The sequence below is a fragment of the Lygodium microphyllum genome, chromosome 4, assembly GCF_053477565.2.
Source record: "Lygodium microphyllum isolate KBCC chromosome 4, Lygodium_microphyllum_v1.1.10, whole genome shotgun sequence".
Taxonomy (NCBI): domain Eukaryota; kingdom Viridiplantae; phylum Streptophyta; class Polypodiopsida; order Schizaeales; family Lygodiaceae; genus Lygodium; species Lygodium microphyllum.
The window spans coordinates 110,685,113-110,757,201 of NC_141138.1; the positions used below are offsets into that span (position 1 = coordinate 110,685,113).

General features: G+C 43.4%; 1 protein-coding gene across 1 annotated transcript; it reads right to left on the reverse strand.

The window, feature by feature from the left end:
* Positions 1–22,336: 22,336 nt before the first annotated feature.
* LOC148037473 (uncharacterized) lies at positions 22,337–56,556 on the reverse strand. Its single transcript, XM_087676433.1, has 2 exons — positions 55,880–56,556; positions 22,337–22,590 (listed from the first exon to the last, which is right to left on the reverse strand). The coding sequence occupies exons 1-2, from the start codon at positions 56,328–56,330 to the stop codon at positions 22,472–22,474; spliced, it is 570 nt and encodes a 189-aa protein (XP_087532559.1). The 5' UTR covers positions 56,331–56,556; the 3' UTR covers positions 22,337–22,471.
* Positions 56,557–72,089: the final 15,533 nt, after the last annotated feature.

Below are 72,089 nucleotides of genomic sequence, written 5' to 3' on the forward strand. Positions count from 1 at the left end.
TCTTCAGCTATAGTCAAAGGTCATTGGTGAGGACCCATGATACAAATCTCCATTCTCAGATAATAGCAACAGCACATATGACCTCAAATCTCCTCCCTAAGTCTCTGGTCCTGATCTCTTGAAAGATCCAAGGCATGCCGGCTACCATGGTCCTCCAACTATAGGTGTAATACACTAAAGTTCACCTATCAAAATTTTCTACCAAGCTCCTCTTCTGGAAAAAGACCCCTTGTTAAGCCAAAAAAGATGCATTACACATTAAATCTTCATTCGCTCATTAAAAGAGCCCCAAACTCCAAGATTACCAAAGTTTTTGTGTCTCATAAGCCAAAACCCTAATTTTTGGGAGGATCCACATGTATAAATAGGAGGATACCCAACCCCTTAGTTCATCCCTTTTTGCGATTCATCATCCCTTATCGTGCAGATTTCAGCAGGTCATCGTCCCGTGTCTTGCATATTTCAGCCCTCATCTAGTGGCTGTCCAACCTTCATGACTGCTGCCACAACACCATCAGCACCAAGCAACCTGATTCCAGCTTCCGCCAGCCGCTCAGGGGCTTCATCCAAGCTGCATCTTGCTGCTGCTGCTGATATCATCAGCATGTCACCCTCTTTGCTGCCTAGCTGTCTGTGTTTACTGCTTTTACAGGGCCCCCTGCTGTTGTTTGCCAGATTCACTCTCTAGACTGCTATGTTTTGATTTCCAGGCTACTACCTTTTCACATTTAACTCCAATTGGTGGTCACAAACCTCCGAATCCATCTCCGGTGGACATCACACTCCAGATCCCTCATTTACAGCATTCATTCATTCAATTCAGAGTTCTCTTTTTTCTCTATTTGCATTTTGTGTTTATCTGTTCATTGCGTCCTTGTTTGATTCCTTGTGTTTTAGCCATGTTCCCACATTTTGTAAGTGCACATCCCTAACAATAAGCTTAGCCAATAAGGCTTTGCTCTAGCTATCTGGGTCTATGATCCCCAATCCTCCTCTAGATCTGGGCTCTATGATGATATCCCAAGCTACCTTCACTCTAGCCAAGCGTTCATCTCCTCCTGACCAAATAAATTTCTTGATAAGGCACTTCACCTAGCCAATGCTCATATGACCAAGAGAGTGCCCAACAAGAAGTGATATACCACATGGTCACAAGAAGAACCTGCTTCACAAGCACCACTTTCCCTACTAATGTAAGCCTCGCCGATCTCCAATAAAGAAGCTTCTATCTAATGCTCAACAAAAGAGGTGCTAACGATTCCTCCGAGGTAATGTCAATCCCCACATGGCATCCAAGATATCTTACCACACTCCCACATGGAAACCATGAGAAATCCTCATATGGTCACTACTCCGACAGCCTAGTGTTGCAAATCCAAAATCCATAGGACTTGTGTTGATTAATCAAGTCATGTGCTCCTTTGCAAACCTTCATGGCCAGTACAAAGGCCTTCAAGTTACACTCATCCCGTCTACCTAGATTGTTGTATCATCACCAAACTCCACATTAAGAAGCTCCTCAAACTCAAGGATGGATAACCTAATGCCTTTGATACCTGTGGATCTCTCTCTTAGGAAGAAGTTCATGGCCTTTGCTACAAATAAGAACAAAAAGTGGGCTAATGAACCCTCTAATCTCTAATTGTTGAATCTATCTCTTGTATTATTCCTTCATGAAAGTAGTAAAAACCCACTTTAACATAGAGATAAGGCTGAACTGAGGCTAAACCTCATGCCTCAGCCTTACAATACATTCACAAACACAAATGTTATTTTTTCCTATTTTTCAGATGCAAAAAACCTTTTTTCTTTTCTTTTTTACTATTTATTTATTGATAAATACTAATATTTTCTGATTTACTGATTTAGACTAATTGATCTTAGTGAGAATTATTTTTCTATAACATTCCATCCCAAACGAACACTATATGCACGACAAAACCCACTCTTGGGTGCGAACCGTGGCATCATCTATGTCTTTTAGCTTCAGGTTGCTGTACTTCGTAGGCAGATCATCAGACACGAGGAGGAAGTCATTGGCAATAGCCAGTATTAACAATGCCTCATCCTCCCTCACTCCAAAAAATTTCTCCACATCATGGAGAAACACACATTCTTTGTAGCTCCATTGGTCATAACTTGGTTGTACATTGAGGAATAAAGAGCCATTATTTCCCTAACCCACTGCTCAGGTGTTGGATATGAAGCTTGCACGTGTGACCAGCAAGCTATGGTGGATGGAACTCCATGGAGGTGAGAGAAGAAAGTGAGAAAGGGATAGAGAGAGACAAAGAGAGAGAGAGCTCTTTTTTTTTTTGCAAATAAAGTGTAGCTAATTATATTACTTCAAAAAAAAACCTGAAAATAAAGAAGTGCTCATGCTTAACAGACCAAGCTGGAGCTGGTGAAAGTCACAAATACATCATATATACAAGCCTCTCAAGGCAGTCTGGGGGGGATAGGGGCAAGAAGCCATGGAGGGGGGGTGTATCGCCATCTGGGGCTGCCTGCCTGCATCACGAAGAACAGGTCCTGGCCGCCTAAAGTGCGCATGAAATGACGTTGGAGCTCCTGACAAGCCTTGGACTCGCCCTGCACCTGATCCCATCAGCAAGCACCCCAAGAGATATATCCAAGGCTGGGTGCTATGCGGCGCAAGATGTGGCATACTCCTCTCCACACAAGTTATGCCACCTCACACGACCAAGGGTAGTGATTTGGGGTTTCCATCGACTGCTGTGTGCAGCACTTACAAACTCCCTCCTGCATCTGGGCAAGCCAGCTTCCCACCGCCAAGCCTCCATGTGCCACCAGCCATAAAAAGTACGATACCCTCCTTGGCCTCCAGCTGTCCCATAGGCGGCGCCAGAAGGTCCGTCGAAATGGCTCTGTGATGCTGTGCTCCGCCCAGTGCCTGCTACATGACAGCGCCCAATCCATGTCCTCTTGCATCAGTACGTGTTTGCCAATCCTGGCAGTGTACTCCAGGAACCTCGGTGGCTTCTTAGCGACCGCAGTGGCCGGCCAAAGCCACTCTCCCAGATCCCACTCCAGCTCCTCAAGTGGCCTTCCTTCCCAAATCCAGAGGCGCCACTCCCTGAGCTCCTCCCAAAAGACCAAAGGGTCCAGCTGCCATGTCTTCCCCTGAAGACCAACCACCCGGATCCTCTTCCATGAAAGAGCAGCTATCCCCTCATCCTGCTGCCCTCTGTCAAGAGCCAGACACCCCCCCTCCTGCACTGTGAAAAAGGTCCCAGGTGGAGCGCTACCCACTCTTCCTGCCACCTGTAGGGGGATACCTGCTGGTGAAAACCTAGCGGCCCATACCTCCCCGGGATCTATTGGCTCTTGAATCGAGGGAGCAAGCCGCTCCTGAGGTATCGCTACGTCTATCTCCCTTCTTCTCAGCTCCAATCCTCGCTGGTAGCCTGATGCTTGCTTCAGCACCTCCTCATCCGCCATCCTGTACACCTCCCGCCATGTCCCGATGGTACAAGCAAGGCTAGCCTCCCAACCAGCCCACTAGATGTGGGGGCGCTCACCAATCTGTACCCCTTCCCGGTCCCTGACCTCGGAGTTCCAATTCACCGCCTGACGGTCTATCTCCTCCTAGCAACCTGGAGGGCTCTAGATAAGGGCCTTACGGGGCACAGGGGCAAGCTGCATAGGAAGGGTGATCTAGACTGACATGAAGATCCATCTCAGGGATGACCTCCACTCACCGCCAAGCCTCGGTCTACAGTCCTAAAGACCCTCCTGCAATAGGACCTTCCAGGTCTACCCTCCCGATGTGAGGCCGCGGACAACTAGCTTGCCCAGGAGGGCCATACTCTGATACTCTGGGTCTATGATCCCAAGCCCTCCCTCTGACCGATGTCGTATAATGGTCGCCCGCGCCACCTTGGCCCTAGAATCCCTGGAGCCATCCAACCCAGACCAAAGGAAATTCCGCACTAGGCGGCGAAGCTACATTACACAGGAGGAGAAGAAGCACCAACACGAGGCAATGTACTAGGCTGTCGCTAGGAGAACCTAGTTAACTACCAAGGCTCTGCTAGCTAGTGAGAGGCGAGCCGTGCTCCAATAGGTCAGCTTCCTCCGAATAGAATCGAAGACTGGAAGAAACTGCTGTGGGCGAGAGTGATGTCGAGTCCCCCTTGGAACCCTAGGTATTGGACAATCTGTCCTCTACTCACCCATCTAAATCCCAGGTGGACGCCCCACTCCGTGCTAGAGTCCGGGTCTGTGAGGAAACCAACCAACTTTCGCTAGTTGATTTTTGCTCCCGCTGCAAAACAGAACACCTCAAGAGCCAACCTCACTCTCTCCACCATCAACTCGTCGTCCTCTATGTAGAGCGTTGTATCATTTGCATTCTCTGAGTCTAGCAACTCGGTCTCCTCTCTTACTAGAAATCGGAGGCTACGTAAACCGCTCACACGTGACCTAAGAAAGTGAGCCATCGCCTCTGCAAAGAGAAGGAACAGGTACGGGGCCAGCGGGCAGCCCTATCGGACCGATCTCTCCAACCGAAACTCCTCCCCTCGCCTCCCTCCTATGAGAACCCTACTGGTGGCCGATTTGTAAAGTGCGGAGACCCCAGAAATCCAAGCCTGGGGGAAACCCAACCTCCCCATGGTGCCCTCTAGAAATCCCAATCCACCCTGTCATAGGCTTTCTCAAAATCCAAGAGTAGTACGGCCACTCTCTACCCGCTATACTGGGCCCTCTCTGTCGCCTCAAAGAAGGTGAATACGTTGTCCAGAATGCTCCTATCTTGGACAAAGCATGTCTGTGTGTCATGGATGATGTCTGGAAGCAAGGGGCGTAGTCACCTACTAATCATCTTTGCCAGTGCCTTATAGGCCACTGACAGTAAGATGATCGGTCTCCATTTGGAAAGCTTCAACCGGTCTCCCCCTTTGGGGAGAAGATTGATAAGGCCTGCTGATAGACTCCCTGGCATCTGTCCTGAGGTGAAAATCTCCTAAAAGGCCAACAATAGGAGGTCCTTCACCACTTCCCAGAAGGTAGTGAAAAAAGCCTTAGAGAGGCCATCCTCTCCCAGGCATTTCTGCCCGTCCTGTGTATGGAAAGCCTCCTCTAGCTCCTCTATGAAGGGGCCTAGGAGGGAGCGTCCCATCTCCTCTGTGACAAGGGACGAGATGTTATCCCAAACCTGCTGTCTACATCATTGTCCTCTAGCTGAGATTGTTTCCTGTTGGAAGAGGCGACTATAGTAGTCGGTGGCAATCTCCATCACCTCATCTGGGCTAGAACGGATCCTCCCATACTGATCTCGGAGGCTACGTATCTGCTCTCCTGAGGTGCAAGGCTAGTGCACCTAAAAAAACTCCCTGCACATCGTGTCCCCCTTCCATACCCAGAAAGCTATTGAGGTGCGAAAGAGAACTTAGAGCACCTGTCCTCTAGGCCAAGAAAGGCTGCTCGCGCACGCACCTCCTATGCGTGGAGAGTGGGATCCATGGTGCAACCTGTAATAATCTCTGCGCGGGTGCAAGGTCCCGCCGGAGTGCTCTCTCCTCCTCCCAGCTCTGTTGCCTGGCCTGTATGGCTATCTCTTGGCAGATTCTGCTAGACTCAGCTAGGGCCTCTACAACCTCCTCTGCGATCTAGCTCCTCCTGCCCCACTCTCTGGTCCAAATCTGCTCTATCTGTCTCGTCAACTCCTCCCTCTTATAGATCGAGTCAGGGATCCGACAAGATCGTGTATCTAGGGCAGATGATGGGGGATCTAGTGTCAGAAGAACCGGGCAATGATCGGACAACGTGGTGCTCATCAACTGCCCAATCTGGCCTCCCCGAGAGCCTCCCCACTCTCCCACATAAAACCTATCCAACCGCTCCAGTAGGACTCCACCTAGCCGCCTGTATCCCCAAGAGAAGTCCAGCGGCCTCTCCCTCCTATGAAAGGCAGGGTCTCTCCACGCATCGCGTGCTCCTACTGCTAGTAGAAACACCTCCCATGCCTCTTGCTCCTCCCCGGCCATGCCCTGGTAGTTTCTCCCTCTACCTTGCTGGTCTTCCAAAGCCTCCAGGTTATTGAAGTCTCCTCCAACAATCCAGAAGTCCACCTCTGGGAGTCCTTCCGCGATCTCCATCCAGAACCTGATGCATGCCCTAACCTCCATAGGGGCATAGATATTAAGGACTCTAAGGCACGAGTCCCCAATATCCAGTCTGATCCATAGCACCCTCCCTGTCACTATCGTCCCATGGTTCCGAACACAAGCGGTAAGACACGGACCAATAGAGGTACACACGCCTCCACTCCTACCGTGGGCACCTATGGCGTGCTCCTAGTAAGTGTGCGAGCTGCCTGGGAGTACCTTCCCTACCCGCTGGGCTTGGGTGAGAGTAAGCTTGTGCTCCTGTAGAAGTAAGATGTCGATCCGTCCGGCAAGGGCAGGATGCAGCTCCTATCGAACAATCAATTTCCTAGAACCACGTGCCCCACTGTAGTGGAGGCTATTCACATTCCAAGATGCAAGGTGTAAGCTCATTGGGAAACCTTGACTACCCGAACAGGCATCTGTTCGGTGTGGAGGCTGCTAATGACAAGGAGGAGCTATGAGGCATGCAGGTGCACTTTGTCATCGGTCTGGATGGCGAGCTCCATTTCCCATGGTGGCCCTCAGCCGGACCATAGGGGTGATAGAAGTTCTAGGTGGTACAATCAATGCATCTATCAGCCATGCGAAGAGTCGAGACTTTGTGCACTGGTAGAAACGGGCCACCTGTGCCAGGGGCTACTTGATCACATCCCTCGGAGCCCTCCACTGTGGAGGGGCTCGAAAGATAATGCTCAGGTGAGGGACCTCGACACCAGCCCACAAGTTAATGTCTATCATGCAACCAGGCCACTGCTGTGCAAACAATGCTAGTCCTTCTTCTCCCATCCACTGGGAGGTGTGGTCCGCCACCTAACTCTTCAACTCTTCCTCTATCTGTGTCGTCGTCCACTCCCCCAAGTAAAAGGACTGAAGAAAAAAAACATAGTTTGATCCATCCGGTGGTGCTAGAAGATGGACCTTGCTCCTCCTTGACTTACGAACCACGAAGATCCCCACATCTAGAGGTAGTGGGAACTCTCCGCGCTCCGCAACTCTCAAGTAGGACCATGGGCCACTGCAGAAGAACTCCTATGGCAACAGGTGTACCTGTCTTAGGAACGTGTGACGGGCGGCAAGGGTGGATGAGCTGGTGGCTATATGGAAGGGGGAGGACTGCTCGTACGAAGAGGATGTAGGCATGTGTGGCTCATCATCTCCTGTGGAAGGAGGGGGGGTGGGTCTAGGAGGGATCGCCTAAACCAGGTGCCGATCAAGGGGGATGCTCGGTACGGGAGGTGGTGGGGGGGAGGATGATCGAGGGATGGTGGGATGGACGGAAGTACATGGCGAGTGTAGGGGGGGGCTGGTGGTCCTGGAAGTAGGGGGTTGTGGGCCAGGGTCAGTGGAGGGGGCATGGGATGTGGAGGGCGGTGGGTGTGGGGACTGTGGGAACTCAGGATAGGTAGTCTGTGGCGCGGGTGGTAGATGTAGGCATGTGTGGCTCATCATCTCCTGTGGAAGGAGGGGGGGTGGGTCTAGGGGGGATCGCCTAAACCAGGTGCCGATCAAGGGGGATGCTCGATACGGGAGGTGGTGGGGGGTAGGATGATCGAGGGATGGTGGGATGGACGGAAGTACATGGTGAGTGTGGGGGGGGTGAAGGGCTGCTGGTCCTAAAGTGGGGGGTTGTGGGCCAGGGTCAATGTAGGGGGCATGGGATGTGGAAGGCGGTGGGTGTGGGGACTGTGGGGACTCAAGAGAGGTAGTCTGTGGCGTGGGTGGTGGATGTGGGGGGCTACGGTCCTGCTGGGTGGGGTGGGCAAGGGAGGGCTGTGGAGTGCTCTGCCAAGGGGGCATCACACGCCCTCCTACTCCTTGTTGCCGAGGTTGGGTTTGAGATGCTAGCTACAACCCCCCCTGTCGTCTCCCTCTGTCGTCTCTGGACCCGTATAAAGCCATCAATGTCCACCTACAGGCCTATCAACGGAGCCACCTTGGCTCCGAAACGCGTGCAACCTGTTGCATGATGCCTAAAGTCATGGCAGCGCAGACACTGCCCTGGCTGCCCCGTCACAATGATCTGCTGCCTAAAGGAATGCTCGCCCGCCTCAATCTCTAGTAACTGTGGGATATTCTTGACCTCTTTCACTGCCACCCGTACCTTTGGGACTCCTGCCGCTATCACTGCATCCGCGAAGGACACAAGAAGGATAGTGCCGAAGAGCCGACCAAAGTCTTCCACTAACTGGCGATACTCTATGTGGCGGCCAGGCGGAGAGGAAGAATCATGGCGGGCGGGAAGTTCACGACTGGTGGACAAGGAGGAGGAAAAAACTGGAGGAAGCGGTCAGACGGGCAGGCAGACGAGGGAACGGCCAGCGAGACTAGAGGCGCGATCAGACAAGACAGAGGGAGATCAACCGGAAGAAGGATAGTGCCGAAGAGCCGACCAAAGTCTTCCACAACTGGCGATACTCTATGTGGTGGCCAGGCAGAGAGGAAGAATCATGGCGGGCAGGACGTTCACGACTGGCGGACAGGAAGGAGGAAAAAATAGGAGGAAGCGGTCAGACAGGCAGACAGACGGGGGGACGGCCAGCGAGACTGGAGGCGCGATCAGACAAGGCAGAGGGAGATCAACCGGAGCGATGGGGCGCGAACGAACTGGGGGGGATGGGCGCGATCCGAGGGAGCGAGGGGGGGAGCATTCGACGTGACAGTGCTGAGCGTTCAGCAGGAATCGTAATTGTGAATGCCAACATCTTCCGAACGCACAGAGAGAGAACTCTTGCACATACACAAACTGAAAGGAAAGATTGGTAATAATAAATGAGAGGGCCTGACTATATACGTGAGAAAGTATACCTAACCCTTTGACCCTTATTTAATACTAAGTGGTATAAAAGGTGTTCACACCTTTAACAAACACATACACACACAAGGTGCATTCACACCATAGTTATCAAGTAAGAATGATATAATACATTATGGTATGATAAAATACAATACTAAATGGTACCTTGAGATTTTATAAGGTATGGTATGATATTAGTACCAAATTAAAAAACACTTGATTTTTAAAAAAACTATAGATGGTAGAACACATGTGTTGAGCTAGATTACCATTAGCTTTTATTAAACAACCCCAAAACTCTAGTTAATTAATGAATTTTAACCAATCTTTTAAATCAGGAGCGGTTCAAGAGAGTTTCACTATCTCACATGTAAACCCTAATTTGGGAGGCTCCAAACTTTCTATAAATAGAAAACCTACTCTCCCTTTCAGTCTAATCTCATTTTTGTAGGTCTATGGTGCTAAAACTTCATTGCCCACACCCCGTTCACGGAGGACATCTTAGCCGAAGCTGCCCCACACTCTCCACATCCATTTGGCGACAGTTTTCAGATCACCTCGCTGTCTGCACCTTCCACTACTACTGCCAATTGTCACCTCCACCAAAAGGCTGAGTTTCCAGCCTGGCGGCCTATTATGGGTTGCATTTTCTGCATCTGTTGCATCATCTACAGCTGGTGACCTATTCTGGGGATGCATTCTTTATTTGCTGCTGCCGTACAGACTGCCACATCATCGGATTTGTGCTTTTGCTGCCATCAGCCTGCCATGTCATGACCAGCCTGCTGCATTGCAGATTTTCTCTCCCCTCTACCTATCTGACACTGTTCCGGCATCCATAGTGCTGTATTTACTACTTTGAAACATCTTTGGAGGCTGCCTTGCTGCGTTTCAGGATCCATTGGAGTATGACTCTCTCTCCAACTCATTATCTCTACTTCGGTCCTCAAGACATGAGAGTTCAAGGTACATTATTCATTCATTCATTCACTACATAGTGTGTTTACTACATGAGCATTATATTATTCAAATTCATTCATTTTAGACTCTTCACTATGTTCATTGTCTCTAAGTTACCCTAACCCTAACAGTATTCTTTTCAATTTGTGATTTGTTGTACGATTGTATTTGTGTTTCTACATTAGGGTATTTCTTTACATGGTATCAAAGCTAGGATCTCTTTCAAGAAACCTTGACCTTTGATCTGAAAGCCCTTGACAAGAAATAGGAACAATAGGAGGGCAAGATTACTTTGAATGCAACATCACCGCTTCATTCTCCCAAGCCAAATCCATTAAGAAACGAGATGAAGGGTTCCTCATAGCTTACTTCTCCAGCTTCCAACATGGCCAAAGGAGCATCAGACAACCATGGAGTCTAAAGGCCCAATGAGATTTCAAGAGCCAAATATGACCTCATTCTCATGTTTTGAGCTCAACAATGAATTGAAGGTAGATCTGAGTTTTCCCCCTTAGATTCAATGCACTAGTCTAATGATTTTGCAAGAAGGACGAAAACTCCACAAAGGACTGGATATCTTGACATGAAAACTGGCATGGAGTACAAACCCTACATCTCTTTACCACTTTCATCTCCATCTCTACCTCTTTCATTTATGCCTTTTACATCTCCATTTTTATTTATCCTATGTTAGGTATACAAAACAACACTTCTCCCTCTTTAGAGTTTACTTCCTCTTTTCAGTAAGATGTAGGTGATTCTCATGAAGAAGGGACTATGTAAACACATTATTGATTCATGAGTCCTGAAAAATATAGATTTTTATTTTTGAACTCAAACAAAGGTAATGAGTACAAAAGATTGACTCAAACACACGTAAGTTATCTCCCTTTTTTTGCTTCAGTATTTCCTTCTCAAGGTCATTTTAAAGTAGGTGAACCATCTTCATTTCATTCAATGCATTTAATGGACAAAAGGAACCAAAATCATTTCCAACAACTACATCAACCAATCCAATTAATATCACACCCATCCCACCCTCTACTTCCACTACACCTTCCTTTTCGTCTCCATTAAGTGCATCTCATATGTCGTCACACATCACACCAAGGGGTCATTCATCCTTAGAAACAACCTTTAGCACCTTATCCTTTTCTCATCTAGGTGATATACCCATGATGGAGGCTCATCCTCCCATCCACACACTTTTAGCATTTTCTTAGCCTCGGAATACTACCCGGCCATCACCAAGTGTGGATCAATTGGTTCCACAATTTGACACCATGGCATTACCTAGTGGACCTTTTGGTCATTTTGTTGTTCCCTACCCATAATTTGAATAGAGCACACGTGTCCCAGTGCCTCCACCCCCACCGGTACCTTTCGAAAACATTCATGTTCCATTGCCTCTGTATCAATCAGCACCCATTGGACACTTCTAGTCTATTTTTTCCTACCTACCTCCTACTTATCCCTCTCCACCACCTCCTTATCATCCACCTTACCCCACCTATTAGACACCTCATGGTTCTTTTCCTCATCAACCAAACATGCCTTCACTGACAAGACTCATTTTAACAGGCTAATTTCACTACTTGGTCAAATCTAATGAGAGACGTTTTAAACTTCTAGAACCTATGGTATACTATGTAGAGGTTGGAACCCTAACTTGATCCCGCACTTGTTCCATGCGAGATCATCTGCTCATTGAAAGCTAGGAATGCCTCCACTTTTGTTGAGTTAATGCAAGGCTTATTGCTCGAGTTTCATTTTCAACTTTAGTATTTGGATTTAGTATCTAAGCGCTAGGCACACTTGATTGACCATTATACTACTCAGGATGGAATCTGTCGCATAAATCTTGACCATGAGCTTCAAAGATTTAAAATCACTAACCAGGATGACTTGAAGGTCAAGTTGGCTAAGTCTCCAGCGACTTCTTGCCAAGTTTTCTATCACAAGGGCTCCTAAGCCCTCGGATGATTAGGTCACATTGTTTCTTAGCAACCTACTGCAAAAATACTCCCATTTTATACAATAGGTGATCTCACACCCTACCATACGCACATTCTATGAAATTTAGTTTTAGGTACTACTACATTGCGCTCAGCTATTTAATTAGTTTCATAGTATGACCTCCACAAAGGAGACTCTTGTTGCTTCTTCTCAGAAGGGGTAACAAGGCAAGGATAAACAAAATCAAAACTCAAATCAAAATCAAAACCAAAGTAGTGAGACATGAGGGAACACCCAATCTTCTCTTAAACATGAGTAGCAAGATGTACCTAAAAAGCATTGTCAAAAGGCTAGCCACGAGTATCAATCAAAGGCAAGAGGCATAGCACCAAAATCCATGACTTAGACCCTTGCTCCCCTAGTGGAGCCAACAAAGGGCAGGATGGTGGCAACCCTCACCAAGGGCAATAGCGAGGCTAGACCCGGTCAGCCATCATAGTCTACATTGTTCTCAATGCCACAGGGTATGTAAGATTGGTTTGCACAGGCCCACATCATCTTCGTAAAGATGTTTGAGGATACAAGTCTTAACCACATTTGCGAGTTGCCTTCCGATGAGGTGATTGCAAAGGCCCACACATCACAAATGAGTACTTCAACTACCCCTTGGATTACGGACAGTGGAGCTACTCATTGTATGATCCCCATCTCGAACATTTTCATCTCCCAAGCCCATGTAAGTGAAATAGTTCCACGTCGAGAATGACTCCTCAGTCAAGATTCACGCTCTCAATCGCATCATTTTTGCCACTGACCAAGGCCTGAATCTCGCTACGCTAGATGGTGTATACTATGTCTTCCAACTTGGGGTGAACTTGTCATCCATTTAATAGCTTTGTCAGTTGAAACAAGCAATCTTATTTACAGCAACTACAAATGTCCTTGACTTTCAAACTAGTTTAGCAAATGCTCGCTTGGTAAGGCACAACCTAGTGGCCTATACCACATGTCCTAGTTCCTTTCTAAGCCAACAGTTGAGGGCTCTAAATTTCACCCCTTTCAAGCTTTAGCTACTACAAGAAAGCCTACAGACATTGAGTGCCTTTGGGATTTTTGCTTAAGACATCTTCGATATGACTCTCTCTACGAGTTGTCACATTTTCAAATGGTTTAGGGCCTTCCTTGCCTAAAGCTATCTCAAGATATCTGTAAAGCATCTCAACTCGAGAAGCAAGATCGTACCCCATTCCCTCAACAATCCACACATAGAGCTAAGGTACCTCTCAATTTGATTCATGTTGATCTTTTCAAGCTAACATTCACTACCACCTTAAACAACACCTTGTACTTCTTTTTAATAGTGGATGATCATTCTAGATATATATGGATGTACTTTCTCAAGTGTAAGTTTGACACATTTGTCTATTCTTTGCTTGGATGCTGCTAATTCTTAACCAAATTGGTCATCGTGTAGGATGCGTAAGGAGTAATAGTGGTGGTGAGTTTACCTCCCACAAGTTTTCCAAGTTTCTATAGGAGTATGACATCTCTCGCTAGCTTACCTCTACCAACTCTCCCTCTCAAAATGAAGTCATAAGAGTATAAAAACATGACCATCATGAATGCACGCTCTATGCTGGTCGCAACAACAAAGCTCCCTAACCACCTTTGGATTTCTACCTGAGGGCCTTACTAGTGATGCTTAAATTCCCATGTGCTACACCGATTGTCCTCTTCTATGACAACCAGAGTGTAATTGCACTAGTTGGTAACCCCATTATCGCACCTCAAACATGGCATGTTGGAATACACTTTCATTTCACTAAAGAGCAGGTTGAGCTAAGCACCATTCGTCTAGAGTTTGTGCCTTTAAAAATCCTCCCCTATTTCAAATTAATGGGGAGAAAGTGCTTCCCTCTAGCTTTTCCTTCCAGTTTAAGAGGGGGCGGATTTCTTCTCTTGATGGTAACAAGGTGTTGTCTACACTTTTTGATTCCAACATTACGTATATCATACTTTGTATCTTTATCCACATCATCAAGATGACCATGATTGTAAAATAGTACTTAGGCAAGTGAACAATTCCCTTGTAAGGATACTATCAAAGTGGCACCATTGTATAGCATTTTGCATGAGTATGCTCCCTCTTGCATAACTCTAGTGCATTAGCATTTTGTTCATGTTAACATGCATTTGTACACATTTATCCCTTTTCATTATTTGGAGTGGTCGACTCTAGATCCACCATATACATGGCATGGCACATGGTAGTCTCCAAGGCAATCTTCGTTGCTTGTTTAGCTTGTCTAGCTTGCTTTCCACGCTTCTTTTATGCCTCTCCATACACACCATAGATACTTCCCACACATAGCCTATTTCTTCGTCATCAACACCCAATAGTGATTAGGATATATTTGTTTGTTTTGTAAAGGTCTTGGGACTAACCATCCCTATCTCCTGTTGGGACACTATTACTCAATCGACCAAAAACTTTTTGAAATCAAAGCAAAGCTCTTTATGTTACTCACCTAATGCTAAATCTTTTGAAACCAAAGCAAACCTCGTTCTACTTTTTTTAAAATTCCAAAAGATAGTCTATTGTGCTTCTATCCGCCTTTGCAGGACTTAGCAAGCCACTGGGCAACTAACGAGCATCCTTTGTCCAATGCTCTATCCCCTTTGGGGTGAACACTTGGGCTTCTTTAATCCCTCACCATCGCATCTATAATCTTGGTAGATCACTAGGCAGAAGACATGTACCCTTTGTCCAATGCCCTAGCAGCTTTGGGATGGGACACCTTAGGGAAACGAAAAGAAAAAGGACTTGGGCTTGTTTGCAATCCCTTTTTGGTAATTTTGGGCTTGAGAGAGGGTGTTGAGCTAAATTACCATTAGCTTTTATTTAACAGCCCCACAACTCAAGATGATCAATGAATTTTAACCGATCTTTTAAACCTGGAGCATTTTGAGAGTTTTAGTGTCCCACATGTAAACCATAATTTGGAAGGCCCCAAACTTTCTATAAATAGACAACTTGCCCTCCCATTTAGTCTAATCTCGTTTTTGCAGGTTTCTAATGCTAGAATTTCACTGCCCACACCCCGTTCGTGGTGAACATCTCAGCCAAAGCCACCCCACACTGTCTATATCTATCTGTCACCAGTTTCCAGTCTTCACCTCGCTGTCTGCACCTTCTACAACTGCTGCCAGCTGTCATCTCCTCCAAAAGGCTGCATTTACAGCCTAGCTGCCTGTTCTGAGCTATGTTTGCTACAATTCCTGCATCATCTACAACTAGCAACATATTCTGGGGCTGTATTTTTAATCTGCTGCTGCTGTACAGTCTGCCACATCATCAGATTTGTGTTTTTGCCCATCAGCCTGCCACATCATCACCAGCCTGCTGCTTTGCAGATTTTCTCTCTCCTCTGCTTGTCTTAAACTATTCTAGTATCCATACTCCTGCATTTGCCGCTATCAGAGGTCTTCAAAGGCTGCCTTGCTGCATTTCAGGAAACGTCAGAGTACGACACATCCTCCAGCTCATTACAACTCCCTTGGTCCTCAAGACATGAGAGTTCAGGGTACAATTTTCATTCATTGCGTACTGTGTTTGCTGTATTACTCAAATTCATTCATTTGAAACTCTTCACTATGTTCATTGTTTTTGTTTACCCTAACCCTAACTGTGTCCTCTTCAATTTGTGCTTTGTCATATGATTGTATTTGTGTTCTGCATTCAGGTATTTCTTTACAATATGTTTAATGTGAAAATAGCAATGCCATTACTAAATAAGATGAATACATGAGGTTAAAAGCCAAAATTGGCATATGCTAGGCCCTCGCAATTGCATGTGCAACATGCAATATAACAACATACGTCATACATGGATCGTAGATCATAGGTAGGACTCGGGAGTGGATACAATGATACAAAGAAGAAAGGCGTCTGAGTGCTCATTAAGAGAATGTGAGGATGACTCCTCCGCATCGGATGGTGAAATACTCTCATACTCATTCTCACTAATGAGGTTAACATCATCATCAAATGATGGCTCCCTAGGCAATGGTTGTGTACGCAGGGGCCTAGGGGGGATGTCATCATGAGGCATGGAAGGAAAGCCACTAGACCCCTGCCTCACATATGTTTGCAAGTCACTTGAACCACCCCTTGTCAATGTCCAAGGCTGTAGAATGACCATGGCCCTATTGCCACCTACTCAAACTCCTCGCCCCAAGCACGTTGACCATCAGTATCAATGAGTATGCTGCTATAAGCTCTCTATAGAGCTCCACAAAGAGCATCTCCTCCTCCTCATCAACACCCCAATGTACGCTTGGAAGAGTGTTGCCAATGCACATAAGATTGCAAATACTAATTGTAAAGTATAAAGTTTGAAACAACAAATTAAAACTTGACTTATCATTTTAAATTTATGAATCGTGATTTATGGTTAAGTGTTTACCCACTTTGGACTACCCATGCTCATCAGGGCCCTCATCATGCGTAAGTTAGTGCAGCAATAGACTAGCTGCTCTAACTATCATATGCTAAGCCGATTATAAATCTTTGTGTGAATAAGAGAATGGGCACTCCTATTTCTCTCACATGCACCCAAAGAGCAATCCTGAGCAAGGACTCTCATGGCCAAGGGCTGAAGAGTCTCAAACGTGTATCCAAAGTTTTGCTACCAAAAGAGAGGCTTCACAAGTGACTCTCTTCTCCAACAAGTGGGAGAAGCAAATGCCACATGCCTTCTCTGATCTCATAGTATCTGAGCTTCTCTAGCACTGCATTGTGGCTATCCACAAGAACCATACAAGTCAAATATACAAGCTGGTCCGAACGGAGCTCTCTATCATCTATACCCATTAGCGACTTGTAGGCTAGATGTTGTCAAAAGATGATGTACCAGAGAGACAATAGGATTTGCGAGGAGGAACAAGAGTGAACTCGGCAAACATGGAGAAGAGAAGAGAAGAGAGAAGAAACTCTGATGAATGGAATGATGAAGATCTAAATCATGGAGTGAATGTGATATAAGGGAACAAGGGTGCCGTAGCACAAGGAAGATAATGAAGACAACCATGAACCACGAACCACAATGTCCTCCTGAAGGGGTATCAGGGCAGTGGAGAGGCTGGAGAGAAGAGGTGACAGGCTGAATGAATCAACCATGAGGAATGAGTGAGAGAGTACCCTATAAATAGGCACAATCAATCTAGGGTGCCACCCCTTTTTGAGGTTGCAAACCCTAAATGCAAAAATGCAAAAGCGCAAAAACGCAAACTACGGGTCAAGGGTGAAGAGTTTCTCAACAGATGTATCAATATGCTACAAAACCATAGATGGGCTTATGCATCTATGCTTATCTCCTCCCTACCATCTGTAGAATGCATGCATGTTGTGTCTCTATGATCACCATGCAAGCCTTTGCCTCCACTTATGCCACTTTAAAGAAGTGAGTAAGAAGACCCATGGTGGTGAACCCATCATAATCACTCGTGTGCAACATCCCATAAAAGGGAGTCACAACGCTAACAATGACACGGACTTTCTGCCAAAGTTGCTCATTGAGGCACAAATGCTACATGGCTTTGGCCTCCTCTATCTCATGCTCATCTCACTCGTTCCATAGAGTGGGCACCACTATCTATGGCATAGGGTGGACCACACCTCATAAAGGCACTCCAACAACAACCACGTGTAAGCAAACCAAGTTTAAGAAGGCTTCTTCAACTCAAGTGTACTATACTTGCGATACATCGCAAGCACCTTTTACCTTTCTCGTAAAGAAGGTGACAACTAATGTAGCCTTATGCACCACCCCATTAACCCACTTAAGCTTCCCAAATGTCCTCCAAGAGCAAGTCTAAATAGTGACTTGCACATGGAGTCCACACAATCTTAGGAAACTAGGCCTCAAGCAAATGGCCCATGCGCTCACAATTGGATACATTGTTGGTAACAACTTGCATCACTTTTGAGGGGCCCACCTCCAATCACAAATTACAATGGCTAGAGAGAGAAAAACAATGTTAACTCTTCAGCCTCGAAAGATTCAAGAATCAACTTTCAAGAGAATGAGAAGCTTGGAGGGGGGAGAGATAGAGAGATGGAGCCGAGGCTCCATGAATCATGATCATTAAATTATAATACAAAACTCAAAATTATCAAAGAAAAAAAAATTAAAACAATACAAATGTATACCTCAATGATAGCTTGCCAAATGTGGCGCTAGATAAATGTGCCCATTGTTTTTCTCCCCCTCTTGCCAATATCTACCATCTGCAAAAAGTATGTGCCAAGTGGACATGAAACAAGTATGTTGATGATGCCCCATTTCTTACAATCACTCAATCCATCAGTGAGAATGGAGCAACCATAGTTTGTCAATGCAGCCCGAATAGGATCAAGGGCTCTATCAATCCTCTCCTCTTCATCAATTCTCTTCGTCCTCATGTCATTATAGGTGACATTGGTCCATCCTTCACATGGACCCACATTGGCAATGGCTTTTACCATCTTCTTCCATTGCTCTTGCTTTAGGACATTGAATGCAAGATTGCACTCAATTACCATGCATACAATCTCAATGTCCACAAGTTGTTGCATTTCTCAAAGAAAGACAAACGACCCACGAACATGACCAAGGGCTTGAGAGAGAGAGGGCTGAGGCTTCAAGCTTGGAAGTTGAAAGTTCATGTGGAAAAGAGAAGAGAGAGAGAGAGACTTGAGAGAGAGAGAGAGAGAGGGAGATGAGGCTTGAGAGAGAGAGAGAGTGAGAGTGAGAGTGAGAGTGGGAGGCTTGAAAGTGAGAGAGAGAGAGAGAGAGGGTGGGATAGGCTTGATAGATAGCTTGCTTAAAGTTGGAGGGGGTGCGGGGAAAGAGGAGAAAGTGAAAGCTTGAATGCCAAGATTGAAGTGGTGCTTAGACATGGAGATGAGAATGCTTGTTGATTTGGTGTGGAAGGATGGAGAGAAGGAGCACCACCTCACGTATGTGACCAACAGGCTATGACAGATGGACCTCCATGGAGGTAAGAGTAGAGTAGAGTAGAGAGAGAGAGAGAGAGAGAGAGAGAGAGAGCTCTTGTGCGCACACAAACTGAAGGAAAGATAGATAATAATAAGTGAGATGAAACTACAACCCACTGATAGGGCTCGAATATAGTCCAGGGAGTGTACCTAACCCTTTGACCCTTATTTAATTATAAGTGGTGTAAAAGGTGTTCACACCTTTAACACGCACACATATAAGGTGTGTTAACACACGCGAATAAATGAACCTAACATCAAGGAATCCCATCCTCAGCACCTTGCTCTCCTTAAACTCATAGTCCATGCGGTCCTATGCCTTCTTAGAGTCAAGAAGAAGCAAAATAAGATCCCGGTTCCTAGATCGAGCAAGAGTGGTGGACTCCTAAAAGATGAAAATGTTTTCCGAGATCCTAGTGGCTCAAAAAGAACTAATCCAATCCATCTTCTCTTAGACACTTGCACAAGGACAATGTCAAAACTGCCTTCTCTGGCTCCTCCTCTATAAAAGGAGCCATCAAATATCTACTCATCCTATCTATGACCACACTCCCGGTGCTCTATCAAACTGTCTTTCTCATAGCCCAAGGTCAAGTCAGAGATCTTAGCAAATTTGAGTAATATTGTGTAGCCACTTGTGCCACCTCCAAGGGACCCTCTACAATGGATCCATCAATTCTCTTAAGACTCCGAGCACCTTGTCCAGAGTGTTTTGTCCTTGTGGTGTGGAAGAAGTCTCTATTGACCTTGCCAATAGATTGAGTCCAGAAAAAAGCTCATGTGAAACCTATACTTTGATTTGGCTTCCTCCATGGCATCAATCTTTGCTCTAGCAATATGTACCTCTCTGCCACCCATCTACACCTCGGATATCTCTCCTACCTAAGTAGTGCAACCATTGATGCTCTGGTGGTCCTCTCCTTCTCTAAACAACCTTGTCTCCTCCTTGTGCCCAATCAAAGGTTAAGACCCATGACTCATAACATAGTTTGGAGATCCACATGCTCACTTTAGTTTTGTAGGAGAGAAAGAGCAGCAAGAGGTTGAGACCTTCTCTAGGATTGAACAATTTTATGTGGATGATTGGGCTTGCGATAGGAGTGGCCTAGTAGGCATCATACTTGGCATGAGCTTGTTGGCGGGCCACTCATTGATTTAGCTACTTTTCTTTGAGAGAGTCATAGGATTCCACTTCAATGTCAAGATTCCAAGACACTTGTCCTACCAATGACAATCTTAGAGAGGTAGATGCACCAATTTGGAGATCCAAACCCTTCTTAGCTAGACAAGCGAGATAAGACCCATCGAGGCGTAAATGACAATGAGATAGGAGACGTTTTTGGACTACCCTTAATCCCTATTGCAAGTTGATCATTGGGTAGTAGGGGGCAATTTTGATATTGTAGTCATGATGCTTTTTACTTTCAGTTAAGTGTCTTGTCGGTGTCAATCCTACACAAGATTGTGTTTATGTGTGTCCAAGGGATATGTAAGGTGCACATGTGCATGATGATGTCCAAGGGATATGTAAGGTGCACTAGTGCATGTGTGTGGACTGCATTATGGTGCAAGAATGTGTGTACTAGAATACTAGATGGACAAGGCATAGGAATGTGTAGTGTGATATGCATGCAAGGATAGTGGAGGAGACAATTTTGAGCCATGGGTCTTAACTCTTAAGTCCTCCCTCTGACCAAAGAGTCTAGCAGACAATGGCCTCTACCATATCTTCTGAGAGGCTGCCACCACTGTCAGTGTCCCTAGATCATTGGTTTGGGTCATCACTATTTGAGGAGCTACTGCTACTTGGGATTGTGAAATCTCTCCCAAGTGACCAGCGGAGTGTTTGTGAAGGTTGTAGGAGGTTAAGGTGGCTCCCTAAGCTGCTGATCTAAGGTCTCTAACCACTCTCCATTATCTTACCTGTCTCTGCAGCTCTAGGCCTCTCTATTCCTATCCACGTCCCTTATCTATGCATTCTTGTTATGGTTGGCATTGTTTCCTCCTCTGTCTCGCATAGTGTCATCTCTCACACTCCACCTTGCTCCTTCATGGCTTGGATCTACCACTTCCAACATCCCTAAAGAAGGCCTACCATTGTCACGTCCTAAAGCATTCTACTACTAGATATATCCGATCATCCTACAAGTCAAGCACTAACCAAGAAGTCCCATGTAGGAGACCAATAGGATGAGAAAGCCCCATATCCTATTGGGTGGGCGGGCATAGGGTTGGGGGAATTTATATATGCGAGGACTTTGTGATCACGATGACTTTGGCACATGGGTGTCTATGTGGGCCTTCACAGACATGCATCAACAAAAGTTCTCTCTCTGTACAACATGGCCGAAGGTGCTACCAATCTCGGATAAGTATGGAATGAAGTACATATCAAGGCCTACCAATCTAGGACAAGTATTCCAATGCATACAGGGGTTATGCAAAAATAGGAAAGATGGAAGCAACTTGGATGAGGACTCAGACAAAGACTACTAGGGTGGAGGAGGAGGTTTGGGATGCATTCATGTTCAAAGGTTCTTCGACCAGGAAGCCTACAACAATGGCTGTGATTATCTATCTTATGGAAGAGTATTCAAAAAGTTACACCCTTAGGGAGATCATAAAAACTCAAACTTCCAATAACACTCTTCTTAGTTTCTTTCCACTTTTGAATTATATTTGTTCATTTGACTTTTTTGTAAAATAGAAAGCAACATTAATATCTTCACTTTAATAGTCAACACTGGCTGACAAATGTGCTTCACAGTTTCTAGCTAAAGAGAATAATTTTTTAATTCAAACTAATCCTTAGACACTATGTGCTCAGTATTTAACGAGACACTTGCTTTTCCTGCCTACACGTTAGAGACAAAGATCAACCCTTATAATTTAGCAAAGACATACTTTCATGCCTCGTGATTTGATTGTCCACTTATGAGTGAAGGGAAGTGAAAACAAATATATTTGCAAGCACTCGATTTTGCATCTCTCTACATCAGATCCTTGGGGTGGTCCTACTACTACCTCATGGAGGAGCCACCTCACCCCTTAATTCAAATTTCAGATATTTATCGTGTTTGAATCATTTCACTAACAGACTACCACTTGCAAACTTCAAAGCAAACTATGGATGGACCAGCACCCTAAAAGCAGCTTTAAGTTTAAGGTAACACTTCAAGGGTGAGTCACAGTTTGAGGGTGAGTCAAATACTCAACCAAATTACCATATTGGAAAGCTCAATACCAATTCTTCCTCAAACATTCTGGAGATCTTTCAAATTCCTCCAACTAAACACCATAAAACTCTTGTTTTGTGCTTTTACCATTACACCTATTAAAACTTTAGTTTGCTAATTTTCATTCCTGTAAGTACTCCAGTTCATGACTGCAACAGATTTATCTGCACAGACATCAAGAATTTAACTTATTTCAATTTTTTCCGAGCTGGATTGGTTGTAGATGATCAAAAATTTTGTCAGAACCCCATGCACGAAAATTTCATGCACATTATATGGCACAATGTAAAACTTCACAAAGAAGCATCGGCATGAACAAGCATACATATTTTGGCAACTGTTTTTTACCACACTATTTTATTTTTTCAACTATATCAAGCTCATCCTCACTATCTATGTCACAATCATCCTCATCATCATCATCCTCAGTATAATCTTCATCATCATCCAAATCAACTTCAATAATTGTACCTGCACATTCCAACACATCTTCTCAAAACTAAAATAAAAAGTAGAAACAAGAGACAGGAGCACTCAATTTCAATAAAGATAAATGAAATTTGGTTTGAGCATAGTTTATATAAAACCACCACAAAAAAAAAACAAACAAACAAACAAAACAAAACACAAAAAACTAAGTACAAAAACACCACTAAAAGATGCAGCAACCAAAACTATTTCAAATGTGAAAAAAAGTGTAACGTGTCTGCCTATCTATTTGCAAAACACGCCTGTAGCAGTCCATCGAGAGATAATCCTAGAAGACACCGCCTGGCACTCCCAAGGAATGACACACGGTTTGTCAACTAGAGTCTCTCGAATCTGCTTCGCAACGGAACGCATCTGGCCATCCCCACTAGGACCGACCTGAAGTCAGGGTTCCTAACAATCGGGTCTCCTAACTGACGTCTAGCGTCGGATTTCAGATGCCCTACTTTGCGCAGAAACACCTGAACCGAAGCGGATCCATGCCGCACTTGGTTCAAGGAGAATGGGAAACGAGAGGGATGCATCGCTCAACCTTTCTGCCCATAAGGGATAGTCCCATTCCGGTCCCCTAAAACGGCATGAATCAAGTTTTAACCACGTTTTAAGGTCCTTGTCTATCTAACGTTCGCATCAATAAAATCCATTGAGGAAAGCTCTCGGCTAACCGAGACCACCCTTCCGTAGGATGGACCCGACAGTCACATCCACCGCACTTTCCTCGGGATTGCTTAGTTATCTAATTAGACCAACCCGAAGTCGGGGTTCCTAACAGTCGGATCTCCTAATAGACGTCTACAAAGGAATCATTAAGACCTTGTCAACTTTAATAATGCTACTCAGGAAATATCTTCTTATGCAAAAGCAATTCACACTAATGCATATGTCTTAAGTGTATTCCATCATGCACTTTTCATCTAAACGGATGCATGCATTATTGCACAACAGCATGATCAATTAACCCTTAATAATTCCTAGCATGCAATTGCATTCCACATGACCAATTTTCCTTGCAAACAATGAACATCCTCTTTGCATGCAAATTCACGTAAGCATTTTTATGAGGTATTAATTCTATTAAAAATGTGAGATAATGGACCTAATTATTGGCCACGGATACTCCGTTAGTGGTCAATCCCCCATCCTGGGTCGATACTCCCGTACGAACTGCGGTTGCGCGTCTTTTGGGGACCATTGCGGGACTTGAGTGAATTTGCGTTCAAATGGCTGGATGAATGCACAGGAAATTTTTGCAATTTCTGCAGCAGCCTCCCGCCAATTTATACGGATCTTCATTCACAAAATAATGTGGCCCGGCCTTGCGAAAGGCTCCCTCCGGGTCTTGCGTGTGAAACACCCTTAGTGGGGATGCTATGGAAGCTTCCAAAAGCTCCTTCTCTCTCTCTCTGACAGATTTAAATGACGAATTCTCTTCTTCCTTCGACGAAATGATGGCGGGGAGGGGGGGGGGGGGGGGGGGGGGGGGGGGTAGCATGCCGCCACCCACTTGCTGGCGGCCCTCATGGCCCCCTTGGGAGGGCTTAGAGAGGGGCTACATGGCCTCCTCTCCCCCCCCCCCCACATGGCATGCATATCCACCTCTCTCTCTCTCTCTCTCTCTCTCTCTCTCTCTCTCTCTCTCTCCTCAACATCATGTCGACAAGGAGAGAGGAGATTAAAAAAATTTTGCACTAATTAATTAGAAAAAAAATTAGCCTAGGGTGGTTTCCCATGCGTGAGAGAGATTGTCTTGCGTTAATATATGCAGAGATATTACAAAAATGGAAGCTTGTATTAATCTTAGCTAAACTACAACAAGTACTAATATGATTTTCATTCAACATTGCTTGGCTAATTTGTATAAATCGGGAAGGTCCTATCTGCAATACTTATGGTTATGGCTAATCATATCTTCTTGTCCAATTTGTATAAATTGGGAAGGTCCTACATGCAATACTTATGCTTATGGCTAATCATAGATCTTCAGATATCAATGTGCCACATTGGACTCCCATAAATAAGTGACTCCATTTCCTTGGACTCTTGAATTGGAGTTTCATAAGGTTTTGTAACCTATAACAGGAAAAAATGCATCCAAGCCACCTTCATCATGTGCACGGACTCCAAATCTTCACAGCTGTGAAATCTTGACCATCAATATTGCTTTCAAGAAAAGTCTTCTGCCTTGTTTTGCCACTTGTAAATACCGTTGCCCCTACCTTCACTTTTCTTAACACCTTTCATAACCTCTAGACCAACACTTCTTGGAAACCATGCACCTGCATCTTGTGTTCCAATCAAACCTTTACCTTAGCCAATGTCCCATAGCCTAATAGGTGCCTAAAATGTCCCCTTGGGATCCAACTTGCACATGAAACACGACGCAAGCTAAACTCGTCATAAAAGGAATTGGACATTACACTCACCTCCCGACCATAGAGCCAAATAGGCTCATCCTTGAGCCTCGGAGCTAGCAGCACTCTAGGCCACAACCACATCCCAAGGGTTGGCATCCCATACCACCAACCCACACCATCCTGGTGTACCAATACACCGGGCCAACAAGCCAAGAGTCCAAGAGTGGTGATCACACAATAAATGTGCACAATAGAGCCTTGATTCCTATAAATAAGACTCGGCTACCCTAACCCCAAAGTGTCCTTAGTGCATTCACAATAAGTCACTTCGTAACCACTATGACCAATACCACTAGCGCCCATCCGGATGTCCAAGGACATAACACTACCAACCTACCAATTTTCTACTCCAACTACAACCGATACTCTAGTTTCACAAGGAGCGCCCAAGGAGATGTATTGGCAAACCATCCTATCCTCCTAGCAATGGAATCTTCAAACCAACCTTTCTCCTCAAAGAGGGTGGTCATGACCTGATTAATTAACAATTACAACAAGCATAAAATCCACATAAACTGAAAATGCACACTTTACCGCTTTAATCTTGGTCAATAGACAGCTTGTTGGTCCCAAAACCGGTGCCCCTTCTGGTACTCCTTTAGTTTTTACTGCAAATGGATGGAGTAGAATTAAGATTCTCTAATCTCCTCCACTAATCCAAGTATCTCTTGCTCTCAAAACTCACCAACAAGCCTTTGAAACAATTTGCCTCTTGGTCTTCACCCTACTTCCTAAAAGACAAATTAAGCCCTAAATCTAATATGGACTGGCTAGCCTCTTAAATCTCCCTAGATTATTTAATTTCAGCTACTAGAATTCAAGTCCTAGACCCTCAATTTTGAGCACATATCCCAAGGTGGCTATCAAACCTTAATTTCTATTGTGAATTAGGGTTTACAACAAAGATTTTCCAATATCTCCACCTCTAATTACTCAAATGGCTAGATTTTGCTGAGATAACTTGAGAGATGGCTGTAGGATGAGACAGAATGTTATAAATAGAAGAATTTCAAAGTTTCATCGCAAGAAAGGCTGAAAAACTATTGCTGCCTTGCTCAAACACCCATAGAAGCTATCATCTACAACTTAGGACCACCAAAAAGGCTATTGACAACCCCCTCCTGTAAATGCCCCGAACAACGTAGTATGCTTAACAATTATGATATTCGCTTGTTTCCGAGATTTAATATAAAAGAGAATGAACACTTAAAGCTGAAAATAAAAATTACTCACAAAATTACAACTATGAAAATGTAAAAGTAATGGAGACAAGATTAAGGGTTGAAGATGGGCAAATCCCCCCCCCCGAAGGAATGTATTTCTGCTCAACCTAAGTCCCTTAGGGAAGAGCTCAATTACAATCAACCTGAGAGTGAGGAGAAGTAATTCTCACTCTCACAAGATCATGCAAAGATGTACAAACACACATGCATTATCTATTATGCAATGATAAGAACTAATTTCTTTACAGTATGAGAGAAAAAAGAGAGGAAATCAGCCTTTCTCCATCGTTGATCAGTAGTACATGGATAGGGCTTGCTTCTTGTTGCTAAAATGGAAGAAAGAGCTTCAAAAGGAGGTGCTGTAATGAATTTACAAGCTTGCTGTCCTATAAAACAACAGTGATAGAAGAGGGAATATGGAGGAATTTGATAATGGAGAAGTGGGGGATGATGATGGGGATGGATGGAGCCAGTTTCTGGCTATCTGTGGGTGTTGTACATGAGTTTACAGCAAAGAAAAATGATGCTGAATGAAGAAAAACGAGCTCTTATTTATAGGAGAGGGAAGAGCTAGTACAAAAGGGAAAAGTGGAGTAGCACAAGACAAGTGTCCAACCACATGTCATGAGATGTGACAAGTGGTGGGACACTTGGAAACTTGTGTGACAAGTGTCTTGACACTTGTCTCTTCTCTATGGCCTTCCTTTTTGGGCTGAATACTGTCAAGAATACAAACAACCAAATTTAGTAAGCACAGTCAGAGTACAAAATTTACTATTTTTAGAATGACATCCCTACTTTTTTGGACTAGCATTTTTAGACTAATTCGAGGCTCCTAAATTTTAGGGACCCCTCCAATATGGATGTCATATGAAAGCTTTTTCCGTGTACATCGCAAAAACAGTATCAGAATCTTCATGTGACTTCCTATGCAAAGAAATGTGCATTTCAAACTTTCAGTCCACACATGCACATTGTACAAGCATTTCATGATCATGCCATCTTATTGATTGTAACTGTCTATTCTGGCGGATCTAGCCCACACTTCAAGGCATCAATCCTTTCTGTGTGCGAGTCTAACCCTGATATGCGTGAGTTCTGCTCACAGGCGTCCAATCAGTTCTGCTCACAGGCGTCCAATCAGGCCATATAGGTGGAAGTGTGAACTATCTTTTCTCTAACCCACCGCGTGGGTCCACCATAACCTGTGACCACTCATCAGTGGCCAGCTCCAATGCACTTTTCTTTATATCTAATTAGTGCAAAGGAAACAAATTTAATAAATCGTTATATAGACAAATTAATGAAGGATACAAATTCTGTTTCTATAGAGTTGTGACAGCCCTCTGGCTTTTATTCAGCTGTCCTCAGCTAAAAAGCTTCTTGATATGGCTGAAGAATGTCTGGGTAATCCTTCATGAATTTTTCATCTACCCACTGTGCATCTGTTGTGGGTAGATTCTTGAATTTTAGTAAGAATTTTCGTGTCACAAGGCCACTTCTCGTGGTTCAATCCTTGTGAAACAAAATCTGTTCAGGTTCCAAGAGTTGCTCTGTTTCTTTAACTTCTGGGGGATCTTCAGTAATGGGTTCCTTTGGTTCTGGTCATATGTAAGGTTTTAGCAAACTTACATGAAAAGCATTGTGTATTTTCCAATGAGCAAGAAGCTCAAGTCGATAAGAAACTTCATTTATTTTCTCAATCACTTTGAAGGGTCCAAAGTATCTACTGGAGAGCTTTGAAAAAGATGAATTTTGACCGGAACCTTGTTTGAGCCTGCTTTTATCAAACTTTAGCAAGACATATTGACCTTTTTCAAAAGCCAAAGGTCTTTTTCGTTTATCTGCTTGCTTCTTTTGTCACTCTTGGGCAACTTTAATAGTGGCTCAAACTTGATCCATTGCTGTTTTTAAATCTGAAGCAAACTCATCAGCAGCAAAAATCTTATCTTTAGTGCGAATAATTGGAGGAGGAATCACTTTACCCTGTACTATTTCATTTGGAGCTTTCCCTGTGGATGAGTGCACTGTATTGTTGTAAGCAAACTCCAATAATGGAAGATATTTCTCCCATTGTGACTTATGTTTACTAACATAAGCTTTCAACATATCCAAAAGAGTGAGATTCATCACCTCTGTTTGGCTGTCAGTTTAAGGATGAAAAGCTGAGGAGAATTTTAAAGTGGTTCCCAAATTCTCAAATAAAGCACGCCAAAAGTTACTTGTGAATTTGGAGTCTCTATCTGAAATGATCTCAAAAGGCATACCATGTAATCTGAAGATATGTTGAATGAAAAGTCTTGCAGCTTGTGCGGATTTCAATGATTTATGACATGGAATAAAATGTGATTGCTTGCTGAATCGATCAATTATAACCCAAATCATATCATGACCTTGAGGGGTTCCTGGAATACCTGAGATGAAATCCATTGTGATAGATTCCCATGGATCTTTGGGCACTGGAAGAGGTTGCAACAATCCTGGAGTCTTCTGCCTATCATACTTGGATTTTTGGCATACTAGACAAGCCTCAATGAAGTTATGTGTATCTCTTCGTAATGTTGGCCAATAAAAGTAGCGCTCAATTGCACTTAGAGTGGCTGCCCTCCCTCTATGCCCTACATAAGGGGTTTCATGACTTTCTTTAAGCACCTTTTGTCGAACAGGAAGAGTGACACAAAGGCGATTGTTCATGAGAAGGTAACCGTCTTTGATGAAATAATCTGGATGAGAACCTCCTTGCTGTAAATTTAACCAAATTGCTGCAAAATCAGTATCTTCATCATAAGTATTCTTCATCGTTTGAAAATCTTCATGATGAGCCACTGTAATAGTTGCAATGCGAGGCACTCTAGAAAGTGCATCAGCAACTACATTTTGTTTCCCTGGAGTGTACATAATTTGAAAATGAAACATAGACAAGAAATTTTCCCATCTTGCACATTTCTCCTACAAATGCTTTTGAGTCTTGAAATACTTCAAGCTCTGATGATCAGTTTTAATAAGGAATTCATTGCCTAAAAGATAATGTTTCCATATCTTCAAAGCATGAACCACTGCTAAGAGCTCCTTTTCATAAATGTCATACCTTTTCTCCACATCATTTAGATGGCGGCTTTCAAAGGCTACGGCATGGCCTTCTTGATTTAGCACTGCACCAATACAATCACCGCAAGCATGTGCTTCCACCACAAATGGTTTTACCAAATCTGAAATGATAAGAACAGGTCTAGAAGTAAGAGCTGTTTTCAGCCTTGTGAAGGCTGCCTTCTCTTTTTCCTTCCATTGGAAAGAGGTCTTCTTCTTTGTAAGGTCATGAAGTGGAGAAGCCATATGTGCAAAATGCTTGGCGGTAATAAGAACATAAGCCAAGAAACCATCGCACCTCATGTACATCATGAAGATGAGGCCATTCTTGGATTATCTTGATCTTTTCAAGATCCATCTGAATCCCTTCAGAAGAGATGATATCCCAAGAGCTGATGGTGCTCCTCTTCATTCTTGCTAAAGACAAGAATATCATCAAAGAAAGTACCGACATATTGTCGATGCTCTCTAAAGATACGCTCCATCATTCGATTAAAGGTAGCTGGTGCATTGGTTAATCCAAAAGGAACCACCAAGAATTCATAAAGACCGTATGAAGTGCGGAAAGCAATTTTATGTACATCTTGTGGTATTACCCTAATTTGATGATAACCACTCTTTAGATCAATGCGGCTGAAAACCTTTGAGCCTCTTAGACGATCCAAAATGTCATCAATTCTGGAAATAGAAAACCGATTCTTCATAGTGATTTTGTTGAGGGCTCGATAATCAATGCACATCCTGAATGTGCCATCTTTCTTTTGAACAAGAAGAACCGGTGAACAAAATGGTAAGCTACTTGGCCTAATTAGCCCATGGTTGAGTAGGTCTTTGACTTGCTTTCTGATTTCTTCTTGTTGAGGATGGCTCACACAGTATGGTGCTATATTAGGAGGAGAACTGCCTGGAATAATATCAATATGATGGTCTTTTGGCCTTTCTGGGGGAAGCTGATAAGGAAGATCTTCCGAAAAACATTCTTTATACTTTTCCAAGAGCTGAAGTCACTCTTGGTTTTCAGCATTCATATTATCTTTTACATCAGTGACATAAAGCAAACAACATTGAACACAATCCTTAATTGCTCTAGAGACTTGCATATGGCTTACCATAGGTATGGTGTCTCCAGAAACTCCAGCTTGGATCTCGTACTTCTTGCCTTTGTTGGTGAGTTCTACCTTCTTTTTCTGAGAGAAGATGGTTGAATCTACTCTATGATTCTAGGGCATGCCAAGAATCACATCGCAACCATCAAGGTCTCCGATACAGAAGGTATCTTCGTCACTGTAGCCTTGAATTTGAAACTTGAGCTTGCCAATGTAAGGTGTCACAGTCTTCACTGTGTCACCTTCATCAGCATTTGAAGCTTGGCGAACTTCTACCGGAGTGTCCATCTCTTCATTCTTTAATCCAAGTTCTTTAGCTAATTGCAAGGAAATGACATTTTCATTCGCCCCAAGATCTATCAAGAATAGTGCTTGCTTACCTTACAACTGTCCCTAAGCTTTTAATAATTTGCGCATCTCTGGAGTGTGAGTTGTGTTTCCAACTACATCAGTAATAGCATTGATTTTCACTGGCGACTTAGGCTTATTGTCAGAAACCTTGCTTTGTCCTTTGTTTGGACATTGCTTCGCTATGTGGCCTGTTTGTCCACATTTAAAGCACTTCCCTTCTTTCATGAAGCGCTGCTTTTCTTCTTCGGAAAGTTACTTTGCTTGTGGGTATAGATTGGAACGAAATTGAGAAGCATTAGGAGATGTATAGGGCTTCATCTTCTTTTGATATGATGGCTGCTTTTGCCGCTGTTTTTGTCCTTCATTTGGGGCTGAATACTCCTCATCATCAACTACTCTCTTCCTATCATTCTTTTGGAATGATTTGTTGCCATTGTGCTCCATTTCCCATGTCTCAGCATGGTCAATGAGTTCCCTAAGACTAGAACAATGATAATGATTAAGAGCAGTACGAAGTTTAAAATGCAAACCTCCTTGAAACTTCCTAAGCTTTTCCGAACTGCTGATCTTCTTGAAATGTTGGACCTTCAAAAGTAGCTCCCAAAATCTCTTGGTATAGTCACCAAGTGACTCATTTTTCCTTTGCCAAAGCCAATCCCATTCCATTTTTACATCTCTTTTGAAATGAACAGGAAGAAATTGGCTTTGTATCATGCGAACAAAGAACCGCCATGATTTTAGGGCAGCATGATCATATTTCAACCCCGTCCACCAAGAATGGGCTAAGTCGGTCAAATGTAAAGCTGCAAACTTAATCTTTTCTTTTTCTTTATACTTGTCACGACCACACAAAATTTGAAATTGACGAATAAACTTCAGAAGAAGATCAGGATTTCGAGAACCATCATACATACTGAACTTGATCTTCTTTTCAAGTTGAGATAGTGACTTAGTCTTCTTTTTCTTCTTATGCCTTCATCCATGCCCGGATCTTGAGGTTAAAGATGATGAAGTGCTTGATGGGGATGAAGATGGAGACGAGAGTGAAGAATGTCAACGCCTTTGACGATTATGAGGTCTTCCACGAGAAGGGTGTGACTCTTTGTTACTAGAAGAGGGTCCATCAGAGTAGGCGCCAGATGACTTTGAAGAGGAGGATGAACTTCGACGTGATCTCTTTCTTTGTCTTGAAGTAGAATGGGACTGCCTCTTAGAAGTAGTTGGACTTCTTGATCGGCTCCTTTCATTGGTATGGCTTTGTCTTCTTGAAGCAGATGGGCTTCTTTCCTTGAATTCTTTGGGATTTTTAACTTTTTCTAGTTTGAGAAGTTGCTTACGAATTTACTGATTCTCCTCTCTAAGACTTTGAATGGCTTGCAGGATAGCACTCCACTGATCCATTGAGACTCTAAGAAAAATATGCTCAAGCACTCAATACAAGGGCTGAAAACAAACAAACTTATAATTGTAAGCACTACCAGTGTTGGGGTGAGAACCGAGCCAAAGCTCTGATACCACTGTAAACGCCCCGAACAATGTAGTACGCTTAACAGTTATGATATTCGCTTGTTTTCGAGATTTAATATAAAAGAGAATGAACACTTAAAGCTGAAAATGAAAATTACTCACAAAATTACAACCATGAAAATGTAAAAGTAATGGAGACAAGATTGAGGGTTGAAGATGGGAAACCCCCTCTCGAAGGAATGTATTTCTGCTTAACCCAAGTCCCTTAGGGAAGAGCTCAATTACAATCAACCAAAGAGTGAGGAGAAGTAATTCTCACTCTCACAAGATCATGCAAAGATGTACAAACACACATGCATTATCTATTATGCAATGATAAGAACTAATTTCTTTACAGTATGAGAGAAGAAAGAGGGAAAATCAGCCTTTCTCCATCGTTGATCAGCAGTACATGGATAGGGCTTGCTTCTTGTTGCTAAAATGGAAGAAAAAGCTCCAAACGGAGATGCTGTAATGAATTTACAGGCTTGCTGTCCTATAAAACAGCAGTGATAGAAGAGGGAATATGGAAGAATTTAATAATGGAGAAGTGGGGGATGATGATGGGGATGGATAGGGCCAGTTTCTGGCTATCTGTGGGTGCTGTATATGAGTTTACAGCAAAGAAAAATGATGTTGAATGAAGAAAAACGAGCTCTTATTTATAGGAGAGGGAAGAGCTAGTACAAAAGGGAAAAGTGGAGTAACACAAGACAAGTGTCCAACCACATGTCATGAGATGTGACAAGTGGTGGGACACTTGGAAACTTGTGTGACAAGTGTCTTGACACTTGTCTCTTCTCTATGGCCTTCCTTTTTGGGCTGAATACTATCAAGAATACAAACAACCAAATTTAGTAAGCACAGTCAGAGTACAAAATTTACTATTTTTAGAATGACATCCCTATTTTTTTGGACTAGCATTTTTAGGCTAATTCGAGGCTCCTAAAATTTAGGGACCCCTCCCAATATGGATGTCATATGAAAGCTTTTTCCGTGTACATCGCAAAAACGGTATCAGAATCTTCATATGACTTTCCTATGCAAAGAAATTTGCATTTTAAGCTTTCAGTCCACACATGCACATTGTACAAGCATTTCATGATCATGCCATCTTGTTGATTGTAACTGTCTGTTCTGGCGGATCTAGCCCACACTTCAAGGCATCAATCCTTTCTGTGTGCGAGTCTAACCCTGATATGCGTGAGTTCTGGTCACAGGTGCCCAATCGGGCCATATAGGTGAAAGTGTGAACTATCTTTTCTCTAACCCACCGCGTGGATCCACCATAACGTATGACCACTCATCAGTGGCGAGCTCCGATGCACTTTTCTTTATATCTAATTAGTGCAAAGGAAACAAATTTAATAAATCATTATATAGACAAATTAATGAAGGACGATACAAATTCTGTTTCTATAGAGTTGTGACACCTCCTATATGCTGTCACTGCACCAAAAGAATCTTGGGCTATTGTCAACTACACCTAGAGGGCTCCAAACTGTCGTCATCTACTATAGGACTAGTCCCTAGTGGTTGCAAATCATATCAACACTACCTCCTTGCTCTCTAACCACCGCCTCCTCTCTCACAATGGCTGGAATAGACCTCCACCAACCCCTAAAAAATATTTTTCCACTTGTATGGGCAAGTTGTGCCAAGTGAGAACCTTCTAATCCCATTTTCTAGTATTACCCAACTTTTTTAATAAATTTTTAGAATATTAATTTCGAAATTTAATTTAATAATTATTCTAGTGCCCAAAAAAATAATTCCACCAACCAATAATTAAATTGGTTAGGTCAATTTGTCTTCCAAGTATCCTTGAGAAATTATTAGCCCTTAGATCTAGCATTCATTAACTAATTAATGCCTAGTCTCTAATGTTACCACTCACATTGTTGGCCAATAAATTGGTCTAAATCCAAATCTGACACTGCATACCACCTAGTATCTCTCAAGCATAATTTATTATAACTTTTGCCTTTGGCATCAATTGATATCTTGAGATCCTATATCCCACACTATGAAAGAATTAACTTGCATCTCACATGCGCAAGTCACATTAGCATGTTTGATTAACTTTTAATCAAATGCTAAGCAACGTACTAATCATGTCCTCGTGGCATATTGTCTCTTGGTCCACAATGTACAAGGATTTGTGACAGTATAATATATAATGATACAATGTAATTGAGAGTATAGATACTAGAGACCAAGTGTCCCATAGGCGAAAAGAGAAATTGAATGATTCTCAGCATCATTGGGACTTATATGAGCCCCTCGCATTAATCACTACCAAGGTTCACATAGATCATGCTGTCAATGTTGGGAAGACAAATCTGCCATGTGCAAAAATGTTTGACTCTGGCCTGCACAATATGGAACAAACAAGAATTCAAATTACATTTTTTGAAAGGGCTTTCCTAGCAAAATTCACATAAAACCAAGGTATAGTATTTATTGAATTATCGGCACACCTTCATCCAAACACATCAACTCCCTTGAATTGGGGGGCCCATGGGACCTAATTGCAAGCCACAAGAGCAAGCAATTTACTGAAATTATATTCAGCTGTCACACGATTTAGCGAACATGACTTCTTCAAGTTGTGATGAAGAATCACATTATAATGATGCATCACTCTCTAAAGAGTCTGAAGATAATAGAAATAAATAATGCATTATCCCATCAAGGAATGAGCCTTCAGTATGGGCAGCATGTTGAGACTTTTGGTGTCACATGTTGACCCAAAGCATTAAGAGGTGCCATTAAGAGGTGCTTTCCCCTTTTTACACTTGCTTCCCTACTTTGATGGCTACATAAATTCAGCAAAACGTAGGTCTTTTGTGACCTGAGATATAATTTTTGCTGCTGCCATCTATTGAGCCTTGAATTGAGTATTAGGATCCTCTTTCCCTTGCTGATTCCCAGCATAATCAGGCATGGTAGTTCCAACTTCATGTCAAAAACTAGTTAGCTTATGAAATTATCACTTATGTTAAATTGTTAAGCATCATTGCATTGTAGGGTTCCACTACCCTTCCTTTAAAAGGAAGGTTGGTTTCATGGTTCCATTGTTGGGATACATCAACTCCCTTGAGTAGGTGGGCCTAAGGCACCTACTTGCAAGCCAAAAATGCGAGCAATTTCCTGAAATTGTTTTCAGATGTGGTAAAATTTAGCAAGCACGTCATCTTCAAGCAGTGAAGAAACACATTATGGTGATGCCTCATCAAAAGACAACGGAAATAATACAATTTCTAACCTTGGAATGGCCTCTCAGCATGGGTAACATGCTGTAAACACTAGTTTTGTTCATGAAATTAGGACTTCAATGCATAGAGATTATGAAAATCAGCCAGAAGAAGAGGATTCAAATGCTTGGGAATCTTGGTAATGCAAACACTATGCTTTTTAGACAGCAAGATATGCATCCACATGTGGGACATCTTGGATACTACTATGGAAGAGCTACATTTCATGCTATGGGTGGTCATGGTACTGCTCCATTCAGGGTGTGTTATACAAATTTTTTGGGTACGCAGCCAGTAATGCATGGAATGTATCACCAAATGTATCCTAGATTGGCTAGTGAAATGCAAAATCCCATGTATAGTCACATTGGAATGGTCCCCAATATACATACAAACATGTTTGGCAATGCATCCAATGCTCCTAGTGTGTACAGTGTTTCATGGACATGAGATTGAGACTCGTCAATTGGATGTAATATTTCGTGCTAGTCAAGCTAGTATTACAACAAATGTACCATTTTTGGCACCAATATGAAAGCTTCAAGGAGGAAAAAAGGCCTAGAACCTAGTGTGGGATTTGGTGCAAGGTTAGAGGTAAAGTTTCCGTGAGTTACATGGTAAAATTTTAGGGTTGTTTCACCTACGAAGTTAAATGGATGGAGGAGAGTGACCTAGCAAATGATCCTTAGTGTTGTACTATACCTTAAAGTGTTTCGGTACAGCTGAGAGTGAATTGGGCTCATTCAAGTTCAACAAATCATAGAGGGTCCACAATGTTGCCATCTCGAATACGACTCTCCTTATGAGTTGTCATGTCATCATATCATTGATGGCCTTCCCTACTTGAAGCTATCACGGGATGTTTGTAAAGCTTGTTGACTCTAGAAACAGCACCGTACCCCATTCCCTCATTGCTAGATCTCTATACAAGCTGTTGATCATATTTGAATGGATCGAGGAATGCCAATGCGCATATAAAGAATTGAAAAAGGTTTTGACCATTGCACCACTTCTATGAGCCCCAAATTGGACACTCACGTTCCATGTGCACATTGACACTTTGAAATTTGTTGTAGGATTGTGTTGGGCCAGCCTGGTGAACACAACCTAGATTACCCATTGAGCTTTGCTAGCAAACAACTCATTGAGATCGAAATCAATTACTCAACAACGGAGAGAGAGGGTTTGGCCATGGTGTTTGCTGTGAAGAAATTCTGGCATTACCTCTTGGTTATGCCTTTTACCTTCTTTGTCGACCACCATCAAGCCTTTTACCTTCTTTATCGACCACCATCAAGCCTTGTTACATCTTGTTAATAAACCTTGTGCCACTGGACGCATCGCTCAAAGGCTCCTTCTGCTTTTAGAATTTGACTTCTCCGTGGTGGTATATAAAGGGAAGCAACACTACATGGCTGACCATATGTCTCGCATCCCCACAGGAGAAGCTGCTAGACGAGGCATTGTAGATGAAATGCCAGACGCACATCTATTTCTCTTATCCATAGTGAAAGAGATTTGTTTAGAACCGACATAACGCCGTAGTATTCTACAAACGGGGAGTGAGCTTGCCTATTTCATCATCAAGGGTGTGTGTGTGTGTGTGTAAGTAGGACTCCCAAAGACTCTAAAGTAGGGTGAGAGCCAAAGAATGCCTCATACAGAGTCCTTTGAGGATTATTAGCAGTTGGGTATCGGTTGAGGGTGTATACTGAAGCCATGCTTCTATAGAAACTCAGAAAACTCGAGGGAGATGAACTTGTTTTCAGTGTCACTCATGCATCCTACATGACAACCAGTTTGGTTATGCACTAGCAACACCCAAGTAGAAAAATATGTGAAGGCATCGGATATATGCTTGAGAAAGTACACTCACATGTAACAAGAATGACCATCCACAATAAAAAATAAGTACAGTGTGCCGTTCAAGGCGGCGGTGGATGTTGGCCAATAAAGATCAACATGAATCAATCTAAGAGTATTTGATTCTATGCCCTGTCCTCACATTGCTTCTTCTAAGATAGTGGCTCCTAAGTCGAGTCTACTACCCACTCTTGACCCATCTGCAAATTCTTCACCTCCCAAGCCCCCTACACAAGACCCATTACCTCATTGGTACCAACAAACCATGTGGGATTTGGGGATCCGTCCACCTAATTCCACTCCAAAGAGCCCTAGAAAATCTACTTGGCTTGCATCTCACACTTCATTTGCATTGTTGTTTATAGTTGATTATATAGCGCATTCTAAGCTTGATAGTTGGCAAGAGGCTCTTTAGCACCCCCAATGGTGAGAGGCCAAGGAAAAGCAGCTAAAGAGTATTGACTGAAATGAGACTTGGACCTTCATGGATCATCCAAGCCATAAGAAAATCGTTGGGACAAAATGGATTTTTAGGACTACGCTAAAAGTTTATGGAACTTTAGACAAGTATAAGGCTTACCTTGTGGTGCAAGGGTTTTGATAGAAGTAAGATATTGACTGTGAAGAGACATTTGCTCCTATTTACATAGTTAATATTCTTTCGTCTGTTGGTTGCACTAGCCACTCACCACAATTGGCCGATCTATCAAATAGATGTCAAAAGTGTCTTTCTGAATGGTTATTTCAAGAAGCAAGTCTATGTGGAGCAGCCTCCCATATTTTCTTCTACTGATCGGAAGAACAAGGTCTTTCGCTTGCAAAAAGCTCTTTACCAGAGCTGAAGTAAGCACGGCGTTCTTGGTTCTAAACCATGGATGAGTTCCTTAGGACTCACGGATACCATTCTACCCCTTATGACCCAAACTCATATGTTTATACTGCTTTAGAGAGTCAGCTATATCCTACTATAAGTAGATGATTTACTTATCATAGAAATTTCGTATTTGCTTTATTTTCGAGACCACTCGCTCAGATTCTACTGCTATAGTAGAAATAAAGACCCAACTTGCTCTACTTTTGAGATGACAAACCTTGGTCTGTTGTCTTATTTTTTAGGGATGGAGATAGTTCGGAGATAGTTCGATCTAGGGGCAGTATTTTTGTGTCACAACAAAAGTACACTCTTTAGTTAGTAGATCAATATTGCACAGATCAAACATGGCCTATGGCCATGTCTCTTAATTCCACTATCCATCTTTCTAAGGATACCCTAGATCAGCCCTTCAACGAGCACACCTATAGATTTGTGGTGGAGAAGCTTTTTTATTGATTCACACTAGGCTAGATTTAGCTTTCTTACTCAGTTTTCTTAATCAATATTTCATTGCGCCTAGGATGTCACATTGAATTGCATATCTTCATGTTTTGAGATATTTACAGTGTACATATTCGTATAGTCTAACTTATGGACCCAGTTTATGCTTATAGGGGTACACTAACCTTGACTGGACAAGAGATCCCGACATTCAGCATTTCCATGATGGTAACCTCTTTACCTTGGGCATGGCACCCATCTCTAGGGCCAACTGTAAGCAGGAGATGGTGGCAGTTTCCATGGCCACGGCTAAGTATTGAACTTCTTTTTATAGTACTTTGTGGTGTACATATTTTTATGGCCTAACTTATGGATCTAGTTTATGTTTTATAGGGATACACTAACACTGACTGGGTAGAAGATCTTGACACCCAACATTTCCACAACGGCAACCTCTTTACCTTGGCCACGGCACCCATCTCTTGAGCCAGCCATAAGCAATAGACGATGGCACTTTCCACGGCCGAGATTGAGTATCAAGCTCTTTTTTATGGTACCACGGAGGCTATCTACTTAAGGAGCTTACTAGCAACACTACACTTTCCATGCACCTCTCCCACCGTTGTCTACTGCAACAACTAGAGTGCCATTGCCCTTGCGGACAATCCGATCACTACACCATGGATGCAGCACGTGGAAATCCACTTTTACTTTACCAAAGAGCAAGTTGAGCTAGGCATCATACGCCTAGAGTTTGGGCCTTCCTCCAATAACTATGCAAAAATATTGACCAAGGCAATAAATCTACTAGTGTCGCAATATATTCTACCCATCATCGGCTTGGATATATCCTTCTCTACTTCTTCACATTGATGTGTCGAGAGTGCCTCCCTCTAGCTTTGCCTTCCTATTTAAGAGGGGGGGCTTTCTTCTCTTGATGGTGATGGGATGTTGTTTACAACTTCTATTTCAGATATTATTTTATATTGTACTTTGTATCTTCATCTGCATCATCAGGATGACATGATTGTAAAAGTGCGCTTGGACAAGTGAACAATTTTCCTGCAATAGCACTATCCAAGTGGTACCATTACATAGCATTTTACATGAGCATGATCACACTTGCATTGCCTCTTGCATAACTCTAGTACATTGACATTCTATTCTCTGAATATGCATATGTATGCATTTATCCCTTTTCGGTCTTTCTAAGTAATCCACTCTAGATCCATCATATTCGTGGCATTGCACATGGTAGTCTCCAAGGCATTCTCCATTGCTTGCTTAGCCTTACTATCTTACTCTCCATGCATCTTTTTTGCCTCTCCATATACCCCCCTATATTTGCTACACAATCCACTAGCCTATTCCTTCGCCATCAATGTCTAATAATGGTAGGGATAGCCTATTTATTTTATGAATACCTTTGGGTTTAGAAACTTGTCTCCTATCTATTACTTCTTCGACCACCAGCACCCCTTTTTTTTAAACAATCATTATAAACCAAACACCCCAAAAAAAAGTTCACTATGGTTCCATCCGCCTTTGCAGAACTTGGTAGGCCATTGGGTAGCTGACGTGCATCCTTGTCTGATGTTTGGCCTCTCTAGAGAGACCACTTAGACACCCTTGGTAAGATAACCATTGCCTTTGTAGTCTTGGTAGGCCATTAAGTAGCCACCATACACCTTTTGTCCGATGCACTGGCTATTTTGGGGTGGATGCCTTGGAGTATAAACACATTAAAACAAAAACACTCAAAATCTTGAGTTGGCCTTCCTTTGTAGCTCAATTTTTGGGCCTAAGAGAGCGTATTGAGCTAACATAAGTATTACGTGCTGAATTAGCCACTTAACCAGTCCCAAAAATGCTTAATTAATGAAAACCCTAAATTGATGCATGATTCAAGAGAGTTTTAAAACGGTGGCGATATGAGGTTTCGAAACTTTCTTTAAATAGGTATGCTACCCTCCATTGTCCAATCTCCTTTTTGCAAGTTTCAAGCCCTCTAGCTTCACTACTCACACCCTATTCATGGAGAACATCTCATCCGAAGCTGCCCATTACTGTCTACATCAGACTGGCACCTATTTCTAGCCTCCACCCTACTATTCTCTCACTTTCCAACCATCACCTAGCTGATCTAGCCACACAGTTGCTATGTTTGTTGCCTATGACCCCTCTCCATAGTTGGCGACTGCTTCATGACCACTTTCTACTACTGGCAACATATCACCTTGTTTTTTATGTCGCTTGGCTGGGAGGACCACATCAGCATTTGCATTATCAATTTTCAGTTGTCACCCAATTTTTCTCTCTCCTCAGGTACCTGCGTTTTCAATCTTTCTCTCTCCTCATTGCCTTTCTGCATCAAATCTAGCTTCCATAGCTACATTTACTGATGATCAACTCTCACACGCTGCCTTTGATGGTTTCAAGCTCCATTAGGAGTACAACACATTCTCCCGCTCAGCACCTCTACCTCGGTTCTCGAGACACAAGAGTTCATGGTACAATTCTCATTCCTACACGGCTTGTTTGCTGCATGAGCATTGTATATTCATTACTCAATCATTTATATAGATTCCACTATGTTCATTGTCTCTAAGTTACCCTAACCCTAACTAAGTTCTTTTGAGTTTATGCTGTCATACACTTTTATTAATGTTTCTGCATTAGGGTATTTCTGTGAGAGTGCGCAACGGAAGAAGAACACGAACACAGAGGAGAGGAGAGAGAAAGCAGAGAATGAAGGAAAAAAATCTGCACTAACTGAGATGAATGCTGAATACACTGAAATGGACAGAACAGTCCCTGCACGCAGCCCGGAGCGTCAGTGAGGGAACCAGGACAGACTGGAAGCAGTGGCAGCACCAATGCCGGAGACGGAGGCGACAGGAGCAGTGCTGTACCTGCAGAGCATAATGCTAGACTGACTGGGGGGGCTGATATAAATAGCCCCCAGGCCAGCAAACTGGCCGACCAGCCAAACTGGCCAACCTGGCCAGATTTGGCCGACCAGCCAGATCTGGCCGACTGCCCAGAAAATGGGCAGTCTGGACAAAAAACAGCCCAGTTTGGGCTGTATGACACCCAAGGCTGCTGGCTAACCAGGGCAGCCACAAAATAAGCTGACAGAGCTCCTCTGTCTCCTGTCAGACTCTGACAGGAGCTCACAACCAGGAGATGACAGACTGAGACTGATGAAGAGCAGGCTAACACCCCCTCTCAACTCCTGGGAGAGTCTGAAGACCCAAGAACCGCATGTGATGAAGCAAAGAAGCCTGAGGCAAAGGCTTCGTAAAGAGATCAGCTGCATTGGCCGCCGTAGGACAATAGACCACCACCAGCTCCGAATCCACGATCCGCTCTCGAACATAGTGATACTGAACCTCAATGTGCTTTGTGCGAGCATGAAACACCGGGTTCTTGGCCAGAGCAAGAGCACTCTGGTTATCCATGCGCAGCTCCGTAGGTCCGGTCGGGGAAAAGCCAATCTCCGCGAGTAAGCGACGGAGCCAAACTGCCTCCATAGCGGTCGAACATAGGGCCGGATACTCAGCCTCTGTAGAAGAAAGTGCCACAGTAGGCTGCTTCTTGCTGCTCCAAGAGACAGCACCAGATCCAAGGGTGAAAGCATAACCTGTAGTGGATCGTCTCGAATCCACATCACTTGCCCAATCAGAATCACTCCATCCAGAAAGGGTAATCCCTTCTCCATACATGATCCCGAAGGAACGAGTCCCTTGCAAATAGCGAAGAACTCACAAGGCCACCTGCCAGTGATCCTGGGTAGGAGTCTGCATAAAAGAAGACAATAAAGCCACCACAAAAGAGATATCCGGCCGAGTATGAAGCAGCCAGATAAGAGAGCCGACAAGGCACCTGTAACGGGTGGGATCGGGAAGAGGAACTCCAGCTGTCAAAAGCTTGGACTCGGGGTCCATGGGGCATGAGATAGGCCGACACTCAGCCATATCAAACTCCGAAAGAAGCTCGGAGATATACCTGTGCTGCGAGATAAAAATGCCCTGTGCCATCTAATAGATCTCCAGACCTAGAAAGAAGTGAAGGATCCCTAGATCCGTCATGTCAAACTCCTGCTGAAGAATGGACCGTGTATGCTCCACCTGCTGAGTGTCGCTCCCTGTAATGATAAGATCATCCACATACAAGATAAGGAACACCGAAAGAGAATCCACAACCCGTAAGTAGAGGTTGGGATCATAAGCGGAGCGCGCAAAGCCACTCTGTAGAAAGAAGCGGTCAATCTGCGGGTACCAAGCACGAGGAGCCTGCTTTAGGCCATAAAGAGCCTTCCACAGCCTGTAGACATGATCCTCATTTCCCTGCACAAGAAAACCAGGAGGCTGTGAAACATAAATCTCCTCCTCAAGAACGCCATTCAGAAAAGCAGACTTGACGTCCATCTGGTAGACAGGCCAACGGTGGTGAGCAGCAAGAGCCAAAAGAACTCGGATGGTAGACATCCTGGCTGTAGGAGCAAAAGTCTCAAAGTAATCCAACCCTGCACGCTGTGCAAAACCCTTGGCAACAAGCCTAGCCTTATGCTTGTCCAAGGAGCCATCTGCAAGATACTTGGTCTTAAAGACCCATTTCACACCAATCACCTTCCGTTTCGCGGGACGCGGAACAAGCTCCCACGTATGGTTTCGCTCGATGGAATCGAGCTCGCCCTGCATAGCCTGTCTCCAAATATCCTGTGCAAGAGCCTCCTCCACAGTGGAAGGCTCGGAATCCTAAAGAATCTGTGACATAAGAGCATAGTTCACACATAGTGAACTGTCCCGCTGGGCCTGTAAACGGGCTGCTCGACGTGGACCTGAAGAAGAAGCAGGAAAGTGAGTAACACCTGAATCCTGCATGAGCCAGCGATACCATAAAGGAATCCTGAGAGACTCCTGCGGCTGTGAGGGAGACCGGGGGGTCTCCGAAACCTGTAAAGCACCCAAATCGGAGAGGGACTCCCCCTCACCGAGTGAAGGTAGATCCTCCGCATCTGAAGAAGGCTGTATATCCCGTGAAGATCCCGAAGTGGCGGTAGAAGAGCTCGTAGTAGACGAAGGCACATCCACCAAAGGGGAAAGGGAAGCCGAAGGAGAAGGAATAGGGGGGGTGCTAAGGGGCATCCTGGAAGAAAGGGAAGGGAGAGAAGGTGGGGGGGGGGGGGGGGGGGGGGGGGGGGGGTGGTGTCCGTCGATGATGAAGAAACATTTGTAATAGAACCATCAATCGGATCCTCAGAGGCCGAAGTCTCATCAAAGATCACATCCCTGCTCACCTCAATCGTCCGCGTCGTCGGGTCATAGAGCCGATATCCCTTCGTGGTCGTACTATAACCAACGAAGATAAGCTTTCGCGACTTAGAGTCAAACTTCGTCTTCCTCTTCTTCTTGTCCACATGGACAAAAGCATCGCACCCAAAGATGCGAAAATGGGACACGGAAGGCTTCTTCCCAAAGAAGGCCTCATACGGAGTCATGTCCAGTAACGCCGAAGTCGGAGAGCGGTTGCGAATATGCACCGCTGTAGCCACCGCCTCACCCCAAAGGAAATGAGGAAGACTCCTATGCTCCAGCATAGATCGGGCCATTTCAATCATGGTCCGATTCGCACGCTCCACCACACCATTCTCTGATGGTGTGTTCGGATGGGAATACTCCACCCGAATACCATGATCCCTGCAAAACTGAGAGAAAAGGTGAGAAGTAAACTCGCCACCGTGATCAGCTCGAACACCACGAACCTTGGAAGTTGTTTGGGTCTCCACAAACACCTGCCACTCACAGAAACGGGAGTACGCCTCGCTCTTGTACTCCAAGAAATAAGGCCACATATAACGACTAAAGTCGTCCACAATCAGCATCAAATACTTGGCCTTCCCAAGGGAGGCCGTGCCCATAGGTCCGCAAAGGTCGGTATGAACCAACTCAAGCGGAGAAGTAGCCCGCCTAGAAGCAACCTGCGGGTGAGGCTACCGGTGCTGCTTGCCCCTCAAGCAGCTAGGGCACAAAGTGTGAAGAGGAGGGAAATCACGAAGTCCCTCCACCATCTTCCTCCGAGAAGCCCGACGAAGAGAATCGAGGTTCAAATGACCATACCGAGCATGCCAAAGCAGCCCAAGCTCATGGAAAGTCCGCGCAGCCAAGGCTGTGAGCGTATAAAGCCCACCCTCCTGTGTACCTGTCCAAAGAGCATCACTTGTAAAAGCATCCTCCACTGTGACTGCATCCTGTGTAAAAATGACTCGGGTACCTAACTGAGTAAGGCCATGCACAGATAATAGGTTAAAACCCAAATCAGGGACAGAGAACTTTGGCGGAGGAAGACCGCCTGTCAGAAAACATAGGTAAAGTCCCCACGCCTCGAACAAGAACTGTAGAATTGTCACCAATGGTGACTGTACCCCCTCTGGAACGAAGATCCTGAAGCCAATCCTGTCGGAAGGTCATATGTGAAGATGCTCCACTGTCGACGAGCCAAGGCTTCTCCTATGTGGTAGAAGCTAGGGCAGTGTCTTCCTCAACAAAGACATGCACAAGCGCAGATTCTGTTGTGGCTGGGGCCGCCTTCGAGTCCTTCTCCTTAGGCTTCAAATGGGGATACTTCTGCCAACACTTCTCCTCGAGATGAGTGCCCTTCCCACAATGGGGACGCTTGGGCTTCTTCTCCTTCGCATCCTTCTTGTCCTCCTCCTTCTTGTCCTTGGCCTTCTCCTGCTTTTGTTTCTTCTTCTTGCCGCCACCTGTGCCGGCCGTAAATACCTTGGTGGAGCCACTGGCTCCCACCTCTTTGAGTCGCTCGTCATGCTCCAAGACAAGCGGGGAAAGCTCCTCCCATAGGAGTGTCTCACGGGTCCTCGAAGTGATGAGGCTGGTGTAGAAGACATCATAACGGGGTGATGGCAGCTGAGTCAACAAAATCATCGCCATATCCTCAGACGATATCAGACGACCAAGAGAGGCTAGCTCGCCTCGCATATCCTCCATCTTCATGATGTGCTCCTTCATGGAAGAAGAACCATCAAGACTGAGCATCCGCAACTTCTTCTCCAGGGAAATCTTGTGAGCAAATGTCTTGTGCCGATACAAAGACGCAAGCTTTGTCCACACTTCCGCCGCGGTCTGTAACCTGTGAACATGTACAAGAACAGAATCATGGAGACTCATAAAAAGAAAGGAACGGGCTCGAGAGTTGAGCCTATCCCATAAGGCTGCACGGTCCATAGAGGTGCCATCGGACGAATCCACAGGGGGTCGGTCGATGGGCGAAGAAACAAGCTCCCAAAGGTCAAAGGTATCAAGGATGCAAGCCACCTTGCATGACCATAGGGAGTAGTTGGAACCATCCAACTTATCTTCCTTCGAAAAGGAAGGGAGAATCGGCACCTGTATAGAGGGAATCAAGGAAGGCATCCGCACATCTGAAGCAGTCTTCACTGAAGAAACCTTTGCAGTAGATGGGACCCTCTGAGATGCATGGACTGAAGAAGGACGAGTGCGAGGAGGTTCTTCCCGATGTCGAACTTCACGATAATCCCGCCTCCGCTCAGAGGAATGATGAGAGAGAAGCTCATCCTCTGAGTCTTCAAAACCTGAAAATTGGTAAGACATCTTCCAATCTGCAAAATACCAAAGAAAGTTGTGCCGCTGTCGAAATAAGACCAGCAATGTGGTCACCAACCACCGAATGCTGAATACACTGAAATGGACAGAGGTCTCCAGCAGGAAAAGGGCCGCCTGAGGTGGAAGCGACCTACAGAACAGCAAAACGCAGCCTGTAGGGAGGCCGCCCAGCAGCAGGAGAGGCAGCCTGGTGGAAAACGCAGGGTTGCTGCGTCGCTGGATGACGTGGCAGTGTCTGCAGTCAGCATGGGCAGCAAAACGCAGGCTGAACAGCCTTTTGTAGCAGTCGCCTGGCTGTGGTTGATCTGTTGGCAGCAGCAGCAGCAGCAGCAGCAGGGTATCTCACTCCTGAGGGTATGTCCTCCGTGCTCTCAATCAGGCGATGATACCATGTGAGAGTGCGCAACGGAAGAAGAACACGAACACAGAGGAGAGGAGAGAGAAAGTAGAGAATGAAGGAAGAAAGTCTGCACTGACTGAGATGAATGCTGAATACACTGAAATGGACAGAACAGTCCCTGCACGCAGCCCGGAGCGTCAGTGAGGGAACCAGGACAGACTGGAAGCAGTGGTAGCACCAATGCCGGAGACGGAGGCGACGGGAGCAGTGCTGTACCTGCAGAGCATAATGCTGGACTGACTGGGGGGGCTGATATAAATAGCCCCCAGGCCAGCAAACTGGCCGACCAGCCAAACTGGCCGACCTGGCCAGATTTGGCCGACCAGCCAGATCTGGCCGACTTTGGCCAGATCTGGCCAACTGCCCAGAAAATGGGCAGTCTGGACAAAAAACAGCCCAGTTTGGGCTGTATGACACCCAAGGCTGCTGGCTAACCAGGGCAGCCACAAAATAAGCTGACAGAGCTCCTCTGTCTCCTGTCAGACTCTGACAGGAGCTCACAACCAAGAGATGACAGACTGAGACTGATGAAGAGCAGGCTAACAATTTCTTCACCCCTGACACTAGACTTGCCTGAGATGAAGAAGATGGGTCGCCAATCATCCCAAATGTCGTATGTCCTCCATGTTTGGAGAGGTGGACAACCTCACCAACTGGCCCAAATGGTGTAGCAAAGCTGATAGGAGGGGTGTAAGCTTGACTATATGTGATGCACAAGTACTCTTCAAACCCCTCCTCTATCATAAGACTAAAATCTGAAATAGAAGAAAACAAATAAGATAAAGGTGAAGGTGGGTGTTGTCTTCCTCACCAAGTCCATAATGCCTCCTTAGGGCCTCCAATAATGAAGTTGCCTGATAAGACATCATGGGTCCCCAGACAGAGGTGTCTAAGATATTGTGATTCAATTATGAGTCGTTCATGTGCCTCGCACAAAACCAAACCTCCACAATATCCGCTAGATACTCTTTACAAGAGCAACGGCTCTAATACCATGTGAAGAAACTGTTGAGGTTTGCATTGAGGAAACATACAATGTATGACCATGACTAAAACACAAAAACACAAACAGTGGCATGCAAATCTCAAACCCTAAACGCAAAACGTAACACTCAAAACGCAAAAACACAAACACAAACAAAGAGAGAGGAGAAGAACTCTGAAGTAAATGAATCAATGCAATAAAAGAATGTAAGAGTGTTCAAACTGCTGTGTTGGAATTTGCCAATTTTGGGCAGTGCCCATGTATTTCATGTGGTGTGGACACTTTAATAAGTGTTGATTTTGAGTGTGTGTACCTAGCTAGTGTCTTGACATTAAAGTAGTGACACTAGAGACTAAAATAAGTTAGCCTAACTCTAGTTAGTTGGTGGAGGGCTGGTTAGGTTAAACCCTTGACCTAACTTAGGTTGTACTTCACTTTATATTTTCAACTCAGCAAATACACTCTACTCTCTTGCTTTAGCTCACTCACTGTCATTGTCTTGTTTCTCTCCTCTCCATAGCTGGTGCGTTTTCTCACATTTGGTATCAAAGCAGCTCCCGTGCATGTTTCATTCAACCACCGCCAACCTATGCCGCTCTACCCAAGGTCATACTACCACTAGCTTCTACTCGTGCTCTATGCAAGAAAGAGTTTAGTCACTTGAAGACTAGCTACTACCTAGCTTTATTCATTGTTGCCGGCCAGGCAATGCCACCACCACTAAAACCATTAGTTGTTCCTCCTTGCACAACTAGTCAACCAACCACCAAATCCACCACCTGCACCAACTCCACCCGCCAAGAAAGCCAACCCTCCCTACCAAGTCAGCGTGCTATGCTCTCTATATTGGAGTAGCCCCCAATTGCACTGCCTTCAACCCTGCGCACTACACACTGGCCTGGTCTTCCACCCACCGCTAGCCCTTTCCACCTAGAAGAGCAACCTACAATGCTACCACCAATCTTGTAGCTCCTGCACCACCAATGGCGCCTTCCTTGCCAATGCGCTGCCACTTTGCCGAGCCACTCCACCTCTGCTTACAACTCTGCCATCTAAGCCCATCTCCTACACTACTACCCCACTTCCTGCACCAAAATCAGTGCCTAGGGCGCCATCTTACGCTCGCTCTGCCTTCAAGGCTGAATTGAAGCATGCATTTGGTATGTCAAATATAGGCTGCCTACACTACTATTTGGGGATTCAATTCACCCAAAATCAACATGGCATCATCATGTCACAGTCACAATATGTGGACAAGCTGTTATATAGGTCTAACATGCAAGATTGTAAACCTATCTGCACTACCATGGAGCCAGGCTTAAAGCTGTCTATGCATGAAGGTGAAGAGATGTTTAATGTTACAATTTACAATCAACCAATTGGCTATCTTGTTTATCTTTGCAACACGCGCCTTGACATTCAATATGCAGTATCTCAAGTAAGCAAGTATATGCATAGCCCATAGACCAAGCATTGGCAAGCTATTAAGTGGATCTTTAGATATTTGGAAGGTACTCAATCACATTCATAATTATTTCCAGAGGGGAAGACTTGCATTTACACGCTTACAATGATTCACATTGGAATGGTGATGCAGACACTAGGCAATCTACTAGTGGACATTGTTTCTTTCTAGGCCGCTCATGCATTTCATGGCTAAGCAAGAAACAACCTACCGTGGCGACCTCGTCTTGTGAGGTTGAGTATAGGGCAGCCTTCATGGCAACAATGGAATGTGTATGGCTACACAAATTGTTGGCTAATCTACATTTACCATTGGAGGGTCCTACGCCCATTCTTCCTAATAATCAGAGTGCTATTGTAGTAGCATGACATCCTATGTTTCATACTTACACGAAACACATTGAGATGCATTACCATTATGTCAGAGAGAGATGCTATGCAAGAGAGATCTACTTGATGTATAAACCCACGCAAAAAAATATTGCAGACATTTTCACCAAGGCATTACCACACAAGATTTTTGAGGCTTTTCAAAAGTCCTTAAACTCATTACCATTTGGTGATTGATCATCCTTGTATTTAATTACATTGACATTGCAAGGGAGGTGTTAGAATTGGCCAATTAATGACAATGCCCATGTAATTCATGTGGTGTGGGCACTTTAATAAGCGTCAATTTTGTGTGTATGTACCTGGTGTCTCGACATTTAAAGTAGTGACACTAGGGACTAGAGTAAGTTAGCCTAATTCTAGTTAGTTGATGGAAGTATCTTCACTCTATCTTTTCATTTCAGCAAGTACACTCTGCTCTGTTGCTTCAGCTCACTCATTGTCACTGTCTTGTTTCTCTCTCCATCGCTAGTGCATGCTCTCATAGCTTGAGGGTAGAGCGCAAAGTGTCAAAGAGAGACGTCCACCACTAGAGACGGATCCAGAGTGCTGTAATCACCAGTTAGAGATGAGAGAGTACTGAATAATGAAGGGCAGCAGGCTGATCACCAAAACACAAATAGTCGGAGGCTGAAATCTCGTAAACACAATAGTGACCACCAAAGAAGGCTGAAAGCTGATCACCTAAGACAGAGAACTATCAAGCGACAATAAGAGAGGTGTTTACTGATGTACACGCCCTATTGGACAGCAAAAATGCAGGTACTACAGCAATCGCATGGTGGGAGAGATGGCAACAACCTGTCACCTGGCATCAAATGCTGAAAACGCAAGCTGATTAATCATCAAGTGCTATGATGATGCAACAAACATAGACATCCAAACAATAGGGCGATGGCTGGAAACATGCCACCTAGGGCTGGATAGTGATGGGCTGTACAGTAGGTGATGGCTGGACAGCAGATGGTAGGGGGTCAATGGTTGAAATCTCCACGGTAGAGTGAAAAACCTGCACAAAAGGATAGGCAGAATGGTAGGCAACCTATCTATTTATAGATGTGGATGGACCCTCCCAAATTAGAGTTTATACAAAAACTCTCTCAAACCACTCCCTGTTTTAGGGTTTTTTATTAATTAAGCATGTTTTGGGGTTGTTTAAGAGGCTAATTAGCATGTAATGCATTTTTTTGCTCAACACCAAGTGATCCTAAGCACTCATTAGCCCAAAACCGACAATAATTAATTAATTAATGCCAATCCCCTAGTGTCGCCACTTACACTAGTGGCTAATTAAATGTTCTATGCCAAGTTCTAACATTGAGCACCCACCTAGTACTACCTGTCAAGCATAACTTATTACAACTTGCCTTTGGCACCAAGTTCCAACTAACATCTCAGGGTCTTGGGTCCCACATTGTAAAATAATTAACTTGCAACTTGCATGTGCAAGCCACATTTGCACATTTGATGAACTTTTAATCAAATGCTAAGCAAAGCATCAAAGTTTCATGTCCTCATGACAACTCCCATTGTCTTGTGCTCTCACACATAGCATCTCAAGAAATCTAGAACTTAGGAATCTTTCAAACTAGCCATCTGTCTATGGACAGAAGGATAAAGAAAATTTCAGAATAGTACCCATGATTTCAAATAGCCCCTTTCAAAACAAACTAGTCATCCACAATCTCGATCACTAACAATCAACTTGGACATGCCATGATACTTAAATACATGTAGCAAAAATAATTGTGCCGTATGATTAAGCTATATCTTTTTCATCACTGAAATAAAATGGACTAGCTTACTAAATCTTGCAAATGATAATCCATATTCCATCATTCCCCGTAGGGAATCAAAGAAAAATCCATCACAATGCTCTACCAAAGCTTATCAAGAATAGGCAAGGGCTACAATAAACCTAGCACCTTCTATCTCTCATATTAAATTTCTAACATACAATTTATGTATGTATAAACTGCTCAATATCATGTCTCAAAACAAGCCAATAGAAAAAGTACTACACTGCCTTAACTATCATGAGGACATGTATTTTTGAAACCTCACTTAACATGTGGATTAATTTTTAATCACATGATTAAGTAAATGTTGCACATGTGAGGTGCAACTGGGGTTAAAGTAAATTTACAAGCCCGGGACCCAAAGAAATCACAAGATGTCAAAGGCAAAAGTTACTATAAGTTATGCCACACAAGTACTTAGTGGTATCTAGTGCGAGTTATTGGCCTAGGTCATTCATTTGACCATAAGTGTCAATTGGTGACACTAGAGAAGTGGCGTTTAATGGTACCTAACGCCAATCTGATGGTTACAGATGGTGCGGAGACACTCGTGAATGGAAGTTGCCTAACTAATTAAATTAGTATCCAGTCATTATTTTTTAGGGCACCGAAATAATTATTAGATTAATTTTTAGTATTTAAAGACTGAAAATTAATATTTAATTATGAATAATGCTAGAAAAACCATTTGGAAATACTCCCACTTGTCAAAAATGCCCATGCAAGACTGAAAAACGTCTTTAGAGGTTGGAGAGACATTTTTAGTGTATTCAGCTTGCAAGAGAGAGGGAGGAGATGCTGCTGGTCTGATTTGCAACCATTGAAGGACTTTCTGAGGCAGCTAAGGGCAAGAGAAGACCAATCAACAGCAGATGACAGCATCTACAGGCTACTGAGACAGGGCAACACCAGTAAATGACTGATTTTCTTCGGTTCTTTGCATTTCCAAGCTGTTATGGCAAGGCAGCAGCTGCATTTGACTGATTTTCAATCATTCTTCGCGACAAAACTCTGAATTTTCTCTCTCTACAGCTTTCTCTCTCATCTCCCAGCCATTTCACAGCCTTGCTCCGAAGATCCCAGTATTTGGACCCTTGGAAGTTGAGAAATTGCAAATTTCTCTACTGTAGACCCTAATTTACAGTAGAAATTAGGGTTTATCAACAACCTTGGGAAGTGTGCCAAAAATTGGAAGCTCCAAGACTTAGATTCAACAAGGCTGAAGATGAATTTCAACTAAATTCAGGTGGAGGACTAGCCAGCCATTGAATTTGGGGTATTTCCATTGTCTATGAAGTGGGTGAAGACCAATTAAGTGCCCGAATCAAGGGGCAAAATAAATTGAAGACTTGCTGGTCACTTTGGACAGCAAGGGGAGTTTGGACTGTGAAGGGGATTGGGAGAATCCCATTCTAAATCAACTTTTTCTTTAATAAAGCTAAAGAAATACCAAAAGGGACATCAATTTTGGGGCCAATCGGGTGTGCATTGTCCAAGATTACTAGATAAATTTGTATTTTCAGATTTGCATTTATTGTTTGTTGTTGTAATTAGGTTGTAATCAGGGATTTACCACCCATCCACGAAAGGAAGGCTGGTTACATTAACTGCAGTATCTATACCTCTATGCCCTACATAAGGAGGAGCATGATTCTCAATCATCACCTTTGGCCTCAATTGCTTTGAGGCACACAGTCACCAATGCATAATCAAAAAACCATCTCTAAGCACATAATGCTCATGCCTCTGGCCATTGCAAAGCTAATCATATTCATTGGTAAAATCCAAAACAACCACATGCCGATTCTTCATGGCATCCAACTCAGTATGATAAACAAGACTAACAACCAAAATCTAAGGCTTACAAGACAATGTATCGGCCACTACATTCTTTTTCCCATCCATGTGCACAATCTGAAAGTTAAACGTAGATAAAAATTTTGTTCATCTCATATGCTTCTTAGACAACTTCATCTGAGTCAAAAAATAGCACAATATCTAATGGAGAACAAGACTTTTATATGCCACCACTTGGCCATTCTACATTAATATAGCCCCAATGTTGTTTCCACAAGCATTATACTAAACAACGAGTGACACCCTGAGATCAAGCAATACATGCACAGAATCTCGAGTCATCTTTTCCTTTAACTTCTTAAAAGCTGAAATTTCCATTGCCATTAAATGGCAAATCCTTCTTCTACAAAGCATGCAATGGAGATGCAATTTCAAAAACGTTGCACACATACTTCCTATAATAGGAACTTAGGCCCATAAAATTGTGAAACTCATGTACATTTCTCAAATGTGGCCATGAGCATATAGCCTCAGCCTTTGCAAGATCCATGTGTACCCTATCAACTAGCACAATATGCCCAAGAAAGTGAATATCATGCAAAAAGAACCCACTTTTCTAGTCATTAATCGCTAATTACTGCTTATGCAGCTCATTAAATACCATATCCAAGTGCTTTCTATGCTATGCCTCATTCTTTGAAAAGGCAATCATCTCGTCAAAGAATGTTCCAACAAATGTTATAACGCCACCCAAGATGCAACCTGAACACGAGACACGATACAAGCCATATCCATGAATATAAGGGACAAGACATTACGCTCACCTCCCAGCAATACAACCAAACACACTCACCCCTGAGCCTGGGAGATACCAGCACTCCTAGTCACAACCATTGTTTCTCCATGTGTGAATCAAACGTCAAATGCCAACGTATATGAAAGTATGTTTTGAACCCTAGACTTAAATCATATGTGACTCTAATTTGTTAACATATTTTAATGAATTATGAAAAAATTACTAATCTTGCAAACATCTTTCAAACAACTTTTAGGTGAATCATTAAAGATACCATGTGCCAATTTCCAAATTTAAAAGAAACTGAGAGAGGGAGAGGAAGGGGGAGGGGGGGCGAGAGAGAGAGAGAGAGAGAGAGAGGATTCGATAAAGTTGCCTCCCAAATAGACCACATCAAAATATTGAATGAAAGTCAAAGCTTCCAATCTATCTCGTGCACCACTAAAGGGCTCAAACTTCACCACCTTTGCTAGCGCTTTTCGAGTCATGTTATCATAAACTAGCAGCTACAAAAAGGGTGCATTTGTTGTATTTGCATTATAAAAAACACCATATGAAGCATTTTCATGACCAACATTCATTCCTTGAGCCCCATACATACAAAGGGGTGCAGATGCATTACCGTACATGCCACTTTGTGCCCGGAGCATCATGCAAATGCTACCATGCATGGGATATTGCATTCCACTACCATACCTAGATACATTGGACCTTGCATTCCAAGCATTGGTTACTGCATACCATGAGGATTTGTACCATACATCCCCATACACGGTCCTTAACCAACCATAGCACGGAATAATGTACCACCACCAAAGTACCCCACATGCCCCATACTTGCATGCATGCCTTGCTATGGCCTTGTATTTCCATGTCTTGCTCCACTGGCACTAATTGCTTTTACTCATCACCAACTTTAGGAGTATCTTGAGGCTGCGATGGTTGCTCTTTTGGAAGTTTCTTGTTGTCCCAAAGCTTTAGAGGATGACATCTTCTTCTTGCCCTTGTTATCCTTCTTGTCTTAGTTGCAAAGGACCTAGAGAGAGATTTCCCTTACACATTGACCAAACTTTGGCAGATTAAAATCCTCGAGCTAGGATTGACTTCTAGGTGCATCCAGACCTGTTAGTATAGAAAGCAAGATTGGCTCCTAGTTGGAGGTCACATACAGGGACACTTTGGCAGTCTAGTGAAAGGTAGGGAAAAATGATGGTAATCACTCTTTGTAGCTTGGAGAATTTTTTTGTTTGTCTTGATAAGGATCTATCAAGAATAGCGGCACTTCTACCATATAGAGGCAAACAAGGTGACATCTCCCAAAAGGAAAATGCACCCAAACCAACTTAGTGGTAGTTTTGCACAAAAAATATAATTCTTTAAGCCACTTACAGCTATGATACAAATTATTATGTATTACATCTAAGCTTACTATCAGTCAAACAATTGAGCTATGTAGATTTTTTTATAACTTGGATTTTGTAAGACCTTAAAACAATGCATTCTTGAATGTATAATATTGGCCTCTGTGCCCCATGATCTGCATAAAAGATTGATGATTGATGGGAATATGGCAAGAAGATCCTTCAACATGTCCTCTTATAACAAAATCCAACATCTACGTTTGAGTTTTTATTTAGCTGATACTTCTTGTCCTGGACAACACACATACCATCTATGACAAAGAAGAGGTCTAGCATGTCCATCAACACTGACAATTCACAAATAGGCTTCACAGAACACAACAGAGCCAATGTTTACATTGGTGGCATACCCTTGCCAATAATCAGAGAATAGCATTAGCATTCCTCGCACAATTATCTTTGCATATGAAATGAAAGGATTGCAAATCTACAGACATGATGCGTGAAATACCTTTCGGTCCCAATGCATAGAGCACAGAATCAGAACCCTTGACATCTGACAAGCTCCGGCCGGAGAGAAGCTTATCAGTCTTCTGTATTACAGACCATTCGGCGACCTTTGACAGGCCCCCGCTGTCTGGAGGCGGTTTGAATTTACGGTCTTTGTGCGAGGGCTTCGAGACACGGATGTGCTCAGCAAGGACCTCAAGGTTCTTGATGGTCTCCTCAGAGGAAGGGATCCAGAAGGAACCATTGGGAAAGAATGGAAGCCAGGAGGGGACGGCCTTTCGGACTCTGTACTCCAGGAAGGCATCTTCGAGCTTCTTGGCGGCGGACGGCTCGATCTTGCGGCCGAGGAGCTCTTCCCAGAGGCTTCGGGTGTGGCTATGGCGGAGGCGCCAGGGCAGCAGGCAAGGGTGATGGGCCCTTCTTCTTGTGAGGCTGCGGAGAGCTGCCATCATGTGGCCGTATGATGAGATTACTGCAAGGACAGGAAACGATGTGATTTTTACCTGTCAGGGGGACAATCCGGATGAATTCAGACTCCTGCGAAAGATGACGAATTCAAACTCCTGATGAAGATGATGAATGATGAAGGTGAGGATGGCGACTATGGTGCTGGCCTCGACAGACAACAGACGAGCGAGGATACAGACCGGAACCCAGCACGCTGGTGACGTGGCGCTTCAACCATACATATATTTTCGCGGTTATGTACTCGTATCTTCATGAAAAATTGGAAAATTAAATAAATAAAACAAAAAAATGTCTCTTGTAACATGTCAATTTTGAAATATTTCGGGCTGGTTACACACGAAACGACAGATGACAGTGTGTGGACATGCAATTTTTGAAACTAGGCACAGCCATGGGCACAATATTGAAATATTTCAAACTGGTTACACACCAAACGACATATGACAAACCCCGGCCTAGAGTGTGGACATGCAATTTTTGAAACCAGGCGCAGACATGGTGCAATGTTTTTACACACAAAAAAGAAATGTTTTATGAAAATATTAAAAATTTATATTTTTTACTTTTTTGATTGGCTACAAATGTAAAAGCCCTTATTTGTCACGTTACAAACTAAGCGGTGGAGACTCCCCATCCAAAAGCGGGTGGACAGTTCACCTATTTAGTAGGTAAATAATAGGCCATGTCTTCTTCAATGTGTAAAGAACTGTGGACGTCCAACCCTTAGAGAGTACTTTCATTGATTAACACTTGCAAAGTGGACTTCTGCCAGTTGGTGCGTGACTAGCCTCAAAAGCCACTTGATCGTATGATTTGAGCCCTCAACCTAGCTTTGAGTTGTCACTTGTTTGTATCCTGGATTGCCCCCCCCCCCCCCCACCTCAAGTTTTCTTTTTTCAAAATATTTGATTTGCGTCACCCCAATGTCTACACTCTCGAGGGTAAAGGGACCACAAAATCGTTTGGTCTGTTAGGAAGTGAACCCTTGACCTACTCTTGCTTAGGTAGATGTCTTGACAATTGAACTATCATTGGGAGGTATTTCTAAGTTTTGAATCCCGAAGAAAATTTAGACATGAAAAGATGTTCATATTACTAATAAAAATAGCTTCGTGTACAAAGTTATGGATTTTTTGCTAGGCTATTGATTTCATGACCCTAGCCAAATCCTTTTTGACTTCAATTTCCCTAATATATATTGCTAGGCCTCGAGGGAAAGAAAATAGTGTTTGTTTTATTTGAGCTCAAGAGTTTCCAAGGGGGAAGGTAATTGTGTTGGTGTTGGAAAGCCTTGAGAGTTTTAATGAAGGAACTATTTTCAAATAAAAAGTTATTATGGTTAAGTCAATTGTTCTTATGTACAAAATGTGTAGCAAACATGTTTCGAACGTTTGTTGTCATCATTTTTCTACTTAAAAGAGTTCATAATTCCTATTTTAAAAGTTATTTCATGACTATCTTCTCCATATGCTATATGCGAGCTCTTCATATGCTAAGATCATAGCTTTTCTAAACCTTCTAGCCAACAAAAGAGCGAGTTTTATGAACTTGGACTAAGTATTCACTCATGACAATTGAACAATCTAGAGGAGTATGGAGAATAATCATTTCCTTATTATCTAATAGAAAGTATGGAAATGCTCCCAATATGTGTGCCATTTTGAATGGCTCACTCTACACAAAATTTGTGCTTGCAAATGTGTGCCATCAACAATCTCCCTAGAAACTTCCCTAACCACTTTGCCCTTAACCATAGCCTAGAGCTCTTTACTATCAAATGTTTTTCAATATGAAAAGTATGTAGCATGAGTAACTACCTCACTATCTTTCTTACTAATACATCTAAATTTTTTATTCTTCAGGTACCATCACACCTTGAGGCTTTTCTTTCACTTGCAAACGAAAGGCCATTTCCTTACATCAATGTTTGTTGATGCTCCAAATCCCTAACACATTGAGACATACCAAATTTGTTAGCATTTATTAATGTTTGCAAAGATGGAACAACATACAACAATATATGCACTTCACACTTTCTATTTCCAATGTTGCAACAAGCTATGTAATGGAAAATAGAGCTACCATCATGCAAGTTATCAAAAGCTCCATAAATAAGGCATGCACGTGTGAGTGAAGAAATGGGTTAAAGGCAACAATGTCTCGAAACCAAGAAGTTGGAGATGAGTAGATATGGATTGGACATGGTGGAGCATTGTCCCATTAAAGCTCACACTGCAAGTGTTATTGTGGTTATTAACTCAATCCTTCACAATCTAATCATCCTCCTCCCTATTGGACTAGATGTGATGATGAATCCCTATTCTTTTGAAGTTCACACTAATGTTATTGACAACTAATTCATAAAAACAAGTTGTTTGTAGCAAACATCCCAATCGTTATGAGGCTCTACCTCCAAACCATTCTCAAAGCTTGCCTGACCTACGAGTACATAAAGAACTACTCATTTGATCACCTATGCTAGTTGCCAAACGACCCTCACAAAGCAAAGTTGCACAATGCTCGAGAGGATGCTTGGCTATAAATTTTGCATGCAACAAATTGTAACATTTCATATTGCACAACCGTGTCATCATCTATGCCAACATACTCTGTCACAAACTAATTAGAGCCACATAGCCACATTGCTTGATGTATGGACTAGCTTGAAAATTTGAATTACCAAATCAACAATTGTATAGTCTCTTATGAATGTGTTAACACAATGTGCACCTGTAGCATTTGATTTTCCACCCTTTGTTTTGTAATCGTACTTTTTAAGTACATTATCTATGTAGTGAATGGTGATTTATGTTACATGTCAAAATCAACCTTTCTCAAAATGTAAACGTTTCTACAAATAGGCATGCTTTATGATAAGATTTTAGCTCACCATTTGTTCCATGTGTGCCTTTCTATGTATTTCTTCTCCTTGAAACAATGAAACCTCACATCTTTGAATTTCTATAACAAGTTTCTATTAAAAATGGCTCATCTTATTTTGTATGGGATCCTTTATGCTTTTCTGCGGATAATTGCTTTATTTTACCTTTATTATTTATAGCTTTCTTAGAGGAGGGTGCTTTATTCTTGATCCAAGACACCTAAGAGATTGGTTAAGTGGTTAAAAGCAACAAATTGTAATATTGAGAACCCTTCTTCATAGGTTCAACTCTTACCTCTCCTAATGTTGAATAAGTTATTAAGAGATAGAGTAGATAACAATACCAAATTTGATTGCTTTTTGGATTTTTCAAATACCTTGTAGAAAATGTTTGTGTATAAAAAAGTATTTCAAAATAAAAGGGGGATGGTAGAGTAAGGGGTAAAATAGGAGTTTGAGGAACAAGAAATAGAGAAAGTAGGGTGGAAGAGAAAGAGGAAAGAGCAAAATTATCTCGAGTATACTAATTGCCTAAGTTTGGGTTCTCCTTTGGGTATTAGACCCCAACCTCATAGCATTTGGAAATACAGCTAGTGACATTGTATATTGCTTAGACACTTGGTCGCTCAAACATGGACTTTGAACACCCCTAACACATCAACAAGGCACTCATACCACGCTTTTGAAGTCAACCCATGGGAATAGCTTAAGGATTTGCTTGAGCACAAATGGGATCTCATTAGCACGTAAGCAAGCACTTGTTCAATAAAACATTGGGTGGGATGTTTGCATAGTGCTTATATACCAAACATTTGTTAATCCATCACTATAAGCTTAAACTTAATCCCTCCATGTGAAAAATATACCAAAACCTCTAAGGAAACATCCTCTTGAAGTGGGGAGCCATTCTTAACACTCAGAAACTCCTAAACATTTAGAATCATAATTAGTGGACCCAAATCCCTACAAAGCCTGTTGACCCTTGACCACTAGCCAACTAAGATACCCCTACTACATCTAAAACCACAACATCTTAACCTATCGAGGTAAAATCCTCGTCATACCTTGGTGGCTCGTTTGAACAAAGAGAGGATACGTTTATCAAATTGCTCATGTCTCTTCCATCCTGTGAGGAATCTATGCATTGCTAATGAGTATAGTCTCCATCATCTACCTATCCTTGGCCATCCAAAACTTTACAAGATTCTAAATAAACCCTTGAGTTTTAAAAATCCATCAATAAGTGGAGGACATGCTGCTACTTCTTGTGCTTCCTACTCGACGAGGATACCCTGGCTAACACTTGCCTAAGAACTTAGTGTATTTGGTTGTAATCACTTGTGCTTGCACTTTGGGGGGTACAACTTGGATAAATCTCACTTAAGTACCATAATTCCTTGAGGACTTGAAAGATATTAATACATTCAAGGGCTAAAACTTAATTTCTATACATTATCATTAGTTTTGACTTGAGTTCTTAAGCTAGAACTTGTTTGGGTGCCTTGAACCTGAACTTGACACTAACTTATTATCTGTGAACAAAGAATGACTAGGAGGCATTTGATGATTACCCTGAAGGTAAATTATAAAACCTCTCAATATAACTTGGGGGCTTAGGAAAACTCTTTGCGGGTCACATGCAAAATCAACCATAGAATTTTCCTAATTGCATGTCAAAAATGCAATGTCCTCCTCAATAAAGTTGGCTATACCATCCCCATCCGAAGACCAAGTGGCAGATGTCTCTTGGACAACCAAACCAGAGTCTCTTCTTCTCATTGGCCAATCTTTTTATGCATTCTTCAATGTAACGACCAAGCTTCTTACAATAATGGTATTTTCATTTTGTCTTGCCTTTATCCACGTCATGGGCAGCCTTGCCAGATGGCTATCCCACATCAACCCTTGGTTGATTTTTCACTGCCTGCTTTGCTTTGCCTTTGCCTTTGTATTTGGAAAGCATGGCTACATCACCTAAACACATAGTAACATTCTTCCTACTCTATTCCTCTTGCAACAACAAGCACCTCATTGAATGTGAGTCGCTACTTTGTCCCCCTCAAAGAAAAATTCAGCGAAGTGTGAAACCCAAGGTAAGACTTTTGTGATTGTTAACATCTCATCATCGGTTATCACCTCATTGATATTCGGTCGCTGCTCTCTCAAATCAAACATGAAAGATGATCTATCATAGCATCACCCTCGTCCATATGTGCATTGGTTTCTTCTATAGGTCCTTGCTTCCACCATGGCTAAAGCTTGAGAGAGAGAGAGAGAGAGAGAGAGAGAGAGAGAGAGAGAGAGAGAGAGAGAGAGAGAGAGAGAGAGAGAGAGAGAGAGAGAGAGAGAGAGAGAGAGAGAGTGTGTGTGTGTGTGTGTGTGTGTGTGCGTGTGCATGTGCGTGTGTGAAGCCTTCTCTTGCTTGTCTTCTCTTCTTCTTCTCCTCATTTGCATACCATGTGGTGTTAAATCTTCCATTGCTTGCTTGAAAAAATGTGTGTGTGTGTGTGTGTGTGTGTGTGTGTAAGGGAAGTTTCTTTTCCTCTATTGCTCTTCTTCTTCCTTGGCAACAAAGAGGGAAGTCGATTGATTGTGAATTGGTAGGGAGAGCTTGAGGGAGACACATTTGAATTGTGAGGTCATCAAGCTTCCTTTTCAATGGCAAGACTACAACAAGAAATGAGAGCTTGGTGCATCTACTACAACCTTTGAATCATTTACATTAGGGATTGAGTGGAGAGGCATGTATAGTCAGCTATGTGAGAGGTAGAATAAAACCATTGAGAGAAGGATGAAAGGAGTGAGCCCTGAAGTGGAAGCACGTAGCGGAAGTAAGAGCTATGGTGGAAGGAGAGAGAGAGAGAGAGAGAGAGAGAGAGAGAGAGAGAGAGAGAGAGAGAGAGAGAGAGAGATATATATATATATATATATATATATATATATATATATATGTGGGAACTTCAATAGTCACAATGTGTGACTAGCCTTCCCTTTATTCAAATGTCACTGAAATAATAAAGAATGAAGTGATAATGATAGGCACCCCCACTTGCAATGTATAGGTGTGTGTGTATGCAGGTACTATCAATGTAGCTAATACATGGTGTTGGAGGGGTTTTTGCTCGAAAGGTCGAATCCACCGAGGATCAAAGGTAGAAGGAAGTAGAGATATGAGATGGAAGAGAAGAAAAAGAATAGACAAGAGGTAAACACGACAAAGACAAAGCACAATGAATTGAATCAATATGTATTGACAAAACCTAAAATTCTTTGTTTGGCACTACTCATAAGCAATCTCCAGGCATTAGATCTCCTGAAGCTCCTTCATAGACCAAAAATATGCATCAAAATTACAACTCCTTCTTTGTTGCTTGTAACCCAAATTTGATGGCTCTGTTGGCTTCGAAAGGGGGGTAAAACCCTAGGACACCCAGTGAGGGATCTCCTGAATTAGTCCTTCTTCCTCTTCCAGTTCAAAGTGTAGTTTTCAGCTTGTCAACAGCGATCACGATGCGCGTGATTTCGCCGATCTATCTTTTTTATGAAAAGTCCAATAACTGGCTGAAAAGCAACTTGCTTTTTGCATGCCATCCTAATCTAGAAGCTTTCCTAGCTTTTTTGAATAAAAAATATAAAAAATATACTAAAATTGTCCAAAAATCTAGTATTTTTGGACTAGCTATGCCATGAACACTAGCACTAATGACTCTGATCACATTGACTCTCTACATCAATAAGAAAGTCAAATGATGATGTGCTCCATAGTTTTTCACATTATGCTCACGTAGTGGCACGACATCCACCCCCACTGAACTTGCACATCCTCCGGTATGTGCCACCGATGCACTGCCTGGGTCAAACACCCATAATGTCAACTTGTCGCTTATCATGCATATAAGAAACCATCCCCCTAGATCATAGATCAAAATATTTGGCATTTGTACAACTCTTGAGCCATACCTAATACCCCCTCTAGGGTCATAAGGCCTTGGTTGCATATCATACACTAGAGGTTGTTGAATCTCCATATACATGCTATCAATGCACCCATCAACAAATGCATAGCAACATGTATGCTCTTTCAAAGTCCATCGCATGGGAAGTTGCTTGTGATAACCTTTCTGCTCCTCATCCAACATAAACAGAGTCTCACTTGCATTCAACACATTCTCATTATCACCGAAAATAGGCCTCTAACAAAGCATCCGAAACATCTTCCAACTATAAATCATTACATCTAACATCTTGTAAATGCATATCCTCGAGCTCATGAACTGTTTCAAAAACGATAACTTTATCATCCTGCAAATCATGTACATCTAACAAATCACAAATCTCCGTTTGAGTCCCTACATCAAGTAAAACATTATCTTCATAAACCTCTTCAGACGCTTTAAGAAAATCTGTAGGTGAAATGGCTGAATCTTCCAATACAAGATCTTCCAAGGCATTTGTGCTTGTCTCAATATCAGACTCTAACTTATATCCCAGTTGCTTGCCCTCTTGCTTTCTATCTTGTTTCTGCTCTTGCAAAACTTCTTCCATAACACGCTCAAGAGATGGCTAATTTGTAGCTTTAGGCAAATCCACACTTCTTCTTGTCACTTCCTTAGTATCCCTACATTATCTTCATCTCTCTTCTATTTCTCTTTCACAAGTACATCCGTATTTTGCCCTTTTGCTATGAAAAATCCAATAAATGGCTGAAAAGCAACTTGCTTTTTGCATGCCATCCTAATCTAAAAGCTTTTGTAGCTTTTTCTGATAAATAATATAAAAAATAGGCCAAAATTGTCCAAAAATCTAGTATTTTTGGACCAGTTATGCTAGGACACTAGCACTAATGACTCTGATCACATTGACTCTCTACATCAATAAGAAAATTAGATGATGATGCACTCCAGAGTTTTTCACACTGTGCTTGCGTAGTGGCACCACAACGGGCAGCTCGGCACAAGTGCCTTTACCCCCAATAACCTTCCACTTAAAGGAAAATGTGCTCCTAGGGAGGAGAGAACAAGAAAAAAGTGGCAAAGTTAACAAATGTACATAAGTACAACAACATGAGGAAAGATGTCATCTCATCCAATGCCCATCAACTTCCTAAAGAAGACAAAACGCTCTATTGAGAGGCTTTTGGTGAGTAGATTTGCAGGATTTTGGTCAATTGAGATCTTGGCAAGCTCAATAAACTTGACTTCAATTACCTCTCTAATGAAGTGGTAATGCACCTCAATGTGTTTTATCTTCACATGGAAGACCGGATTCTTGGCCAACTGAATGGCACTCGTAGAACCCAAATGCAGTATAGGGACCGCATCAGTAAATGCCAAGGTCTATCACCAAATGGCCTAACCAAAGAGCCTCCTTGCAAGCCTCAATGGTGGCTACAACATACTATGGATCTGTAGTAGAGAGGGCTGTACATTTCTACATCCTATACATCCAAGAAACACCACATCCACTAGCAAAGATGAAGACATAGCTAGAGGTGGACTTCTTATTGTTTGCATATCTTGCATAATCAAAGTTAGTGTATCCCATGACTCCTATATCCTATCCACCATAATAGATACACATAGATGTTATGCCCTTCAGGTACCTCATGATATATTTGACGGCATCCCAATGTCATCGGCCAGGTATAGCCATATAGCGTGCCAAAACTCCCACTACAAATGCTATGTTAAGACAAGTGGCTATCATGGCATACATCAAGTTGCCTACTACGGATGCATATGGGATCTTGGCCATCTTGGCCTTTTGCTCGTTAGATTGTATATAATTGGCCTAACTAACCTTCATGTGAGAAGGCAAAGGATAACCAATATGCTTAACATCTTGTAGATGAAATAGTTCAAGGACCTTCTGAATGTACTTCTTCTATGACAAGTAAAGGATCCCCTTAGAATGATCATGTGTAATGCGTATCCTAAGAATATGTGAGACTTGTCCCATGTCCTTCATCTTAAAGCTCTTCTTGAGCTGACCTTTCGAGGCATCTAGCTCATCATGAGCACTCCCAGCAATCAACATATCATCCACATAGAGGACCAAAATCATAAGGCTGCCATCATGAGCCTTCTTCATGCATAAACACAGATCCATATCATTGCAAGAATATCCCTGCAAGTGCATAAAGGCATCAAACTTGTGATACCATTTCCTAGGTGCATGCTTAAGGCCATAAAGGCTCTTCCTCAATTTGTGCACTAGGTGTTCCTTGCCATGTTTTGTAAAGCCCTTAGGCCGCTCCATGTAAATCTCATCACACAAGTCCCCATGAAGAAAAGTAGTCTTGATATTTGTTTGATAAATATCGAGGTCAAGTTGAGCAACCAAAGCTAGTAGCAAGTGTAGGATAGTCATCCTAACAACAAGAGAAAATACTTCATTAAATTCCACACCATGTTCTTGCCTTGAAGCTCTTCTTAACCAATCTGGTCTTGTATCTCGGCTTGGGGAGTCTAGGGGTACTTTTTTCAGCTTGTACACCCACTTGCATGGTAGAGTATGCTAGCCACTAGGCAAAGGAACCAAATCCCACATATGATTCTTCTACAATGAGTCATACTCTAACTACATGGCCCTCTCCTAAGAGTGACTATCACCTTTGTGCATGGCCTCATCATAAGTAAGAGACTCACCAACATCTGTCACCATAACATAATCCATAGATGCTCAAACTGTGTAGGATGTCATCTATCTCTAGTAGGCCGCCTCAAAGCTGGCTTTGGGGCCTGTACATCCTATGGAGCATTAGGAACCTAGGCCACTGGTGTATTAGCTTTGTTGTAGGCTATCTAGCGGGCTGCACAATAATAAGAGGTTCCTCTTGAAAGATCATCACCCTACATACCTCAACGACATGCTCAAGCTGCTTATGCATTTTCTCCTTATGGAAAACAACATCATTGGCTACGAATAGGCTTCTAAGCTTGCAGATTCCATAGGCATTGGCCCATATCATCGACATTCCCATAACCAAGAAAGATGCATTTCCTAGACCTAGGATCTAGCTTATTACGCTTGTTGTCTTTGGGTACATGGCAGAAAGCTCACAACCAAAGATACACAAATGAGCATATGAGGGAGGTTTTTTAGACCATACCTCCTCTATAACCTAATAGTCAAGAGCAAAGCATAGGGACCAATTTATCAAGTGTATATAATGCTATGGTAAGCCTGCCTGGCTAAGCATACTGCATGTCAATAATCGCGTGGTGGGGGGACTTGCTTGAGCTGTTGCGCCAAACACACATTATATACACAAGAGGAAGCTCACTCAAGAATACGAGAAGAGAGATACAGGCCAAAACGTTTTCTTACCGATTTCTTCTTTTTCTTCCACACACTATACAATGTACACAAAGTATAGATAATATACAACATAAAGGAAAGTGGCCTACTAAGTCAAATAGTGCATTATAGGCTACACTAATCGACTCACACTATATCTTTGCTAGTTGTGGGTAGGTGTACTAAACTAAATATAATAAGTGATAAGTTAGTGGCCATGTGAGTATCATAATGACCACCAATGTGCTAAGTGTAGACATGCAGACCCATCTGGCCAGGTGGTCCATCATCAATGTCCATACGTGTTGAGCTTGCCATCTCCTCAAGCTTAACTCTATCTCTGCAACTCCAAGTAAGCTTCAGAACTTTCGAAGCTTCTCTACACCCGATGCCTTTGTGAAAATGTTAGCTATCTGATCCTATGTGCTGACATATACCAAGTCAATCTCTCCTGCAAATACCTTTTTTCTCACAAAGTGGTAGTACACCTCAATGTGTTTTGTCCTAACATGGAACAATAGATTCCTAGCTAGTTGCATGCTGCTCATGTTGTCACAATGAATGACAACTAGACCATCTTCCTACACTTCCAAATCACCTAATAACTTTTGCATCCATACCACCTCACATGCTATCATAGTAGCACCTCTATACTCAGTCTCTATACTCGATAATGCAATTGTAGGTTGCTTTTTGTTGCTCCATGTAACTCATGCACTACCAAGGGAAAACATGAATCCACTAGTAGATCTTATGTCTGACATGATACTAGCACAATCTGCATCTGTGTATCCATAGACATGTAAATCCTTACCTACCTCATAAAAAAGTTCATAATGTAAAGTGAACTTCACATACCTCAATATACGTCTAACTGTATCAAAATGAGGCTTTCTAGGCATCTACATAAACTGATTGATAAGGCCAACAACATAGCTCAAGTCTAGCCTTATGATAGTCATGTAAATCAAACTCCCTACTATCCTCCTGAACATAGTAGGGCCTTATATCTCATCACCAATGTCAACACTCAACTTCACATTTTGCTCCAATGGTATTGAAAAAGTCTTACATGTTGTCATACCATACTTGGATAACATATCCAAGCCATACTGCCTTTGAAATAGCCATATACTATCATCACATCTGATCACCTCAATATCAAGAAAGTATCTCAGCTCACCCAAATGCAAGTCATCCTTCTCTTTTTTTATCATTCTCTCCCTGGCTTCTTACTGTTGCTTTTGGGGAGTCTTCTCCTTTGGATTTTTAAGCCCTCATTGGCTTGTGTATCCTATTCTTCCTTCTTGTCACTTAGTGTTCTTTGCTTGTGTATCCTATTCTTCCTTCTTGTCACTTAGAGCTTAGGGTGACAGGTCTGAAAGTCCTGCCCTTGATGTGACCTAAGCGTGAAGTGGGGAGAGGGGCTAGGGGTGAACCCTAGGTGCTTTAAAAAATAAATAAATTATAGTCGGTATGCATAGAAGGTGTTTGGCTAGTGCTGATTACCGTCAGCCGAGGCACGGGGGGGGTCACAGGCATTGGGATAGAAAAGCACGACTTTGGAGATATTCTTTGATTGTGGCTCAGGCCTTCAAAGGTGTGGATGACAAAAAGGGATGGTTACACCTTGTGAAGCGGGTGTCATTCATGTTTTCTAAGAGTTCTAAGCAAAAGGAGGAAAGGAGGGATGCCCTCATCATTAATCTAGTCATAGCTCTACTATCGATTCCTAGATTGATGTCAAAAAAGAGGGGGGGAAGGTGAGCTTCCTCAGCGGTAGGCTTTTGTATTAATAGGAAATTGAGCAACCTAGGATAATTACAGGTGGTTAGGAAGGCAGGATCCGGGCAAGAGGAGAAGTCCGCGAGGAAACAGGTGATGGATGGAAGGATATCCTCTAGTCTAAAAACTAAGCATTCCTCGGGGGTTTGGGCATTTACATTATATATTTTAGGAAAATCAAAATCTCCATGAATGGAGCGGTCATAGTCCACTCCATGCCGGTGGGGATAGGGCATGTACGTGGGGTCATTTTGTTCCTCGGGGAGTGAGCTGCAGAAGGCGGTCTAGGCGTCAAAATTGGCATCCCAAATCCTCCTCCGCCACTTCGGCTGCACCTCGTAGCCTTGGACGGATTTGGGAATCAGGTTCACCTTGTCCTGCCAGTAATTTGCAGGCTCCTGCCTCCACCTGGTTATAATTAGGCTCCTTTCTTCCACCCATTTGTTTGCCAGGTCATTGGCTAGATCCTTGATTTTGGATAGGATACTGAGCGGCAATGCCCGGTCCAGCGAGCGTGGGTAGGAGAAGGAAAACAAAAAAGGCCTCGTCTGGAACTCCCGATCACACCAAATGACCAATTCCTACAGCCAATCAATGGGGATGGGGTCCCTTCGTAGTGGTATTGGCTCATCAGAGAATTTTCTGGGTAGTGACCGGGCTCTACGTTGTGCATCCTCTGCCATCTCCTGCCTCCTTGTGGCTGCCACGATGCGCTTCGACATTTGGGCATCTTCAGGCTCGTCTGATGGAAGGTCTAGTAGAGGGGGGGCTAGGCGCTTTTTGCAGTTCCTCGTTGGCCTCTTGGTCCGAATCCAGGCCTTCTTCGATGTCTTTGTTGGCCACGGCTGGGATTGTTTGCGGTGGTGGTGTGGATGGCTCCTGATCTTCGAATCCCAGGTCCCTGAGCTCAACAGTGGAGAGGCCAGCACTGCGTAGGTAGTGGAATTGCTGCTCCTTGGTGAGTCCCGTGCTGGTGGGGAGCTCCCGTTTCCTGAAGGCCGTACCTTAGCACCTAGGTAGTCAATTCCAGTTTTCTTCTCACCCTTTCCACTAAATCATCGCCCTGTGCTTGGGTGATATGTAGCATGGTGCTGAGGAAGGCTTGCCTTTACGCGTGGGTGGATACATCGGCTGCTTCAGCTCTAGATTCAACAAGCACTCTCTCGCACTCTACCACCACCAAGCGCTCCGTTAATTGCCTGATTCTTTCAAAGTTGTTTGTTTCCCAAGCGTTGGCCCTTTCATCCATCTTTCTTCTTTCCTCTTCCATCGCACTCACCAGTGTGGTCAGCATCTGTTGTTGTTTGTTTATTAAAGCCCAGAGTTGGTGCCACTCCCTGGACTTCCGAGCCAGCTATTCTTTGGCGATTTCTTTCACTTGAGTTGCGATACTGAATTTGTGCTCTACCTTACCGATTCGTTCTTATCTTTCCTGTGCTAGTTGCTCGTGGCTCTGGATCTCTGCAAGGTGCAGTCTTCGTTGCATGAAGGCCATGGCCATGAGGGCCTTTGTGTCTTCCTTGGCAACTTCCAATGCACCTTGCAGCTATTGTACCTCCTGTTATTGTTGTTGCGCTTCCGTTGTGAGGATTGCGGGCCGGTCCCGTGCTAGGAATTCTATCTCTCTCTCTAGCCTATTTTGTTCCTCGAGCTCATAATACTGAAGCTTTGCCATGGCATCCCCCTACCCCTTGCTCGGTTCACCTTCTTGAGTTGCCAATAGTCCATACCCCTCTAGTCTGGCCGTTCTCTGCTCTAGGTCAACATACTATTGCACTAGCAACTTTAAGCTCCATTGCTCAGCCACCAAGCTTTGTTCTTCGTCCTCTAGCCTCTGTCGTAGGCAGTTTTCATTGTCCTGGGCCTCCTTCTTTTTTGCCTCCAGCTGGTCTTGTAGCGCCTTGACCTCCCTTCGCTAGTTAGCCTCTTGCTTTGAAACTTCGAGCTTCAGGGTCACCGAGGTTTCCCTTTCCTTTTCTAGCTCCAGTAGGGCCATCTTCTTTTTCTCCTTTTTCACCTCCAGCTGCGCATGGAGTTCGGCCACATAGGTGTTGTAGTTTACTCCCGGTGACATGGGGATGGGAGCCGTGGTGGTTGATGCTTCGAGTTTTTGCCGTTTAGGGTCTTTCCTAGATTCAGCATTAGCAGTGGCAGGTCTTTTCACTCCAGGTTCTGGGACAATATCTACCACCTTATTGACGAGCATCTACATCATGCTCATCAGTTGAGCTGTGTCCAGAGAAGGCGTGGGTTGTGGGGCATTTGGGGTTTCTGTTGGGCGTCGGCACGAAGGAGGGAGGCAGGGGGTGTAACAACGACTTTCCCTTGCCTGCAATCATCGGGGCTACCCTTGCGCTACCACTCGCTTCGGCTTCATAGTGAGGACCATAGGGGTTGATTTCTGTTGTTCTGTGCGTTTCTTCAATCGACCTGCGAGTGGCCTCAGCCAACTCGGCCAGCTCCTTCATGCTCAGCTCGTGAGCTTCCTCTTCCGCCCTTCTTTGTCATTCCTCTTCTGCATTTTTTGACTCCTCTTTAACTCTTGTGAGTTCTTCCTCTTCCTCCTTCTGCAATTGTTTGTCCAACCCACATGACTCTTTTTGAGCCCTCTTCACCTCAGCCCGCTCCCCTTTGCTCAGTGTCTTCACCTTCTTTTGGCCCTTGCCGTCCTTCATTTGCTTTTGAGGCCCGGCCTTTTGCGGAGGTGGTACTTCAGGATCTCCTTTATCGCTAGCCGTCCTTTCGCTCAAGCCTTCCTCCTCTCGATGCGGTGAGCCTTGGTGCTCAATCTGCTCTCCCTCCACGCCGGTGCCCTTGATGGCCTCGTCAATGATTGCTGTAAGTATATCTCCGTACCTGATCGTAGAGGCCTTGATGGTAGGTTTTTTCCTCATGGATCGCACATTGGAGGCCGGGGATTCCCGCTGGCATTGCGGCTGGAGCTAGAAGGGCGGCTGAGCTCTTTATAGTCTTTTGGACGAAACCGTTCTAGTCCACCTCCTCTGGGACTCCTGCCCCAATACTTTCCAGCAGTGGCACACTGATCCTATTTATGAGTGCATTGTACTTGTGGCTAGAGAAGAGAGAATGGATCATCTTAGCCTGCATTCTTGTCGCCATGTCTGGAATGTTGGCTAGACTAATTCCGTTGATCGTGTGCACATCTTTCTTTTTGACTCCCAGTATGGCATACACATCCCTTTTTGGGTGTCTTTCTTTTTTGGGCATGAGTCCCAAGGCTCTTTCGACGGTGGTCATGTTAAGGGGCACCTGTACCCATCTTTCTTGGTTACCTTCCCTTACCGTGACCATGCTATAGCTTCATCCTTCATTGAAATTTCTCAAGGACTCTGTGCACATGCTGTAGTCTACATCTTACCCTACCTTCTCTATGTACTTTTGGAGGCTGCATTTGTCCACCAGCTCTCTTACGGTCGGCTCCTCTGAGATAGCCTCATCCAGGTTCATGGTATGCTTGAAAGTGAATTGGTTGAATCCCTGTGTTTCGATGCTGATTCCATATTTCGTCATCTCTACTTCCGTAAATGGAAGTCTAACCTATCCTGCCATGGTAGGTTCCTGTCATTACCCAAGTCAATGTTAGAGTTATGATTTGATTCATTCCTAGCATATCCCAAGAAAAAAATATGTGCGATAGTTTACCGAGCAGATTTAAGGAGATGAAACTTTTTAGAAATAATTAACAACCAACATCTTTTTCTCCTTGCTTTCTTTCCTATTTAAATTTAGTAGAGAGTTGTTAGCCTTTACACTTTTT

Coding starts and splice junctions, on each gene's coding strand:
- LOC148037473 (XM_087676433.1), bottom strand. CDS start 56,330: ATGATGGCAGCTCTCCGCAGCCTCACAAGAAGAAGGGCCCATCACCCT. Junction 22,591..55,879: donor CTATGCATTGGGACCGAAAG/GTATTTCACGCA, acceptor TGGAATGTGCAG/GTACAATTATTGAAGTTGAT.